The 60,948-nt window shown below is 45.6% G+C and overlaps 3 protein-coding genes and 1 non-coding gene across 4 annotated transcripts; 1 reads left to right on the top strand and 3 right to left on the bottom strand.

Moving 5' to 3' along the window:
- The first annotated feature begins 83 nt into the window (after nt 1–83).
- On the top strand, nt 84–3,188 carry PPP1R11 (protein phosphatase 1 regulatory inhibitor subunit 11). Its single transcript, XM_052648698.1, has 3 exons — nt 84–340; nt 1,402–1,510; nt 1,946–3,188. The coding sequence occupies exons 1-3, from the start codon at nt 272–274 to the stop codon at nt 2,146–2,148; spliced, it is 381 nt and encodes a 126-aa protein (XP_052504658.1). The 5' UTR covers nt 84–271; the 3' UTR covers nt 2,149–3,188.
- Nucleotides 3,189–4,004: 816 nt separating this feature from the next.
- RNF39 (ring finger protein 39) lies at nt 4,005–8,373 on the bottom strand. Its single transcript, XM_052649547.1, has 4 exons — nt 8,008–8,373; nt 6,304–6,326; nt 5,997–6,088; nt 4,005–4,585 (listed from the first exon to the last, which is right to left on the bottom strand). Exons 1-4 carry the CDS (start codon nt 8,371–8,373, stop codon nt 4,005–4,007), a joined length of 1,062 nt encoding a protein of 353 aa, XP_052505507.1.
- Nucleotides 8,374–35,885: 27,512 nt separating this feature from the next.
- TRNAL-UAA (transfer RNA leucine (anticodon UAA)) lies at nt 35,886–35,967 on the bottom strand. The gene has a single exon. It is a non-coding gene; the product is annotated as a tRNA-Leu (tRNA).
- A 1,802-nt stretch (nt 35,968–37,769) lies between these two features.
- TRIM31 (tripartite motif containing 31) lies at nt 37,770–48,454 on the bottom strand. Its single transcript, XM_052649588.1, has 9 exons — nt 48,038–48,454; nt 47,297–47,392; nt 46,270–46,500; nt 44,949–44,971; nt 44,318–44,433; nt 41,580–41,654; nt 40,365–40,430; nt 39,595–39,768; nt 37,770–38,296 (listed from the first exon to the last, which is right to left on the bottom strand). Exons 1-9 carry the CDS (start codon nt 48,452–48,454, stop codon nt 37,770–37,772), a joined length of 1,725 nt encoding a protein of 574 aa, XP_052505548.1.
- Nucleotides 48,455–60,948: the final 12,494 nt, after the last annotated feature.

A 60,948-nucleotide genomic window follows, 5' to 3' on the forward strand; every position in this document is an offset into this window, starting at 1 on the left:
ACCCGGCGCTTTGACGCATTTAGTGCCAGGAAGGGAAAAGGGGGACCACAGAATGCGTCACACCCGGAAGTAGGGAGCCGGAAGTGGGGTTGGACAGGTTATTCCCCAGGGGTGGGGCAGCGGAGGCCCAGGAGGAGGGGGAAAAAAGAAGGTGGAGGATCCTGGCTGCTAATCTGAATCGATACCGATTCTCTTAGACCTCAGAGACACAGAAAAGACAGAGGGTGCCTCATCCGCTTTCCTCCGCTCCTCTCTCTTCTCAGCCTTAGCCATGGCGGAGGCAGGGGCCGGGCTGAGTGAGACCGTCACTGAGACAACGGTTACCGTGACAACCGAGCCCGTGAGAAAGGCTGGGGGCGGTGCTGTTCAGGGGTCTGGGAGATACTGGGAGGGAAGGGATAATGCTTTGGAGAGTTGCTGGATGGGCTGGGCCTGGGGATATGGGAGGAAGTGGGTTTGGGGGAATCGCAGAGTATTAGGGATTTTTTGGTGTGTCAGAGTTGGTGCAGAAGGCTGGTCAAGTAACATGCAATAGAGTTAAGATGTAGGTGATACTGCTTGGGATGGTGGTGTCTGTAAGTACTGAAAGACCGGGAACTTGGCGATTAATGAGCAAGGGATGTGCTGGGGGAAATGAAGGGTTGTGTGAGAAAGCATGGTTGGAAACTCGCTGTAGGGAAACTTGACATTAAGCATGCTTATCAATAAATATTTCTTGAAGGGATTATTGCAAACAGAAGCAGAGGGAATGAGGGAACAAGAAAAGGGAGATTATGGGAGTATTTTGAAAAATCAGAGATGTAGAGAAAAAGAACATTTTTGCAAAAACATTGCTTTCAAAGGGAGATGTTCCTGTCGGGCTTAATAACTCTTTGATTAAGGGAGTTTAGAGTAATAGTTACTAGAGATGCCAGGATGCTGGAGAATAGGTGGATAACAGGTTGGGAGGGCTGGGCTTGAGGATGAGAGATGTGAGAACAGAGTCATTTCTTTAATGGGAAAAAGAACAGGGGTTCTGGGAAAAGAAAGGGAGATCAAAGTTTAGGGATTGGTGATTGAGAAAATAATTTCCATGTATTAACACCACCAAGGATAATTTGGGGAGGAAGACGGAGGAACAGCGAGGATTATATTTTCCTTTGAAGATTTGCTGGGACTTCCCTAGGTTAGGAATTGTATCTTCTCTGTATACTAGTGGTTACTAAGAACAGAATTCCTCAAGGGACTCCTTGAGGTCAAAAACCTGTTCTGTTTTATCTTCTCCCAGCCTCAGCTCCTCTGTTGCTGTGTTTGTGATCCTGATTGAACTGGGGAAGGGAAGAAAGGAGGCCCCAGGGAGGAAGCGGGAAGAGTTAGTAGGAGGGGACTAGCTAGGTATGCCTATCCTTCTTAACCTTCCAGGAGAACCGGAGCCTAACCATCAAACTTCGGAAACGGAAGCCAGAGAAAAAGGTGGAATGGACGAGTGACACTGTGGACAATGAACACATGGGCCGCCGCTCATCAAAATGTGAGTAATTGTTGCCCCACAGTAACACTGGAATCCTGGCTCCCCTCAGCATATCTTTTGTCTTCCGGCATTCACTGGCCTTCCCGAAGCCCCCAGATGCTCACAGTCCTGTGGCTGCCTCGGTGGTTCTCTGGTATCAAGGAGAGGAGGTTAAAGTTAGAGGGAAAGAGGTAGGGAGGGGCTTGAATTTCGATGTGCCAAGGCCTAAAGTCAAGAGGTATCTGAGGTGGGAGAAGAGGAGCTTTGGATTCCTGCCTGGAAAGGCAAGGTGGGTGGGTGACAGAGTCCCAGAGCGAAGGCCTGGGGAAGCTGGATCTGGAAGGTAGAAGAAGATAGTAGGAAATAGGAGTTTTGACTGAGATCCAGTGGGAATGGAACTGACACTACATCTGAACTCTTCCTCCTTTTTCACTGGGCTCCTGCATCCAAATCCAGGCTGCTGTATTTATGAGAAACCTCGGGCCTTTGGCGAGAGCTCCACGGAGAGTGATGACGAGGAAGAGGAGGGCTGTGGTCATACACACTGTGTGCGGGGCCACCGCAAAGGACGGCGTCATGCAACCCCGGGACCAAGCCCCACCACCCCTCCCCAGCCTCCTGACCCCTCCCAGCCCCCTCCAGGGCCAATGCAGCACTAAATTCCTCGCTCCCCCACCATTCCTGTGTCTGTCTGGCCCTGAATGTACTCATGTGGCTACTCGGGGACTAAACCCACAATTTGATCCCTTCTCCAGCCCCCTCCTCCCCTCTCCTCTGCCTGACAGAGGGAAAAGGGAGAGGAAGGTGGACAGAGATCCTGGAATTCTGACTTGCTGCTATTCCAGAACCCAGGCTTCTGGGTTCCCCCAGCCCTCATTTCTCCTTACAATACCCAGCCTCCTCTCTCCAGGGATCCAGGCATCTTGATCCCAATCTTTTTCCTTTGTTCTCACTGCCAAACTGCCTGTCCTGGGATCCAGTTATCTTGGCCCTTTGCACTCTCTACTTGAGTTCCAAACAGCTAAATTGGGTTTCCAGCAGCCCCAGCTTTCACTGCCAGGGTCCTAGTCAGATTCCAGGCACTCTTGCTCCAGCTATGCTTGTTAATCCTGGCTTTAGAGCTCTTCCACTAATGTATTTATGTCATCCTAACTCTTAGTCGTTACCTGTGGGATGTGAGGTCTTTTGTGAGACCTCAGGGCTCCTAGCCCTTTCCCTCCTCTCCTGCCCACTTCCCCTAAGCCCTTAAGAGGAGTTAGGAGAGAGGGAGGTCTTTGTCATTTTCACCTTTAATGAGAAATGGAAAAAAGAAATGGGCATGTCCTCTCCTCACTGTTCTCATGTGACTAGGGTTTCTGACAAAACTGGCTCCAAGACTAGTCACTTAGAGCCCACTATCTCCTCAGCCTTTGGTCTTCCAACTTAGGAGACAGGTCCAACCCGGCCCCGGGGGCCTGGGTCCCTGGGAGAGGATGGAAAAGGGAGGGAGCCAAGAGATGCAATCTCACCCCTTTCTTCCAAGGCCTTGATGTCTCTCCCAGCCCAGATGTCCAGCCCTCCCAGCCCTCCCCACCCCTTACTGGGATCTGGATATCGTTTTCCAGGCCTTTTGCTGTGCACGGTTGCAGAGATCAGTCAAATCCATACCACCACTGAGATCTCATTTATTGCCACAAATGCACAAAATAAATAACCCAACATCACAAAATGTGTTAAATATGGACCCATTTATACATATGGGGAAAGAAGTGAGGCTATATACACAAGGGCAAATTTGGGGTGACTGGGCCATTCCCAGGTTGAGAAAAGGAGAGGTAGCACCATTGGTTCCGTGTTAGGAGTATGTGCCATGCTCATATGGAGCTGGCTGTGGGGCTGGTCGGGGAGCGGGTTGTTGGTTAAGATTTTTAACAGGAAATAGCTGTAAGCATGGAAGGTCGTCAGGGTGAAATAGAACTGTCCTGCCCCTGCATCTCCCAAAAAAAGAGAGCCCTAAGGCCCACGGCTGAGTTAAGCCTCTTGTTTCAGGGGAGGAAGGTCTCCTTTGTCTTGAAGAGAAACCTTAGGGTGGAGGAGGCAGGGAAGCCCAAACCTCAGAGCTGTGGAGAGGGCACCGTGCTCTTCTTTGCCAGGAGGAGGGGCAGGGGTGGGAGGTAAATATTTGACCAGCTGGCCCTCTGTGTATTAAAAATGGGCCATTTACCAGTACTGATGGGGCAGGACCTGTTCCCCAACCAAGCCTGGGAAATATAGAAGGGGAGGGATCCCTGGGGGAAGTACTGAGATAACCGAGGGGGAGGAGCATCCCGAGATGGGGGGAAGGAGGTTCAAGAACTCCGCTTTGGGCATGGATGTGGAAACAAGGCCAGTTGAGGTCCTATTTGGAGAATATGGAGGGAGGTCCGGGGTGCTTCTCAATACATTTGCCCAGTGGGCGCGGGCAGGATCCCTGGAATGAGTACGGATGTCCGTGCTCATTTGGGCCAGGCCAGAACGGGGATTGTGGGCTAGCTTCTCAGCCTTCCGCGGGCACGATGCGAAGCTGGGCGCGGGCGTCCCGGGTGCACAGCAGCGGGAAGACGCGCTCCCCGAGGGGACCGGGCGCCTGGAAGGCGAAGAGCAAGTCGAGGGAGCGGCCGTCGTAGAAGGCCACGCGGCCCCGCTCCCAGTCCAAGTCCACGCGGATGCGCCGCGGCGGGGGCCTGACGCCGCCCAGAGGGGTGGGCTCCGGGGCGGTGAGCGCCCACAGCCGGCCGCCGCGGCCCTCCACGGCCCACACGGCGCCCGCGGGGCACAGCCCTACTTGGCCCTTGCGGCGCACCGACTCCCCGGCCGCGCCCAGGGCGTAGAGGCTCTCCCCGTCGTCCTCATCGTCTCCGGAAGAGTCTCCGAGGGAGGCGGTGTCCAAGGTCTCCACCTCCCAGCAGTGGCGGCCAGCCCCGAAGCCTTGCGCCCCCAGCACCGCTGGAAGCTGGTCGAAGCGCGCCGGGCCGTCGGGGGGCGCCGGTGTCCCAGGTGGGGCCAGTCGGACGCTGCGGCGGTCCTCAGAGACGAGCAGGCGGCGGTGTGCGGTGCCAGGATCCAAGGTCAGGTCGGCTGGAGAGAGGAAGGCACGAGGAAGACCGTGTGAGAGGGCTTTCCCAGGCGGAGGCGGGGTCGGACGCAAGAGGCTCACAACCGCGCGAATGAAGAGTAGGCCTGGGCGAGTCCCCGCTAGCGCTGATGGGCCACTTCCTTCTGGAGAGTTGGGCCTGGAGAAGGACCCTGCCGGCCCAGGGCAGGGGCATAGCGCAGAGGTTCAGGGAGGGGTTGCCTGGGTTGTGGACTTGGGGAGAGTGAACCTGGACTGACTTCTTGGGAGCCAGAAGACCGATACGTCAATCTGAAGCATCTGGGGCAGGGCGTGGGAGCTGGGTCCACAGGATGGGAAAGGTGGAGCTAAAGAGGAGGACTGATACCAGAAACCAGCACCCCCAAGTGAGGGAGTGGGCAGAGGGAGGAATCCGAAGTACCCTGAGAAACCAGCCCACCGCCCACGGAAATAGGTGGGAGTAGACAGGCCTAGTTCTATAGGGAGGCTGGGGCGGAGGAGAGAGAAGGCGGTGATAGCCAAGGGACCAGAAAGAATTAGTCCTTGACCTTGTGTGTATGAGGTGCTTTAAGATTTCTGGACTAGGGGTACTAGAAGCCATCTGGTTTGGTGGGATGGTGGGTGTCCAACAGGGTGGAGCACCTTCTCTAGGCAGTTTAAAGAGGGGCAGAGGACAGCCATCGGAGTGATGGAAGGAACTCCCCAGAAGCTGCAGAGAAGGCCCAGAGCCCCAGGGGCAAGGAGACATGTGAGTTCTGGGACACTTCTGGAAGGGAGTGATGAGAAGCGGTGGCAGCAGAGATTCTTCAGAAGCACCTGACCTCCAGGGGTCTGTTGTGTGAGTGTATGAACAGGAAAGGGGAGACTGGCTGGAACATGAGGGTTAAGGCTTGACCTTGTTATGGGTTAAATCGTGTTCTCCCCTCCCCTCAAAGATATGATGTCCTCCCAAGACCTCAGAATTTGACTGTATTTGGAAAGAGAATCTTTATAAAGGTAATCAAGTTAAAATGAGGTAATTAGGGTGGACTCTAATCCAATATAACCCATGTCCTTATAAAAAGGGAAAGTTTGGACCCAAGAAGTGTGTCTAGAGGGAAGTGTGTCTAGAGGAAAGACACAGGGAGAATGCCATCCACAGGCCAAGGAACACCTGAGGCTACCAGAAGCTAAGAGAGAAGTCCTGGAACAGATTCTCCCTTCCAGTGATCAGAAAGAACCAATGCTGTTGACACCTGACTTCTATTTCTAGAATCATGAGACACTAAATTTCTGTTAAGCCACTTAGTGTGAGATGCTTGGTTACAGCAGCCCTAGGAAATTAAGAGAGACATCAAAAAGGACTGGATCATATTTGAGAAAAGGGAACAAACTGAAAAGTCTCTCATTTAGTTCCCTCTCTTCTGCCCTCCTTACCCGTCAGTCTGTGAAGCATGTTTTTGACCACTGGGTAATCTTCAGGGAGCTCATCCTTTGAGTTAGATGCCTTGGGTGATGGGGCATCAAACCTGGAGGGATGAGGGAGAAGGGTCAAGAAATTGGTAGACACCCTCTGCCCTCTGATGCCTGCACCCCTCCCCCACTCACATCTCTGGGGCAGAAAAGGGTGAGGCCAACCCAGGAAACCTGTCTGGGAATGGGGACAAAGATGTGGTTCCCGTGACAAGGTGATGGATGTGGCCGCTGGTAGTGGAAAGGAAGAAACAGTAAAAATGGAACTCACCTTCTCCGTGTCATCTTCATATCCTGGAGTGGACAGAAAAAAACAGGTGTGAGCTCTGGGCTGCATCCTGAGGGGAGCTCCCCACCCTCAGGTGGCTGGGTCTGTTCTGATGAGGGCCCTCCACATCTCAGAGTGATCTCCCATCTTTAGCCCCATGTGCTCCTTATTCCTCTCACTCTCCCCTTCTTCTTGCATGACCTTTCCTTCCTGTCCATCACCACTTTCTCATCCCCCTAACTCCACCCCCCACCATCCGCCTCCCTCGCCCCAGAGCCACTCAGTTCCCCTTCCCTAGGATCATCCCGGCCTTATTCTGTCCCCAGAGTCCTCACCTTTCCCTGCTTCCTCCCCACCTACCTTCTCTGTGTCAATAGCCCCTATCCTCATCCACCTTCCTGAGGGTGTATCCCAGATAAACATCCAGCTTTATCCATCACAGAGACCAAACACATACCTAGAGTCCTTAGGCTAAGAGTTCCTTTCCTGAAGTCTTATAATAAAACCGCTTCCCCTCTTGCCATAAAAGCCCAGTGGTGTTTATTGGGCCTTTTGTTCTGTGTCTCTCTACCCTGACCATGGAGACAGCTGGACTTGGATGTGTCCCAGAAGGCCCCGCCGACCTGCAGGGCACCCTGGGAGCCAGGAGAGGGCGTGGGATGTTCCCTCTCCAAATTCTGGGATTCCCTCTTTCGATTTCTCTGTCCAGTGGGGAAGACTGGGGCAGACCAGAGGGATGGTGAAGGGAAGAGGGGAAAGACAACTTGTCTAGTTATGCCAATTATACATAGACTAATTAGGTATATGTAGACTTCAAAGGGTGGAAACAAGACTCTAGACCGGCTCGGCGGCTGGCGAGAAGCCAGTAGGGAATCCGGGGCGCCTGGGGGTCGAGCAAGGGAACGGGGATGGTTGACCGCCAAGGAGTCAGAGGCCCAGGAGGGACGCGGGAGAGTGGGAGGGTGGGTGATCAGGGTGGGAAGTGGAGAGGAGCCAGGGGTCCCCAGGTTGTTCTCCTGGACCTTGCCTCCACCCGTGTCCGCCTCTGCCTGGGGCCCTGGGAGGAGCTGAGAACAATAACAAACAACACAGCAAGGTCTAGACCGGAGCGCGGGGAGCTACCCCAGGACGCTGCAGGAAAGTTTGGACCTGCCTCTCTTCTTCCCTCCTTTTGACAGCCCCCCTCCTTTCCTCCACTCCCGCTTTTTCTCCGCCCTCGCTCCTGCTCCTCCCCTGGGCGAGTTCCGATCTCCCTCACCAACCTCCCAGGCCCCCAGCTCGCTCCCGCCCCCGTCTGCTTCCTCCCCTTTCCTCCCCGCCGGGCCTCCTCCTCTCGGGCGCCCAGTGGCGTCTTTCCCAGCTTCCCAGTTCGCGCGCTCTTCGCAGGGCCTCGGGGGTCTCCCCGCGTTCTGTCTAGTGCCCCAGCCCCTTCTCTGCCTCCCTAACCCCTTCCCTCCAGCCCCTCTAACAAGAGCCGGGCATCCGTCCAGCCCCCTTGGCTCTGGGCACAGCGTCAACTCCTTCCCGCCGTGCGTCCCGGCAACTCTCAGTTGACAGCCGCCGCCCCCTCGTCCTCAGCTGGTCTCTTCCCAACTCCTTCTTTTGCCTAAACTTCCAGAAGGGCCCCGGGTCGGGAGCTGCTGTTCTCCCCAGCCGATCGCCCCTTCCGCGGACAGCTGCGGACTCGCGAAGCGCACCCCGCCTCACCTCTCCCTGCGGGTCCAGGCAGCCCATGGTAGGGATGCGCCCGCCTCGGCGTTTCCCCGCGCGGGCCCCGGGCTCGGCCAGCTTCTCCCGCAGCCCGCGGCTGATGCGCACCTCCACCGCCAGCCGCACGTTAGACCTCAGGCTGCGGCGGGGGCACGGCAGGCCGCAGCACGGACAGGCTGTGGGGGGCGTCTCGGGGCCGGTCGCCGGCGGGGTCCCCCAGCGGCGGGCCAGGCACGCGCGGCAGAAGCTGTGCTCACACGCCAGGAGCACCGGGTCCTCGAAGGGGCCCCCGCACAGCGGGCACGTCGCCAGCTGCTCCAGACGCTCCACCAGCCCCGGTCCCAGAAGCTCGGACGCCTCCATGGGGAGCCAGCGCCCAGGCGCCGTCCCCTCCGCGACCACCGCGACCGCCTTCGGGGGCGCAGATGGCGGTGCGCCTCGGCTGCTGGCTGCGTCTCTGCCCCGCTCTCCGCCTCCCGCATTAACTTTCCGACGCTTTTCTGGGATCGCCTCCGTCTTCAACCAGTCTGTCTCCACCAATCTCCCCACCACATCAGGCTTTATAGGGAGGGAGGAGGCCCCTGCGGGAGGTAAACATCAGGCCTTGCGTAACACCCCATCTGGTTCTCCCGCTTCCCGGTAAGGTTCGGGGGAGGAGGGTGGAAAGGACACCTAGGTCTCGAGCCGAGCAGGTGGTCGCTAGGAGGCGCTCTGGGGGCAAGGTAGCAAAGTAGCAAGGTGTGGGGTGCGTAGCCCGTGTCACCACCACCCCACCTCCCTCAAGAGCCGGGATCTCGCCTTCCCCTTGGCCTGCAGTGTGCAGGTGGGCAGGGTGCCCAGGCTCGCTTTTGGTATGTGTGCCCACATCGCCAGGGTATGAGTCATTCCAGGTGGCTGGCACACCTACATCTGGGGGGCTGGGGGCACTGAAGACAGATCTGGTTTGTGTGGCTTTGGCAGGCCTCTGAGCGCTGACGAGTGGCTGTCATTCCAGGCGCCTCTCTCCATCTGCCTGCCTTACCTATTAAGGGCTTAAGGACACCGAAGCTTTGGGGTAAGGGGTGGGAAGCAGGCGCCCACACTCCTGCCTCAAGGAGTCCGGGTCGGGTTCTCTCCGCTCTGCCTTGGGCTGGCTCCCAGGCCTCTCTTGATTCTTCCTATATCTCTCTTGCTACTTGTTTCTGTCTCTTTTCCCTGTGTATGTTTTTATTTCCACTTTTCTCTCCTCTCCTTCTTTGGTGTGTACCCAAAGTTTATCTATTTTCACTCTTTTGGTCAACTGAGGCCCAGACAGCTAGCATTGTCAAGGTCACGCAGGTGATGACCCGAAGTGAAGCCATACCCAGATCTTCTGATTTATGGCCTTGCTGTGACTCCACCCTGCCCCTTTTTGATTTCATATCCCTAGAGTCAGTTCAGTTCAGTCGCTCAGTCGTGTCCAACTCTTTGTGACCCCATGAATTGCAGCACACCAGGCCTCCCTGTCCATCACCAACTCCCGGAGTTCACTCAAACTCATGTCCATCGAGTCAGTGATGCCATCCAGCCATCTCATCCTCTGTTGTCCCCTTTCCCTCCTGCCCCCAATCCCTCCCAGCATCAGAGTCTTTTCCAATGAGTCAACTTTTCGCATAGAACTCCCATCTATACATATTTTTTAATGTATTTATTTATTTATTTATCTTTGACTGCGCTGGGTCATCGTTAGTGCACACAGTCCATCTCTAGCTTCAGTGAGCAGACTTCTCATTGAAGTGTCTTCTTTTGCTGTGGGGCCCAGGCTCTAGGCGCACAGGCTTCCATAGTTGTGGCCTCTGGGCTCTAGAGCACAGTCTCAGTAGTTGTGGCACAGGAGGCTTAGTTGTCCCATGGCATGTGGAATCTTCCCAGACCAGGGATCAAACCTATGTTCCCTGCATTGACAGATGAATTCTTAATCACTGGACCACCAGGAAAGTCTTCTTTTCTACTTTCTGATTTTTTTCTCTTTTTTTGGATTTTTCCTCATGCCCTGTTCCCTTACCTCCATCTCTGTCTCTCTCCTCCTCCGTCCTCCTCTTCTCTCCTCATCTTAGTTCCTCTGCCTCTCTCATGCTAGGCCTTTCTGTCTGGGTACTCCTGGGGGGTTGTGAATAAGTAAACATTCAGATGTCTACAACTGCAAGCACACACTGTTGCACAAACATGCGTGTGCACCCAGCAATGTCTAAATGCCCCCAAATGCACAGCCCTAATAGGCAGATACCCTCATACAATGCAAAACCACACATATGCCACAAATGGTCTCATACACACTGTATCACTGGGATGGACACCCAGATTATTTAGGGACAGATAGACATACTGGAAGAAAACATGCAAAGACACTCTGTCATTAGTTTTATTGTCAACAAGAGCAACAATACAACAACAGTAAGTCTTTATGGAGCAGAAGCAGGTTATTAGGCAACCCCTCCAGGCATCCTTCTCCCCCTTTACTTATCAGGGAGACACTCAAACATGACACTCTGATAAACAAAGTACACAAATGAACACACATACACTCATCTTGAAACAAATCTCCCAGCTCCCTGCTCATAAAATGCACAGCTACCCAAGCAAATGGCTACAGATATGACCAAAATCTATGTTGTGAAATGGACTTCCATGTTATGATAGGAAGAATAACGATCCCCCCAGAGATGCCCATGTTCTAATTCCTGTGAACATGTTACCTGTGGCATGGAAACTGTGAACATGTTACCTTACATGGCAGAGGGGAATTAAGCTTGCAGATGGAATTAAGGTTGCTAATCAGTTGAGTTTTAAGTAATAAGATTATTCTAGATTATCCAAGGTCCTTAAAAGTGGAGGACAAGGCCTTCCCTGGCAGTCCAGTGATTAAGACACCACTTGCCCTGCTGGGAGTGCGGGTTGGATACCTGGTCAGGGAACTAAGAATTGGTATGCATTGTGGTGTGGCCAAAAAAGGTGAAGGACAGAAGCAGAAGAGGACAATCTTCCTCTTTGGATTAAAGAGTCATGAGAGTACTCAGCCTGACACTGCTTGCTTTGAAGGCTGAGGATGGGGAGCCATGAGCAAAGGAAGAAGGTGGCCACTAGAAGCTGGAGAAGACAAGGAGATGGATTCCAGATGGAGTCCAGCACTCTGACACCCTGTAGGACCCATTTTAGGCTTCTGAACTACAGAACTATAAGATAACAAATGTGTGTTGTTTCACAGATTTCAAACAAAAGTTCATCATAATTTGTCTTTTAAATTTAACTAAATTAATTTACCTTTTGGTCGCACTGAGTCTTCGTTGCTGCGTGCCAGCTTTCTCTAGTTGCTGGTGAGCAGGGCTTAACTCTCTTATTGTAGAGCATGGGCTCTAGACCACATGAGCGTCAGTGGTTCAGTAGTTTCACTGCCAGGAAATGTCTCACTTTTCAAGACTGTCTCCCTTCCTTGCTAGAATCCCCAACAACTCTACACTTGATCCTCTAATTCTCCCTTGGTTTATTCTATTTTCAGAGAAGCGGATGGGCAGAGCTGGTTTTTGGTGTGTTGGCTTGGGTTCTTCCAGTTGACCATGACTGCATCCTGCCTCTTGGTTAGCACATCTTCTCAATACAGGTGTCTCCTACATAACTCCTCCTACCCCTTTCCAACTCCACCCAATATATCTGCTTGTGATGCTGCCGAATGTGGTAGTTAGACACCCGTGCGTGACAATGGAGATGCTAAAGGTGGGAAGGCCTTGCATAATTCTCTCATTTCTTTTCCATCTCTTCCTTTTTTTTCTTCTTTTGTTTATTTTTCAGTCTATCTTTTCCCCATGTCAGTAAATCCCATCATTTTTTTTATTATTGCTTTGCCAGGCAAAGGGAGACACACCAGCTTCTGCCTTGAAAAATTATGTATCTCCAACATCCCCATGTTATTAAAGAGCCTACAAGTCTTTAGGAGCCTTGGAGGGGAAGAGGCAGGTATGAAAAGGTGTTTGGGAGACTGATGAGAAGCCAGCCATGGCCCCTGCCCTTAGGAAGTATGACAAGGCGGGTAAAGTATATCCATCATCATCCGAAATCTGCCATTACTGAATCAGGGAGTGTGATGAAACAAATAAGGTATCTCCATCATCGATCAAGATCTGTCATTACCAAATTGTAAAGGTGTGCTGAAGGGAGAAGAGTGAGTGGAGGGTTTTGTTTACAGGTCAGAGAATGAGTGGAAACTATTTCAGGAAGGCTTCCTGGAGGAGGTGGCTTGTAAATGAAGGATGGGTTGGGTTGAGTTGGAGAGAAACGAAAAAGCCTGAACAAAGCATGTGAAGCATCTTAGGGGAAAAAACTGAAAGTGGGAAAAGAGGCTCAGGGGTAACGAGCATTGATGAAGGAAACCATTATTCTTTCTGAATTCCCACTCACTATACTCCTTCCCAAAGAGTTTCTTCAACCTCGATTGCTTCTAGAAATACTCTTTGTTTAGAAAAAAAAAAAAAAAGGACTGCTGTTTACAGTGTGCTTTAACATGACTGATCCTAATAGAGCACGGCAGCTTTCCTATTCAATGGCTCCAAGAACTCTGGGTAAAACATCTTGTGAGGCTCAGGGCAGCCTCAAGAAGTATGAATTTAAGACTGACATCGAGGACAAAGATTCAGTTCAGTTCAGTCGCTCAGTCGTGTCCGACTCTTCGCAACCCTATGAATTGCAGCACGCCGGTCAGATTAAATGAGAAATCTTGATGCTCAAAAATGTGACCAGGGTTATACAGGACTGTCATCCATATTGCCTGATCTCTTGTTCAGCCGTTTATCAGCTGTGGGGTTGAGAAATTTTACAGTGACAACTCGGATTCCAGCATGGTAAGGGATTTGCCTGGGCTCAAACAGCGGGTGAGAGGCAGAAGTGGGAGTGAAGTTCAGATGTCCCACCTCTGAATTCTATGCTCTTTCCCTTAAGCATTACTTCCTCTCTTCTGAGATTTTATTTTCCCTATCGGAAGCCTCCTTTATCCCTCTCCCTTTAAATCCATGCTTAAGGCTAACAGTTTCTCCCAGATGTTGCCTCTCCTTCAAGTTCATTCAGGATGCCCTTTTATTCTCTTTCCTTCTGATAACCCTCCATTAATATTACTGACATTTCTTTATCTGTCCTTTAAATTCCCCCTTAGACATTCACTAATCATTTTTCTCTTAGTGCCCCCTAAGCTTTAAGAGCTGCTTTCATTAAGCACCTGAGCATTTAATCATTCAGCAACTATTTATGAAGCAGTCGGGAAGATCCCCTGGAGAAGGGAATGGCTACCCACTCTAGTATTCTTGCCTAGAGAATCCCATGGACAGAGGAGCCTGATGGGCTACAGTCCATGGGGTCGCAAACAGTCGTACATGACTGAGTGACTAACACAACATTCTATATGTCAAACACTGTTCTAGGAGTGAGGATACACTGGTGAACAAGCCAGCCATGGTCCGTATCCTCTGGCAATTTAGATCTTATTGGGAAAGACCAACAATAAGCAAGTAAACAAATAAATTAACAAGATAATTATAGATGTCATAAGTTCTTTGGAGAATACAAAGTGGATAATATAAGAGGAATTAACTGGAGGAGATGTGCACTGATTTTAATAGGCTGTTAGAAAAAGCTTCTCTGAGGAGGTGACATTTAAGCTGAGCTCTGACTGATGAGAGGGAGCCAGAAGTAAAAAGTTGTGGGGAGAGCTTTCTAGACAGCGGGCACAGTAGGTGCAAAGGCCCTGCAGAAGGAAATATCTTGATGAAGATGGCACACTATGAGGTGTGACAAGAATGGTATAAAGAGACACTGGAGAGGTACTAAGAACCAAGCTGTGCAGGGCCTTAGGGGCCAGATTAGAAGTTGGGTTTGGTTCTACAAAGTGCAATGCCACTGAAGGGCATTAAGTGGGGGGGGGGGCAGTTTATAGGGTCCAATTTATGTATTTAGACATTCCCTTTGGCCTAGTCGTCTTTTCATTTCCTTTTTTAACTCTTGTCCTCCTTCAGTGTATTCAAGATCAGCATCTTGGAACTTCCCTGGATATCCAGTGGTTAGGACTCCGTGTTTTCACTGCACTGGGCGTGGGTTTGATCCTTGGTAGGGGAAACAAGATGCCACTTGCTGCCTGACACAACCAAAAAAAAAAAAAATTGAGCATCTCATTGAAGAATGAGTCTTCCAAACAAACAATGTATTAACCTGTGCAGTGCACCAAATGTAGCTAGCTCGATTCTGATTGCTTCCTCTACTACAGAGATGTGTAGAACCTTAGAGTTGAAAGGTGGAGAAGGCAATGGCACCCCACTCCAGTACTCTTGCCTGGAAAATCCCATGGACGGAGGAGCCTGGTAGGCTGTGGTCCATGCTGTTGCAAAGAGTCGGACACGACTGAGCGACTTCACTCTCACTTATCACTTTCATGCATTGGAGAAGGAAATGGCAACCCACTCCAGTGTTTTTGCCTGGAGAATCCCAGGGACGGGGGAGCCTGGTGGGCTGCCATCTATGGGGTCGCACAGAGTCAAACACGACTGATACAACTTAGCAGCAGCAGCAGAGTTGAAAGGGGCCTGTCTTCAGGCAGCTTAGAGTCTGTGGGTGAGAGGAATACTGTCCAGTCACACAATGTACACAAACTGTGATATGAAGGGAAAGAACAGGGTGATGAGAACTGTACCAGGAAGGCCTCCGCGCAGACAGAGGAAACCTCTCTGGGTATTTTAAGCAAGGGATTTAATTCAGGGAACCAGTTGACAAGAAAATCGTTGAAAAACCTGGAGAATTAAGAGTCAAGAGGTCCTAACTGGGCGATTGACTTCAAGGTCAATCTCCAGAGATCAGAAATGCTGCAGTCACTCCCCCAACTGGTCTGCTGCCACAAACCTCTCATGTTTATTGGAGCTTGTCCACCTGACCATCTGTTACAGGAAAATGGCTTCCCCCTCAGTTCTGCCTTTCAAATATCATACAAATACATCTAATTGGCCAACCTTAATTCTGGTTCAGAACCCAGCTGCAAAAATTTCTGAGAAATAGTTTTTTACTTCCCAACCAAATAGAATGGAAATAAAGTCAATCCACATATCTAGAGTTGCCAGGTAAAATACAAGCAAATTTGAATTTCAGATAAATGATGAATTTTTTAAAAGTATTTAAGTATCTTTCAAATATGTTTGGGGGCATACTTATACTAAAAAAAAATTGATTCATTATTTATCTGAAATTCAGATTTCAAGTAGGTGTCTTGTATTTGTACTTGCTAAATGTGGCAACTCTTTAAAGATCCAGCACAAAGACTGATAGCAGGTGGCTCTAGTTTAGATGAGAGGCTGAGGAAGTGCTCTCTGAGGAGGTGACATTTAAGAGGGTAACTGAGAGATGAATAAGAGTTCATTAAGCACAGAATAGAGGGAAGGGTTTTCCAGGCAGAAGGAACAACTTGGCAAAGACTCTAAGGCAAGAGCAATTGAGGCTAATTTAAACAAACCTGACCAGTGGTTAGAGCTCAGCACTTTTACTGTCAAGGATGTGGGTTTGATCTCTGGTCCAGGAGTTAAGATCCGGCAAGCTGCACAGCTCAGCCAAAAAATAAATAATAATAAATCCTAAAGAAACAAACAAAACAAACCTGGTGCATGGGGAGCAGGGGAGTGAAGATGATACAAGGTAGATAAAAACTTAGGCAAAGACCAACTATGCAGAGTCTTAAGTTGTGAGCAGTAGATTAAGGCAAGAGTGGAATGGAAGAGACCCAAGGCCACTACATGCTTTTGACATCCCCTGGAGCAGTGCAAGATGGTCATTTGAAGAGTGAAAACTATTCCAGTACTTTAGGTAAGAGGTGATGATGGCTTCAGTTAGATGGTAGCCAGTGGACTGGGAGATGAGCAGGCCAATTTGAAATATATTTTGTAGACAGAACTGAAGAAAGTATTGGAATGGTCATTGGAGGATAAGGGAGAGGAAATTCAGGGGTGAACTCCCAGTTCCTACAATGGGCAACTGGGTTGATGCAAGAACTATTTAGGGAAATGGGAAAAGCTCTTCAGGAGCTCTGGGAGTTGTGATGGGATCACAGGAGAGGAAGGAATGCCCAAGTGATGAAATACCTTGTTTCAGTGGGACAACAGTTTACAGCCACTGCCTCTCTGCAGAGTGTTTCCTAACATCCACTTACCTGCCTACTCCATCTCCTTCACTCCCTGCCTTCTCCTCCATCATTTTCCCTTTCTTACTCTTTCTCTCTTTTTCTTTGTAGTCATCCTATTTCCTGGACAGAATCAGAGACTCAACCAGTGAGATGTGTGGAGTGTAGGAAGCAAGAAATGAAAAGGTTTCTCATGAATCTGTGGGCCACAGTTTCCCAGTGGACCTGGCAAACCATTTAGCCTCACTTCCCTGGACCCAGGAAGGGATGAGGCTGGGAAGAGGGAGAAGAACTTGGACTGAAGCAGCTAAGGAGGCATCATTCTCTAGAAGATGGAAAACTAACTGGTCTAAATCTCTCATTTTGTACATGTTTGAGGGGGAGGGAAACTGTGCTGTGTGGCATATGGGATCTTAGTTCCCTGACCAGGGATCGAACTGGTGTCTCCTGCTTGGAAGATGGATTCTTAACCACTAGACCGCTAGGGAAGTCTTAATCCCTCATTTTGAACTGAGAAATCTGAGACCTCTGCTCCTTCTGACTAAACTGGGTAAGAACCTGCAGAGACTGAAGGAGCACACACATCCCATTTGGAAACAGTGGGGTAGTCAAGATTTGATTCAAGGCTTGTTCTTTTTGTGGCTATAAAGCAGAAACAACCACACTTACCTCAAAAATTGTTTTAAGGATCAAAGGAAATAATTTATATTCACACAATCGACAAAAGGCTATTGAGCACCTACTATATGCCAGGTACTGGTGGGAGGTGGGGACTCAGCAGAGAATAAAGCAGACAGGAATCTGCCCCTATGGGAATTACATTCTAATGGGGAAAACAGATACGTACCAAATAAATAAGTGACAAGTATGCTAGGTATGATAAAACAACATAAAGCTTGGAAGGAAGATAGAGGTGTTAGATAGAGTGCGTAGGGTTATAACTGTACTAAATAATACTCAAACAAGGATTTGAAATGGATGAAAGAATGAGCCAATTGCTTATCTGGAGGGAGCATGGTCCAGACTGAGGGAAAATCAGGGGCAAATGCCTATGATATGTGAGACTTAGCATGAAGGCCATGTGGCTGGGGCAGACAGAGGAGTGGGGAGAGTGGTAGGTAGGTAGAGGGGTGATGGGCTGACTGTATGTGGTCTTGAGGCCACTGTGAGGACTTTGGTACTGAGTGAGGTGAGCCTGGTAAGGAATGAAGATGATGAGAAAGGGCTGACTTCTGGATGTGAGCTGATGAAGAGCTGATAAGGTTGCTGCTGAGTTGCATTTGGGGTATGAGAGCAAAACAGGAGTCAGGAATCTCCAAGAGATTTGGCTCAAGCACCTTGGGAGGGCTCAAGCCCGGAATGGAGGTAAGGAAGACCGTGAGGGGCCAGTTTGGGTGCAAAGTCAGGAGTTAAATGGTGGGCATGTGAAGCTGAGCTATCTGTCAGATATTCAGTTGCTTCAGGGTGTTTTTTTGTTTTGTTTTAATTTTTTATTTATGGCTGTCCTGGGTCTCCGTTGCTGCACGGGCTTTCTCTACTTGTAGTGAGCAGTGGGAAGGGGGCGTGGGGAGGGGGCTACTCTTCGTTGTGGTGCACAGGCTTCTCATTGCAGCGGCTTCTCTCATTGCAGAGCACAGGCTCTAGGCGAGCAGCCTTCGGTAATTGGGTCACATGGGCCCAGTTGCCCTATGGCGTGTGGAATTTTCCCAAAACAGGGATCGAACCCATGTCCCCTGCGTTGGCCGGCGAACTCTCAACGACTTGACCACCAGGGAAGTCCCCAATTGCTTTGTGAATTGTGCAATGTCCGTAGAAATAATCAATAATCAATCTATAATAAAAATAGGAGAGTTTTTATTTGAGCCAGATTGAGGACTACAGCGTGGGAAATACAGACTCAAAAGCATGGATGACAAATGGCAGAGGCTTATAAAGGAAAAACCTCCAAGGTCACATAAGATATTTGTCAAGAACTAGGATTGAAGCTGGCAAGGATTGGTTGGGGTCCAAAATGGTTGCACAGTTGCAAGGGGAGACCTTCAGACCACAGGGTTATACCTAACAGCTGCTAGCAGATACTATTTTGAAAATGGCTGGTGTCCTTGACGTTGATACAGTTCAGACCATTCGGGTTCTCAGTAATGCAGGAACCCCTTTGAAACAACAGCCATGTTGGCCACCTGGTTCTATTTTTGAATGCTTGAACCACAATTACTCCATGTTGTTTTTTAGATACATTCTTTTCTTTAATGGTTAAAGCAGATGCGTGCTCTACAGGTTGTAAGACAGGGTGTTCTAGTTAACATGAGCTCAAGCAAAATCATGCATAAGCCAGAAGGACTTCCCCATACCTCAACAAGGCCCAGATAAGCATATGACATTATGAGCAGTGACAGCACCAAAAAGAATAGTTCATGGTTATACAGAAATTTATAATCTTTAAAGCTTCTTCTTATTTTTATTTTTAAAATTTCACTAACCACTCCAGGGGCGTTCGTAACATTCAGCCACAGGGAAGAAACCAAGGCCCAAACTTGCTTGCCCAAGGTCAAAGGCTGCAGAAGGCAGAGTCAGGGAGGGCTGGGTTCAAGTGCCTCTTCTCTCAACCTGACTCCTGACTCCCAGGGGCAGAGACACAAAGGGAGACACAATGAGAGTCAGAGACACGGACAGTGAGTCAGAGAGACCAAGGCAGAAACATGAAAGCAGGCGTGAGGCAGAGCAGGGGCACCCTTGAGGGAGACAGTAATACAGAGAATGACCCAGAAAAGCCTAATGAGCTGGCGAGCAGTTGAGAGGAGCCCCACGTGCCTCTCAGGTCTTGGCCCACATGACAGACTCTCCCTCCCTCCCTTCCTTCTTCTTCCCAGGTGACAGATCGCCAAAACATCACTGGCATGTTGCTGGCATCCGGCCTGCCAATTAGCTCAGGAGCCTCTCCCTTTGACTTCCTCCGGAGCTTCAGATGCGCGCCTACTTCCTCCCCTACCCCCAACACTCCCCTCCAGCCCAGTCCTGCCCTGCCCTGCATCTTTGGGAGGCAAACTGGCTTCGAGGGCCCTGCGGTCTCTGCGGCTCCCCACAGGGGTCAAGCTCCTCCTGGCGCAGAGCGTGGCATCGCGCATCCTTTTATCTGCCGCCTCTGTGCTCCTTTGCGAGCGTCTCGAAACCAGTGCTTGGTGGAGGCATCAACCAGCCACGCCCGGCGCCCCCGCCCCCAGGGGTGGTGCGTGTGGCCGGGAGGACAGGGAGGGGCTTCAAGGAAGTGAAGGAAAAGGCCCCCCACCAAGGCTCCCGGGATGGCTCCGCGGAAGCTGTGAAGATTCTTCTACACTTAAGAGGAGAAAGGCAAAGGCTGCAGAGACGTCACAGGGGGGATTAGCGGAGAACTTGGCCCACCAAATCAGATGAAGGGGGCGGAGGGTGGAACCGGAGCTCTGGGAATGAACGGGGAACAGATGAGAGGAGAGAGACGGTTTCACAGAAGTGACTAGATTTAGGGCGATTTGTCAAAACTAAGTTGCAAATGAGTTTGGAGAAGAGGCATTAATGACAATTGTTGCTTTCTAGAGCTCTTTTGCATATTTTAATTTACTTCATCCTCCAGAGGTAGGTCAAGGCTCAGAGAGGTCAAGTGACTTGCCCCAAATCACACAGCTAGTAAGAATCTAAACACTCTCCTTTATCCTTTATACTACAAGTGCAGCTGTTTCTGTATGTCATATTATATAGAAAATGGAGATTAGACTTTTAGGTACTTGGAGATTTTCATCCAGCAAACATCTATGGGGCCATTGTTATGTGTCAGGCAATGTGCTAAGCCCTGAAGATGCTAAGGCAGTCTGCCTTGAGAAGGTTGAGCCAACTGAGGAGTGATGTGAGCATTAAGCACAGGACAGCATGGCAGCCCAGATGACTGGGGCTCTTCTCTGGGGGAGGGCAGCTTTCAGGGAGAAGTGACACAGTCTGATCTTGGAAGAAGGAAAGTATTTCCCTAGTGGATGGTGGGGGTGGGGGTGGGAGAGGGCCTTTGAGGCATAAGCAAGCAAACACAGTCTGGGAGAGCTCCCAAGAGTTGAGTGAGTTCAAAGAGAATAAACAAGGGATGTGAAGGGAATTGGATGGAGTTCAGTGACATTTAATTCATGATGGATTTAATTTGTTGAGGAGGGATCTTACAACTATACTGTTAAGGGATAGTGAGAGTGCTTCTCCATTATGTTGGAGTAATAGGAACTTAAATGAAGTAAAGAAACATTCGTTGACAATTTCTAGGCGCCAAAGAGCAGGCAGAGCACTTTCTCTTACATTATCTCATTTAGTTCATGGAGCCATTAGGAAGGATGAGGACGACTTCTTTGGATCGATTTGTGAAGACCTCTAATACTCATGGTTTAAAAGTGCAAGATTTTGCCCTATGAGTTGTGGTCCATATTAAAGACACACAGGGAAGGTTTCGTGAGAGGGAACAGCGAGTACAGAGCCAGGGAAGCCCAAGGGAACAAGGTGTGTCTGGAGAATGGCAGGCAGTTGACCTTGGTGAAGATGATGTTTAGGGCAAGGATGCTTGTGCCTGGGGCTGGAGCTGAGAGGGAGGTGGGGCTTGCCATGCAAAAGGCTAAATATTAACCCTGTTCTCCTAGCTGAGTCTCAGAGACTTTTTTCTTTACCTTTAAGATGGTAAAGGATCCACCTGCAATGTGGAAGATCTGGGTTCAATCCCTGGGTTGGGAAGATTCCCTGGTGGAAGGCATGGCAAGCCTCCAGTATTCTTGCCTGGAGAATCCCATGGACAGAGGAGCCTGGCAGGCTAAAGTCTATAACGTTGCAAAGAGTTGACAGGACCAAAGCAACCTGGCCCAGCACACTGCTGCTGCTAAGTCGCTTGAGTTGTGTCCGACTCTGTGCGACCCCATAGATGGCAGCCCACCAGGCTCCCCCGTCCCTGGGATTCTCCAGGCAAGAATACTGGAGTGGGTTGCCATTTCCTTCTCCAATGCATGAAAGTGAAAAGTGAAAGTGAAGTCACTCAGTTGTGTCGACTCTTAGCGACCCCATGGACTGCAGCCTACCCGGCTCCTCCATCCATGGGATTTTCCAGGCAAGAGTACTGGAGTGGGTTGCCATTGCCTTCTCTGGCCCAGCACACAGCACATAGTTATTATAAAATATTGGCTGTATTCCCTGTATAATATATCCTTGTAGCTTATTTTATACATAATAGTTTATACCTCTTAACTCCCTACCCCTATATTGTCTCCGCACTAGTAACTACTAGTTTGTCCTCAGAGAGTTTTGTTTTGTTTTTTGGCTGTGCTGGGTCTTCCTTGTGATGCGCAGGCTTCTCTAGTTGGCCTCTCTATTTACAGCACGCGGTTTTAGTTGCCCCTTGACATGCAGGGTCTTAGTTCCCCTACCAGGGTCTGAACCTGTGCCCCCTGATTTGGAAGATGGATTCTTAACCACTGGACCAACAGGGAAGTCCCCTCAGACAGTTTTTAAGTGGGGAGAAACACACTCTGATGAAGCATGTTGCATCAGACACACTCTGATGAAGCAGGGTTCTGGCTGCAGGTGGAGAATGGACTCAGAGGGCTGCACAGGCTGGACTGTGGGAATGGGGAGGAGGAGGGGGAAGGAAGTATGTGAAACTGGTCTGAGGGCATGAGTGGGCAGCAGATCTCCACATTGCTGATGAGGGGGAAAAAGGAACACAAGGCATAGATTATTTTTGGGAGTGTGACCAGAGTTATAACTGCACATGAAAAGGCAAATAATGAGTTAATGAGAAAAACCAGCAGCCACACCCACCTCCACCACTTTCAACTCTTTCAGTTGATTTACTTTTTGGTATGTGTCTCCATATCTGTAAACACGATTATATTATTACTGCATGCTTTTTCAATTTAGGTATTATCTATTGGTTTGCTTTCACAAAAGAAACAGCTTAAAAAAAAAAAAACCACCAACCTACTTGGTCCACAAACAGATAGCTTCATCATCCCCACTATGCTCACTTTATAGATGTTTTTAAGCTATGTACACACAATTCACATATATATTTCCATGTGTACATAAATATGTATATAAATGCACAGAAAAACGTCCTGAAGGACCACATCAAACTAGGATCCAGGGGACACTGACTAAAGGAGACTTTCACTGTACCTGTCTGGTTTAAATTTTTTTTTTAATAGATAAGAAGTGACTTATTAGATAGGATGCTTGTGAGGCTTACAAGCAGGCAGGTGAGAAATGCCATGCTGAGCACTTACTGGACTAGGGTTTTATAAACAACAGAAAAGTGGGAGGGGAGAACTTCTTTGTCTTTCTTGAGTAGATGTCATACTTCCATCATCAGCTCCTCCTCCAGGTTAGGCAGAGGAGTTTTCTTGTCCCTATGTGGTCCAGCTGGTCCACAAATTATTGCTTTTTATGTGTGCAGAGAGCATGTCCTAGGAATCATTAACTTCCTGAGCTCACTGGGCAGGATGTGGGGCTCATGTTGTTGTTGTTTGGTTGCTCAGTCGTGTCCTACTTTTTGCGACCCATGAACTGCAGCCCATCAGCCTCCTTTCTCCATGGGATTCTCCTGGCAAGGATACTAGAGTGGGTTGCCCTTTCCTCCTCCAGGGTATCCTCCCAACCCATGGATCAATCCACATCTCCAGCAGCTCCTGTGTTAGCAGGTAGATTCTTTACCACTGAGTCGCCTGGGGAGCCATACATTAATTATTATGTGTGCCGTAAAAAAAGAAAACAAGACTAATCCACACAGCAATAGTAAAAGGTAATTATCATTATCCACAGTTTACAGATGCAAAAACTGAAGCCCAGAGACTTAATTAATTTGTTCAAAGTCTTACAGCAAGCAAGTGGAACTGGTGAAAAACAGACTTGTGCCTGAAGGAAGAGAAGGGACCAGTGCTGGGTCAGGACAGAACATGAAGATGAAAGCCAGGAATTCTAACAGGAGAGGTGCCATCTTTGGCAGAAAAGGATCACAAAGGCAGGAGGCAGGAGGCAGTCATGTGAGAGCTGTGGTCTGGGAGGAGATGTTCAGGGCTCTATGGGAGAGGGGGACTCACTAGATCGTTAGACAGACACCCTGGACTGAAGGAAGCAAGGTCATGGCCTCTCTCCTGCCTGTCCTTAAAGAGCATCCCTGGAGAACTCAGGAGCCAGGCATCTGCAGTGAGTCACTGGAATCCAGAAACTGGTGGTAAGAGTGAGATCATCAAAAGGCAGGGAGCAGAGACAACAAGGCCCTTGGGGTCCAGGGAGCTCAACCAGTCTGCTTAGAGGCCACAGTCACAAAACCAACAAAGAATTCATATCTAATAGGTTTTCCTCAGGGCTCACATGAGTCGGTAAGGGAGTCACTGTGAGGCTGTGATACCGGGCAGGATGACAAACAAAAACAGCCAGGCCAGGGAGTCAAGCTGCAGAGTCTCTGTCCTGTGAGGATGCGGGATGTCTGGGGAGGAGGAGTCTGGGAGAGGTCGCAGCCAAGGCCGTCGAAGGCAGCTGGCCTCTCCCTCGTCATGACTCAGCTTCACCAGTGCCCGGGGTCACCAGTCCCCTCCCACGGCCGTGCGGGTGATGACCATAAGGGTGAATGTGTCTGCCGGTGACCTGAATTGCATGGCTGAGTTGGCGGTTGGACACTGGAGATAAACTTACTCTCTTTGAGAGTTTCTGGCATTGAACTGGATTCTACACAGGTAAACACATGTGCCCCAACCCCACTAATTCATCCTTCAGCCAGTTCCCCACTTAAACACAGAGAAGCCTCTGACAAAGCAGCAGGCTCTGACTTTCAGAAGCAGGCTTGACACTCACAGGCAAACCACATTATTCTCCTATAAGGCAGAAACTATCTTACAAAACAACGACCTCAGATGAGTTCACTCTGAAATCATGAGACAAAGCAAGGCCAGCCCGCCGGGGTCCAGCCCCTGCAGGATCCAGGGAAACCCGAAGGAGGAACTGCGTTGGCGATTGCGATTGATTTAGAGAGAGAGATAATGAAAGAATGTTGAAGATAAGAAAACAGAGGAGACAGACTGCAATGACAAGGCACTGGACTGGTTTAAATGATTAATTACAAACAAAGCATGGTATAAAACATGATGTGGAGAGGAACACTTAAATTTTCTCTGTTTTAAATTTAGCTATCTGATTGACCAGCACTGGCTTGGTAGGAATAGGGTTAATCTTTTTCAGCAACGTAAGAGGCATCGCTTCCAGTATCTAACAGCCCTGACATTTTATTTTTTTTTTTTTGAATTAAAAGATCTTTTAAAGGCCTTGGAGCTGTAATTTTTTGCACCCAAAAGGCTAGATAACTAAATCTAAATGTTTTGGGGCTCTTAGCTTGAGAAGTTAAGTTTTTTTCTTGTCTGATAATAAGGTGAAAGCAAAAGCTGTGTTACTCTTTGACCTTTATTAATTTGCACAGTTTTGATAGGCAGCGAGATCAAAACTTTAATCTTTCCAACGTAATCAAAATCTACTATACCAGGCACCACCGAAATTTCCTGAAAACAAAGCGAGCTATGCCCTAGCACAAGTCTCACAATGTCCTCAGACATGCCACTCCCGTTGGAATCAGAGTAATCGGCACATCAGGGGTTAATATTGTTGCCAAGTCTCTTTTTGCTCCGCTTTTCTCCTAGCCTGGGTGAAGCCCCCCTAAGGAGATTCTTTCCGAGGAGCACGCTCTACATATTGTGCATGTGTCTGCTTTTAAAGTTACTTTATAGAGTTTTGCCAAGAATATGCACTGGTCATAGCAAACACCATCTTCCAACAACACAAGAGAAGACTCTACACATGGACATCACCAGATGGTCAACATCGAAATCAGATTGATTATATTCTCTGCATCAAAAGATGGAGAAGCTCTATACAGTCAACAAAAACAAGACTAGGAGCTGACTGTGGCTCAGATCATGAACTCCTTATTACCAAATTCAGACTGAAATTGAAGAAAACAGGGAAAACTGCTAGACCATTCAGGTATGACCTAAGTCAAATCCCTTATGAATATACAGTGGAAGTGAGAAATAGATTTAAGGGCCTAGATCTGATAGATAGAGTGCCTGATGAATTATGGAATGAGGTTCATGACATTGTAGAGGAGACAGGGATCAAGACCATCCCCATGGAAAAGAAATGCAAAAAAGCAAAATGGATGTCTGGGGAAGCCTTACAAATAGCTGTGAAAAGAAGAGAAGCGAAAAGCCAAAGAGAAAAGGAAAGATATAAGCATCTGAATGCAGAGTTCCAAAGAATAGCAAGAAGAGATAAGAAAGCCTTGAGCGATCAATGCAAAGAAATAGAGGAAAACAACAGGATGGGAAAGACTAGAGATCTCTTCAAGAATTAGAGATACCAAGGGAACATTTCATGCAAAGATGGGCTCAATAAAGGACAGAAATGGTATGGACCTAACAGAAGCAGAAGATATTAAGAAAAGGTGGCAAGAATACATGGAAGAACTGTACAAAAAGGATCTTCACGACCCGGATAATCACGATGGTGTGATCACTCATCTAGAGCCAGACATCTTGGAATGTGAAGTCAAGTGGGCCTTAGAAACCATCACTACAAACAAAGCTAGTGGAGGTGATGGAATTCCAGTTGAGCTCTTTCAAATCCTGAAAGATGATTCTGTGAAAGTGCTGCACTCAATATGCCAGCAAATTTGGAAAACTCAGCAGTGGCCACAGGACTGGAAAAGGTCAGTTTTCATTCCAATCCCAAAGAAAGGCAATGCCAAAGAATGCTCAAACTACCGCACAATTGCACTCATCTCACACGCTAGTAAAGTAATGCTCAAAATTCTCCAAGCCAGGCTTCAGCAATACGTGAACCGTGAACTTCCTGATGTTCAAGCTGGTTTTAGAAAAGGCAGAGGAACCAGAGATCAAATTGCCAACATCTGTTGGATCATGGAAAAAGCTAGAGAGTTCCAGAAAAACATCTATTTCTGCTTTATTGACTATGCCAAAGCCTTTGACTGTGTGGATCACAATAAGCTGTGGAAAATTCTGAAAGAGATGGGAATTCCAGACCACCTAACCTGCCTCTTGAGAAATCTGTATGCAGGCCATGAAGCAACAGTTCGAACTGGATATGGAACAACAGACTGGTTCCAAATAGGAAAAGGAGTACTTCAAGGCTGTATATTGTCACCCTGCTTATTTAACTTATATGCAGAGTACATCATGAGAAACGGTGGACTGGAAGAAACACAAGCTGGAATCAAGATTACCAGGAGAAAGATCAATAACCTCAGATATGCAGATGACACCACCCTTATGGCAGAAAGTGAAGAGGAACTAAAAGGCCTCTTGATGAAAGTAAAAGAGGAAAGTGAAAAAGTTGGCTTAAAGCTCAACATTCAGAAAACGAAGATCATGGCATCCGGTCCCATCACTTCATGGGAAATAGATGGGGAAACAGTGGAAACAGTGGCAGACTTTATTTTTGGGGGCTCCAAAATCACTGCAGATGGTGACTGCAGCCATGAAATTAACAGACGCTTACTCCTTGGAAGAAAAGTTATGAGCAACCTAGATAGCATATTGAAAAGCAGAGACATTACTTTGCCGACTAGGGTCCGTCTAGTCAAGGCTATGGTTTTTTCAGTAGTCATGTATGGATGTGAGAGTTGGACTGTGAAGAAGGCTGAGCACCGAAGAATTGATGCGTTTGAACTGTGGTGTTGGAGAAGACTCTTGAGAGTCCCTTAGAATGCAAGGAGATCCAACCAGTCCATTCTGAAGGAGATCAACCCTGGGATTTCTTTGGAAGGACTGATGCTAAAGCTGAAACTCCAGTACTTTGGCCACCTCATGCAAAGAGTTGACTCATTGGAGAAGACTTTGATGCTGTGAGGGATTGGGGGCAGGAGGAGAAGGGGACGACATAGGATGAGATGGCTGGATGGCATCACTGACTTGATGGATGCAACTCTGAGTGAACTCTGGGAGTTGGTGATGGACAGGGAGGCCTGGCATGCTGCAATTCATGGGATCGCAAAGAGTCGGACATGACTGAGCAACTGAACTGAACTGAACTTGTTCAAAAAACTTTTTATCTTTTTTAGCTTTAGGCAATGCTCTGGGAGGTTTTGGAGGCAAAGTGGGGAATTCCTGAGCCCTGGGGAGGCGCAAGCGGGAGGTGGCGGTGATCTCGCTTTAAATCAAAAAGTGGTGGATAAGTTTTTAAAGGTTTGCATAGAGGGGAGGGGGCTTGCCAGGGCGCCTGGCCGCAGCGTCCTGCAAGCCCTCTCTTTCCTCGGGAGGTAGAGCACAGTGTCCCTCCTTTTCTCTGTCAATGGCAGAAAATATGATCTGCACAGAAGGTGCAGACCCACCACCATCCACCGCTACAGCCTCTCCCATAGGCTATCTAACAGCCTCATGACAGGGGTCCAGGACATTTTTAATCATATTCCACAGAGCAAAAGCATCTACAGGAAACTTTTTCTGCCCATGTAAAATATAATAAGAGTTTAACTGTTTCCCCACCTTCTCCCAAGTATTTAACAGTGTCCTCTTCTGGAAACCAAGGACATTGTTTTCATACAAATGTAAAAAGGAATTGAACACTAGCCTTTTAACTTTGATTACTCTTTTGTTTAACAGTTGCAAAATTACTCCTATAAACAGTTGTCCTTCTTTTAACTCATTGTTACCCATGTCAGAGATTTCTGTAGAGAAAGAAAGATTTTTGTCTTGTAAAGAAGGTTTGTTTCAACCTTTGTAAAGGAGGTTTGTTTCAACCTTTCGACTGGGTTTGTTTCACCCCTTCAGCTGGGTTTCTTTCGCCCCTTCAGCTGGGTTTCTTTCACCCCTCAACTGGGTTTCATTCAACCCAAAACTACCCATTCCTACTCACCCTACCTATCTTATGCAGGGGGGTCTGCGGCACCCTGAGTGGGGTCCTAGCCATTCCGAGTAACTGCACAATGAGGGAGGATTACCTTACGGGTTCCTGTTCGTGGCCGGGGTCCAGCCCCCGCAGGATCCAGGGAAACCCAAAGGAGGAACGGCGTCAGCGATCGCGATTGATTTAGAGAGAGCGAGATAAGGAAAGAAATGTTGAAGATAAGAAAATAGAGGAGAGAAAGAGGCTGATAATTCTTGGTTTACATAGAGAACCAATAAAACTTTGAGACAAGAAGTTTGCCCTGTTCACGGAGGCTCCAGGTGCCCTCCCCGTCTCCTGAGGGAGTGAAGACGCAAAACGTCTTCCCGTTCAGGTCTTAGAAACCCAGGCAGATAAGTGATCTCAGGGAGCCCCTATGCTCCAAGGGATCAGCCTGAAAAAGAGAGGGAGAGGGGGAGAGAGAGAGAGAGAATGAAAGACACAGGTTGACCAAGCTGCTTTGGTGAGCAAGGCCCAATTACTTTATTTTCAAAAGGTACTTATATATATATTTTTGTACATAGAAGGAAATGAAAGATGAAAGGTCATACAGAGTCAGCCCAAACATTCCAACAGTTTTGCCCTTATCAAAACCAGGATTTTTCTGCATACCTTTCCCACAAATGATGTTTTATACAGTATCTTCTGGCCTTGGAGGCCTGTGAACATTTTATGACCCTCTTTTGATAAAGGCTGCTCAACCAGAAAACTTATTTTCCCTCAAAGTGTTTTTTCTTTATATTTCTAATCTATGTCAGCCTCAGAAAATGCCAAAAAGAGTTACATTTTTCACAGAGCAAAAGTGCAGTGAGTTACAAGAAAGAACCAATTAGCTCAAAGATCTAATGTGGTTAAATTTAAGGCTACACTTGTTTTTCTTACATTCTCACTATGTTAACTAATGTACTCCCAGGTGCACAGTGGATAAGAGATAGGGGAACTTAGCAACAAGCATTGGCCCAATAATGAAATCCGACACCAGCACTACTCTAACAACTTTTAACTCTTTCAAAGGCTCTAGGTTTTAGGCTTTCCGTGCCTCTCACAGTTGGGAGGCTATAAATAATCACATGCGTAGCTGTAAGAGTCTGGATATACCTGCCAAGCAAGCTAGAATGCTAACAGAGGGGGTTTGATTTGAAATATCCCTCTCATGTCCAGGAGACTTATTAGCTATAGCCCTAAGTTGATTTTCTCCAGAGAAAGGTGGTCAGGGTTAGCCCCCTGTTAATGTCAGAGGAGTTGGTGAAAGTCATGAAATAGTAAAACAGACAGATTCTGGTTTTGGGGTAGATGCTCGAGAAAGCCTAGGGAGCTCCTTGAGCCCTGAAGCCTTGCTTAACAGTTCTCTTCCACATGACCCTGTCATGGGTGGGATCTCCTGTGGTGGCTCCTGGCACCAGCTCATAATTCTATCTGAGCACAAACAAAAAAACAGTCACTGTGCCACCCACAAAATATCAAGCACTCCTTCCCATGGACGAAAAAAAAAAAAGCTATTATTTCTTTATCCTCATTCTAATCACCTCTCTCATTTTAAAAAATATTTATTTATTTATGGCTGTATGGGGTCTTAGTTGCAGTATGTGGATCCACATCCCCTGAATTGGAAGGCAGATTCTTAACCACTGGACCACCAAGGAAGTCTCTGTAGAAAGAACTGATTGAGATAGTTGCAAAATTCATCCTGTTTTCTGACAGCATACTATCTAGTGAAAAATCCCTGCTTCCTTAGTGAGTGCATCCGTGTGTGCTCAGTCGTGTCTGACTTTTTGAAACCTCATGGACTATAATCCGCCCGGCTTCTCTGTCCATGGGATTTCCCAGGCAGGAATACTGGAGTGGGTTGTCATTTCCTCCTCCATGGAATCCTCCCAACCCAGGGATTGAACTCAGGTCTTCTGCACTGGCAGTCTGATTCCACTGAGCCACCTGGGAAGCCCCTATTTTCTTAGGCCTGCCCCCAAATCGCCTAACCAAAGCCCACATACTGTCATAGGTTTTTGTTCTAACACCCTCTTTCTGAGATGTCCCACAGTTCCCTACTCTTTTGATGCAAAGAGTAATAAGCCCAACATGTTCAACTACAGATGTGTTTCTGGGGGTCGATGGTTGGAGGACATTGATAATATTCAGTGTTTCTTTTCTTCATTCTTAGCCTCTGAGCTCTACCTTAGGGATTCGGAGCCAGGCTGTGTGAGAGAAGATGGTACAAAGGCAGGAAGTGCTGTCAGAAGGGACAAAACAAGACATGCATTCACTTGACAAATATTTACTGGGCACCCACATAGGCCACACAGGGATCTAGGTGCGAAGGACAATAGACAAATAAAGCAGGATCCATGATTTTTCAGGAAGCTCTCATCTGGGGGCTTGAGAGGTGGGAAAGAGGCTTCCCAGCTGGCTCAGTGGTAGAGAATCCACCCGCCAATGCGGGAGCCACAAGAGACACAGGTTCGATCTCCAGGTCGGGAAGATCCCCTGGAAAACGAAATGGCAACCCACTCCAGTATTCTTGCCAGGATAATCTCATGGACAGAGGAGCCTGATGGGCTACGGACCATGGGGTTGAAAAGAGTAGGACTCAATTGAGCAACTGAGCACACATAAGGTGGGAAAGACACCTAAACAGATCACTCTAGTGATCTATAGAGCTAAGTGCAGTGATTGAGGGAAGAATGCCCTGGGGGCTGCTGCCAGCTCGAGAAGAGGTGCATCGACCCTCATGTGGTGAGGCAGGTACCAAGAAAGGCTTTCTGGGAAAGGGGATCCTTGAGGCTCTGGAGGTCGAGGACCATCTCATGAGAAGGGACAAGACAAGCAGGTCAGGGAGGTGACAAAATAGCATGAGTGGAGAATTTTACTTGCAATTGATCTCACTAGAATGGAAAGTAAGAAGCAGTGTCGGGGAGGGATTAGGCTGGAGGCACTTACAAACGGGTTTGGGCTTTATGCTTGCCCCAAAGAAGGCATCATGGAATGTCCATTGAATGTTCCGCAAGCCCTGACCTGATGAGATTATGTTTTTAAACATCATTTGAAAGTCTGCAACTTACTTGATTTTGTCTGGTTTTGTGGGGTTTTTGTTTGTTTTGGTTTGGTTTTTTCTGACTGAGTGGCATGTGGGATTTCAGTTCCTCAACCAGGGATCGAACATGCAGCTCCTAAGCAACTTACTTTAAAAAGCATAAAATTATAAGATGGACTGATGGATGGATAAAGGGGAGGATAGATGGAAAAAGCACTTGATAAAGCAATTGTAGTAAAGTGCTAATGATAGAATATCATTCTATAAAACATTCTAACTCTTCTGTTTGAAAATGTTTGGAGAGGGGGTTATGTTGGCCTCTGTCCTGGAGGATGGATTGAGCAGGGTGAAGTCTAGAGGCAGGGAGACTTCACTGATGCATCTCCATCCAAGCCAAGGAAGGACAAAGGATAAAGATTGCCAGCAAACACAGGAATTTGAAGGGGCAAGGAAGGTTCTTCCCTAGATACTTTTGAGAAAGTATGGCCCTGTTGACACCTTGATTCCAGACATTCAGCGTCCAGAACAGTGAGGGAATAGTTTCTCTTGTTTTAATCCACCCAGTTTGAGGCAATTTGTTAGAGCAGACTTAGGAAATTAGCACAGGAGTTGAGGATGTCAAGGTAGACGGCACTACCATGGAAAGATTATTATTTGTTATACCATACTATCACATTTTTACCATATTTTGCCTTTTCAATATGGCTTTTGTGTTTGCTTTCAGTTAAAAGACCTGAGTTTGAGCATCGATGCCAATACCTAATTCAAGAGGCTATGAGGAACAAATGGAATAAGGTGTATAAAACCATTTGATAAACTGTTAAACTCTGTAAAGAAGGTATTAGTACTGATACCAGTGTGTGGAGGAGCCGAAAACACCTTGAACTAGAGAACGGAAAGCTAGGCCTTGGCCTCAGTGACTGCTTCACTTTCCAAACACAGCACTGTGTGAGTGGCCAGGACCCAATTCAAGTTTGTCAGCTTCTGAAAGATTCAAAAGTGCTTCTCTCCAGACAGGACAGAAGAGGGACAGGTCACAGTTTAAGGTTAGGGACCAGGGGGGAAGACCTTCCCAGATTTAAACCATGTCACAATATGTCCCTTCATTCACTAAGAACTGTGCAAGAGGGGAGGAGAGGGAAGCCAAGATGAGTAAGAGGCAGCTTCTGCCCTCAAGGACTTCACAGTCTACCAAGGTGAGTGCGATGGCTTGGGAGCGTGGACCTGTCTACAGGAAGAGCCAGGAACCCCGACTGGGGAAGGCGTCCTGGAGGAGGTAAGGTGAAACTGCTCCACAACAATTGAGTGGGGTTGCCAAGATACCAGTCCTTCCCAAGAAAGAGGAATTAGGAGATGGTTTCCACTTAGTGAATGCTATCAACCACCTCATTCCCTGATCTGTGCTAAGCGTCAGGTGAGGGAGAAAGTATGAAATATGCTCTCCAGTTCTTGTAAGGAAGCTAAATCTGCATACAAGAAAAGGAAGCTATGAGCAACCACTCAGACTTTGAATACGGGATATAGTGACTGTGAACTTTGCCCCGGGAAGATTTCTGCAGGAATGCAGGGGGCGACTGGAGGGCAGGGGCGGGGATGTGGGTCCTGGTCACCTTGTCCCCCGTCGTCGCCTAACAGGCAGATGAAGGCTGCTTCTGTAATCGACGGTGCCTTGAGGGCGACGCGGGAAACAGGATGGGGGGGGCCACGCTTGGGCTGACTGCGCGCCCCTGGAATCTGCGCTGCGGGAGTTGCCTCTCCCGGGCCGGACACCTGGATGCGCCCTGCCCCTGCGGAGACGAGCGCGCGGCCACACGGAGATCCGCGGGCGGCTCCCCACGCCTTGGTAATCCAGCCGTTTCCCAACTGGAACCGGTTGGCTGTAAATGCCCGGGAAGCCCGCCCCATCCGCCTACCCCGCTCTCCACCCAGTTGAAGGGAGTCGAAGAAGAAGAAACCTGTAATAATCTGGAACTCTGGAGCAAATTCTGAGTCTTGCTCCCCGTCATCTTGTCATCCTCTTGGCTTAGGTTTCCAAGCCTCTCGCCTCTTATTTTCACGGGATTATCTTTGAAACAGGGGCAGTCCTTCTTTGAGTTTAATTTCGATCCCTCACGTGGCAACACTATATACAAAGGTCTTTGCTGCGCGTGATGCTGGTGGTGGTGGTGGTGTGGGGAGGTGGGTTGTTAGGAGGATGCACCCGGTCCTGAGATTAATTTTGAGGAAATTAAGGAAGAAAAAGGACTGACGATTTGCCTTTGAAAGGGAAACGACATCCTCTCATACTCCAGGTTAAGCCAGTCTTTCTAAAAATTAAAATCTTTTCACATCTTTGAAAGGATTTTTGGGTTCTGCATTAGATCCACTCCCAAATATTGACCACGGGAGGCCACACTTACAGGATGTCTTAAATTTTTTGTGTGTCAACTTTTTTATTATAGAAAAATTAAAACACACATGAAGTGGAGAAATTAATATGATGAGCTCTTGTGCAACTATCACCCCCTTGGACAATGATCAGCTCACGACCAATTTTGTTTCATCAAATGCCTCCCACTCATCCTCCCCCTTTCCCCCGTGTGTCATTTTTAAGCAAATTAATAAAACTTCAATATACCAAAACCTCACTTTATTTTATTTGTTTAATTTATTTATTTTACTTTACAATACTGTATTGGTTTTGCCATACATTGACATGAATCCGCCACGGGTGTACATGAGTTCCCAATCCTGAACCCCCTCCCACCTCTCTCCCCGTATCATCTCTCTGGGTCATCCCAGTGCACCAGCCCCAAGCATCCTGTATCCTGTATCGAACCTAGACTGGCGATTCGTTTCTTACATGATAGTATACATGTTTCAATGCCATTCTCCCAAATCATCCCACCCTCTCCCTCTACCACAGAGTCCAAAAGTGTTCTATACATCTGTGTCTCTTTTACTGTCTTGCATACAGGGTTATCATTACCATCTTTCTAAATTCCATATATATGTGTTAGTATACTGTATTGGTGTTTTTCTTTCTGGCTTACTTCACTCTGTATAATAGGTTCCAGTTTCATCCACCTCATTAGACTGATTCAAATGTATTCTTTTTAACAGCTGAGTAATACTCCATTGTGCATATGTACCACAGTTTTCTTATCCATTCGTCTGCTGATGAACATCTAGGTTGCTTCCATGTCCTGGCTATTATAAACAGTGCTGCAATGAACATTGGGGTACACGTGTCTCTTTCAATTCTGGTTTCCTCGGTGTGTATGCCCAGCAATGGGATTGCTGGGTCATAAGGCAGTTCAATTTCCATTTTTTTAAGGAATCTCCACACTGTTCTCCATAGTGGCTGTACTAGTTTGCATTCCCACCAACAGTGTAAGAGGGTTCCCTTTTCTCCACACTCTCTCCAGCATTTATTGCTTGTAGACTTTTGGATCTCAGCCATTCTGACTGGTGTGAAATGCTATCTCATTGTGGTCTTGATTTGCATTTCTCTGATAATGAGTGATATTGAGCATCTTTTCATGTGTTTGTTATCCATCTGTATGTCTTCTTTGGAGAAATGTCTATTTAGTTCTTTGGCCCAATTTTTAATTGGGTCACTTATTTTTCTGGAATTGAGCTGCAGGAGTTGCTTGTATATTTTTGAGATTAGCTGTTTGTCAGTTGCTTCATTTGCTATTATTTTCTCCCATTCCGAAGGCTGTCTTTTCACCTTGCTTATAGTTTCCTTTGTTGTGCAGAAGCTTTTAATTTTAATTAGATCCCATTTGTTTATTTTTGCTTTTATTTCCAGTATTCTGGGAGGTGGATCATAGAGGATCCTGCTGTGATTTATGTCAGAGAGTGCAAAACCTCACTTTAAAAAGTACAATTATCACACCTTAAAAGTGCACAATTCCTTAATATAAATGTACAGTCTGTTAAATTTTGTCTCGTTTTAAAATTAGATTCCAATTAATTCGTTCAAACCAGGATGCAAACAAGTCCACCACAGCGTTTGCTTGATATCTCTTTCAATCTTTAAGTTTCCTTTTTCTTATCTCCCCCACCTGCACCCCAATCCCTTTCCTTCTGGAAACTTATCTGATGAAGATAACTGATTCTCTGTCCTGTGAATTTTCCCAAGCTTGGATTTGCCGACTGCATTTCTGTTAGCATTGTTAAAATGATTCTGATAGATGGGTTTTAGGTTCATCATTTTTGGCAAGTATACATCAAGTCATTACTTCCTATTGTATTACATTGGAGAGCACATAGTGTTGGATTGTCTTTGTTTTTATGATGCTAGAGTTGATCAGTGGGTTCAAGTATTGTCGGAATGATTCATCATTGTAAGATTCCCGTAAGCTTTTCACATATGTTTCTAGCAGCTGTTGATTATTGCATCGGTCCTTTATTTCATTAGGCTTTAAAAAGAATGATATTCTTCCACCTTGTCTTCATTTATTAGCTGGAATATGTAATAAACTGTCCCTCAACCATTTGGTGATCTTAGATATATTTGTACAAGAATGGTGGCATAAAAACTGTGTCTTTATTTAGCAGCGTTCGGGAAGAAGTAAAGGTTTCTGAAAGAAAAGTGAAAGTTGCACAGTCGTGTCTGACTCTTGGTAACCCCAGGCCAGACTACTAGAGTGGGTAAGCCTTTCCGTTCATCCAGAGGATTTTCCCAGCCCAGGGATTGAACCCAGGTCTCCCACATTGCAGGTGGATTCCTTACCAGCTGAGTCACAAAGGAAGCCCAAAGGAGAATGCTGTGAGCAGGATTTGAACCTGCCCGGGCAAACCCCATTGGATTTTAAGTCCAATGCCTTAACCACTCGGCCATCACACCTCAGTTTCTAGCATCTTCCAAAAGTGACCAGTGAGTTTTTAGTTGTCATAATGAACTGGTGGAACTTTTTTTTTGCATAGTTGACATATATTAATTAATTGCAGATATTATCCTCCTTCATGCTTAAAAGTGTCCCATCTTTAACCGGACATGGCCCCAGTAGCTTTCTCACAATCCGATGTGACAAAATGCTCCAGGGTCATCTTGTGTATTTCTTCTCCCAGACCTAGAATTAGCCGGTTCTTCAAGGAGCCATTTTCTTTTTAGCGGGAAATAATAAGATTTTCATCTGGGTGTAAGCAGGGCTTGCTCAGTGCATCCAGTTACGCTATTATTATTAATAATAGGGCTTCTTTGTGAAGGAAGCTAAGGAATGCATTTTATTATTTTTTTAAGGAAAACACATCATGAGTTTATCACATTTTGATTTTCCAATTCAAATTTGGGATCACTATGTTTTTATTTCTCTTCTTTTATGTCATAATCATAAGAGAAAACTAATCTTTCAGGTGGAAAATCTTGGTTCCTGGTAATGTTAACATAATTGCTTATTTTCTTTATCTTATTATATTTGGGTATATATGTACACATACATAATACATGGGCTACCCAGGTGGCTCAGCAGTAAAGAATCTGCCTGCTAATGCAGGAGACACAGGTTGGATCCCTGGATCAGGAATATCTCCTGGAGAAGGAAATGGCAACCCACTCCAGTATTCTTGCCTGGAAAATCCCATGGACAGAGAAGCCATAGAGTCACAAAAGAGTCAGATATGACTTAGGGACTAAACAACATAATACATAATAAATTCAGAATAACAACAAAAATATTACCAAGATGATAACTGAAGATTTTAAGTTTTATTTTCAATTCTTTTTGTCATTAGGCTATATTCCACAAAGGAGATACAGCTAAATTACTGTGTTTTAAAGTCACCTAAACTAACTCCTAAGAACGGAGAATTTAAGCTACCAACTACTTACACAGTTAGGTTTCTCTTGTTTTAATTTAATTTTGTTTTATAATGATGTAAAACAGTTATATAATTCCAAAGCCTAATTTCCGTGTCTTCCACTTGGTTTCCCCTCCTTCCAAAGGTAAGTGTTTTTGTTAGGTTTTGGTTTATCCTTCCTTTTTAAAAATAAATATAAGCAAAATTAAAAAGTATATTTACATTTCCCCTTTTCTTAGGTAAAGTGTAGCATGCTGTGTGCACTATTCTCCATCTTGGTTTTTTTTCACTTAATATATCCTGGAGGTCGTCCTAAAATAATAGACAGACAGTCCTCACTTGCAAAAGGTCTAGACCTGACTGAGTCGTCTGGGGAGACAACAATCAGCGATCCGGCGTCATGTTTTCCAGGTCCCTCGAAAGGATGAGGTCCAGACGGGCCAAGCCTGCACACACTCTCAAGGACATCGAGGAGAAAAGCCACAGCCTCAAATCAGTGTGTGGTCTCCTGGAATCTGTGTCTCAACCAACATTCTCATTGCAGAATCTTCAACTATCACCTATTGATTCATAATGCGACAGTAAATAGTCTTGTCTACTTGAAGCTTCCTTTTCAACCTAGGTATACTGGGGAGAAAAGGGGACTGAAAGTAACAAGGTAAATGTAAAGGGCGGGGTGGGGGCCGTGGGGGGAATGTCAGAGATATCAGGCCTCGATCAAGAAGCCAAAGAGTGTAACCTTCCTAAGGGGTTCCTGGAAGTCTAGCTTCAACCCTACCGCACACATCCCACACATCCCAAAGCGAGGGGGTAACGGGGAGGAGACGCAGAGGAAAGCAAAGAACAACTCTAGGGACTCAGGGTGATCTGGGTCCCGGGAAACAGGAGCCGGAAAAAGGGGAAGATCTGCCCTGGAAACGAGGCGTGGAAGGTGTAGAGGTGCTTGCCCGTGGTGGCGTCGTAGAACACGACCTTGCCGCACTCGTGATTCACGCAGACGCCCACTTTCCTGGGACAGACCGAGAGATCCTCGCGGGTGCCTGCCTCCGTGAGCGCCTGGCACTCGGAGCCCGCGATGCGCAGCGCCCAAAAGCCGCTCAAGGGCTCTATCTGCAGCATGCCCTTCCTGGGTACTAGCTCCGAGGCCACGCCCACCACGCAGCCCCCGCCCCCGGGCCCTTGGAGCTCTGCCTCCCAGGTCTGGCAGCCGGAGCTGAGGCCTGGCAAGCCCAGAACACAGCGGAACGGATAGAAGCGCTCGGGGTCGGTGTGCTCAGCGCAGACTCTCTGAAGATCCGGGTTCAGCGTCACTGTCTTCAGATCCTGGGAAATGATGAGATCTGGGTGAGCCGAAGCCGCATCCAGGGTCAGTGGGTCTGCGGGAAGATGAGGAGAAAGAAGGGCAACCCCAGGTCAAGCCATCCGGGCCCCCTTTAGGATGGCCTTCTCTAGAAGTCAAGGTCACCTTTGCCCCCAGAGAAGTCCTAGCCCCCCGCCCCCTCCTTGACGTTAATCCCTAAATTTCACCATATGCAGCTCTGAGGGTGGTCTCCCTCAGAGAGAGTGGTGGGGAGGTGTCATCTCAACACTCAGAACTGAGACTGTCTCCTCTTCCTTCCCCATTTCCTGTGTTCCTCATATCTAGAACAAGATTTGAGGCTTGTATAAGAGATGTCGAGGTTCAGATTGTCTGAGCTCGAGTAGTTTTCTGAAGTACAACCCCTCAAAAACAGGGTTCAGTGGAGGGGTGGAGTGCAGAAGGAGGAACTGTCAGCCCCCTTCTCACCCCCTTCTCACACTTTGAGGCGGGGCGGGGCGGTGGGCGCTCAGCATGCAATATCTTAGTTCCCCCACCAGGGTTGGAACCCACCACCTCTGAAGTGGAAGCATGGAGTCTTAACCACTGGGGAAGTCTGCCCCGCACATGCTTTTAATTGGATTTGGGTATTAAGTTATAGTTTGTCAAAGGTAGAAGGCCCCATCCTCCCTCTACAATGGCTTAAGAAGCTGTGGTTCCAGTCCTTGCCAAAGACTTAGGAATCTTCCTTTTACTTGTGTGTGTGTGTGTGTGTGTGTGTGTGTTAGTCGCTCAGTCATGTCCGACTCTTTGCAGCCCTACACACTGTAGCCTGACAGGCTCCTCTGTCCTTGGGGTTCTTCAGGCAAGAATACTGGAGTAGCTTGCCGTTCCTTTCTCCAGGGGATCTTCCTGACCAAGGGATCGAACCCTGGTCTCCTGCGTTGCAGGCAGATTCTTTACCATTTGAGCTACAGGGAAGTCCTCCTCTTACTCTAATATGACTTAATGTTTCCTTACTGGATGGGGTGTTTAGGAGAGATGGAGGATGTGGGAATGTGGGGAAGAGGAAAAAGAGTGGTCAGAATCATGAGGATGATTTAGGTGGATTGGGGCCCAGGTAGTTTTTACTGGTCTCTAGATTCCACCCTGGCTAAACTGATGCCTTGGTAGTTGAAAAAACAAGTGGACCGGAGCAGTCAACTATAGTGACTTTCTTTATCCACCAGGGGGCACCACAGCCAAGCAGTAAACAGAAGCCAAGTGCTGGGTCCTCGTCCTCCTTTTGCTTGAGAACACCTGCTTCCTTCTCCAAGTCCTCACCTCCATCCCCATCTCCACTCCCTCAGGGACCTTTCCGTGTTCTCAGCCACTCACCTATCACCGTCCTGAGCTCTTCAATATTCGTAGCTTCAGGGCTCCCCAGGTTCTCAGAGCTGTCCAGGTTTGGTGAATAAGAAACAAAAGAGGCCCTGTTTCGGCTCCGGAAGAGTGGGCTGAGTGAAATTGAGAGTATGGTATTTGGCAGCACTGTTTTAGTTGTTCTGTCAACTTTGAGGGAGAAGGAGAGGAGAGAGGTCAGTGGGGGCAAGGCAGCAATGTCAGAAAGTGCTACCGAGCTCTAGACCCAGCAGGAGGAATCAGAGGTAGACTCAGGAAAGTGAAACTGCCCACACGGTTCCAGTAGCTGGGGATCAACAGAAATTCTTGGGCTTGCCTTACTGAATGATAAATAAAGGAACAGTTTATTAAAACCCCTCTGCTTACAAGCTGTCTTCACTGGTTAAGCTTACTTTAGTTATTTTTTCCCTCTAATTGTAATTTTTCCTTTTAATTGCATGTGTGTGTGTGTTAGTCACTCAGTGGTATCAGACTCTTTGCAACTCCATGGACTGTAGCCTGCCAGGCTCCTCTGTCCATGGAATTCTCCATGCAACAATACTGCAGTGGGCAGCCATTCCCTTCTTCAGGGGATCTTCTCAACTCAGGGATAGAACTCGGAACTCCCGCATTGCAGGTGGATTCTTTACCATTAATTGCATACCCTCCAGGTGCTTGGGTGGGGACAGCATTTGACCCCCTGTAGACTTGGAGGTTCCTTGACTCCACCATTAGAAGCCACCAGCATTCAGGAATAGGACTCTTACCTGGAGGGGTTGACTCAGGCTCCGAGGTTTTGTTCGTCTTAGGATCATTTTTCTCTGACAGGTACCCTAGGAATTGGTGAGAGAAAACCAATGTTGGTCTCGATAACTGGAAGCTGCAAACTAAAAACCAAACAGCCTGCCACCATCAATAAGAACAAGAATTGGTGATTCTCAGTAAGGACTGCCCCCCAGGTCATGAAGAAGTATGGAAGCCTTTCAGGTTGTCCCAATGCCTGCAAAGAAGGGGGGTACTCTACTGGCCTAGAATGTTTCCTGAGGCCTGGGATGTGATTCAGCAGACCGCAAGGCAGAGAGCACAGTGGAGACTTAACCATGTGCAAACACTGATAGCTCCTCTGGTGGAAAAACACTGGTGGAACAGAATCTTAAGTTCTGCTCTTGGCTTTGGAAGGCATTGTGTAGTTTCTGGCTTTGGCAAAATGATTTCTAATGCTGTCTTTTCCACTTAATAGTCACGTGACTTGGGTAATTTACTTCACCTCTCTGAAGTTGCAGGGGCCCTATTTATTGTAAATTGCCAATAATAACACCTATCTAGGAGGATGGTAGTGAGATTTTGAACTTTTAGAAGTGGACTGCTTAGCACATGGTGGCTCTTAAAGAAATGGTACTTCTAGTGTTACCATGTCAGATAGCAGGGCTATCTCTGATGGCTTGGGCATAGGCTGCGGTTACAGGGGGTCTCCCTCCCCTGGGCTGTCATGATCTGACTTACAACCAGAAACCCAGCCTATGGCTGATGGCAGCTACTACTATAGAGACTGAGCTGCTTTTGTCTTCTCCTTGTCTTATCTTTTCTTTCCTTACTCTGAGGAATGGAGGAATAAATTTGAAACTTTCTGTTACTTTTTTTGGGGGGAGGGGGGCATGCCGTGCAGCACGTGGGATCTTAGTTCCCCAACCAAGGATCAAACCCATGCCCCCTGAATTAGAACCATGGAGTCTTACCCACTGGACCACCAGGGAAGTCCTAGAATTTTCTGTTACTTTTAAATATTTCTAAATTTTGGGATTAGTCTCTATTTTGTGAGTTACCTGAGTTTAAAATAATAAAACATATCCATATGCCTGTGCTTCTCCCTTGATGAGGAATGGGGATTCACCTATATTTGGCCTCCGTGTAATCAGAGAGACAGAATTCTTCCCCTTTGCTTTTTTCACTTTCCCCAGATGGCAGGAGCAGTCATCACTTACAGCTCTTTCTGTCTTCCTCAGTCATGCCTCTGAGGAATTTGTTTTTATCTTTCTTGCTGTCAGCCTGGAGATTGTCTGTGGAGAGAGAACAGAATGAGATGGAGTAAATTCAGAGAGTTTGAACAAGGAACCCACTATCACACAGCGGGCATCAATTTTCAAATGCCTTGAACTTGACTCTCATAGTCTTAGTGGACCAAGGTGTAAAACTCTGAGAGATGCCCTTTCTGTTACCCTGGAGTGGCTCTCTAGCCCAGCACTGTCCAGTAGAAATACACTCAAGTCACAAATAACATTTTAAATTTTCTAGTAGTCACAAGGGAAGGGTTTCTCTTGTAGCTCAGTCGGTAAAGAATCTGCCTGCAGCACAGGAGACCAGGGTTCAATCCCTGGGTTGGGAAGATCCCCCAGAGAAGGAAATGGCAACCCACTCCAGTATCCTTGCCTGAAAATCTCATGGACACAGGAGCCTGGTGGGCTTCAGTCTACGGGGTCGCAAAGAGTCGGGCACAACTGAGTGACTAACATTTACTTACTTACTTAGTAGTCACATTACAAAAAATAAAGTAAAAAGAAACAGATAAAATTAATTTTTAATTGTATTTTCTATTTAAATAATTATTTTAAAATATTGTCTTTCAACCTATAAAAAGTTATTACTATATTTTACATTCTATTTTTACACTAAGTCTTGTGAAATCTGACATGTTTCCTTTACTAGCAGCACACCTGACTTTGGAGCACATTTCAAATGCCCAAGCGCATATTGGGCAGCACAAATCTAGTCCCTTCCGTGAGAAGAACTGAGAAAGGGCTGAGGGACAAAGGTGCTGTTTGGCCTCATGCTTTGGCTTCAGAAAAAGGTCAGGCACAGGGTGTGGTAAAGGATGGTCCCACCTACTTAAAGCCTGGGTGGCAATCCCTCTCCTCCCGATAAGAGAAGACTCAAGACAAGAAAGGCAAGGGAGCTCCAGACCAAGGCTCTTGGTGCCCTTCTGTCCCAGTTCTCCCCAAGGAGGGAGTTCTGTGCCCCCATCTCCCAGACATGGAGGGCTGTCAACGTCTGTGTACCCTCATGGAAATAGGGGCAGAGGACAAAAGACTTTGTGTGGTTGGAGAATGAGCCCATAACTCAGGGACAATGGCCTGTGTCCGGCCTGCACTTGCTGTAGGGGTGCTGGACTAAGGGAAGAGCTATAGAGTGGGACCCCTAGATAAGGGGCTTCCTCTGGGCCTCTGTACCCTTCTAGTGCCCTGTAGCTCCAGGACAGGAGAGAGCCACCCCTGGGTATAGGTGGAGGGAGACACAGGGCATCTCCTCTGAGGGCTACCAGCCCAGCCATAGGGAATGCTCAGCGACCTTCTTATGAGGGGTCCGCACACCTGGAGCCAGAGCAAACACTGGCCAGGAATGCTATGCTTCCAGGGCCTTCAGGCTCCAGCCACCAACCCCCTCCACCTCTGGTTTCCCAGACCCAGTCATTCCCCAACAAGAGGCAACCATCCTCAGACTAGGCAGCTATGGAGATTAAACCAGTGTTCTAAATAGGCCCCCAGCACCACCTCCATCCAGCGGACTCTAAGAGGGCCAGGTGGGAGTTAGGGGACTGTGTGTAGGGGTGAGGCGGGGGGGGGGGGAGAAAATACAGCAGACCACGTTCATCTGTGCCAAAAGGTAGAGAGTGTATTTGTAGCCCCCTTCTCCATGCCCAATCCCAGCCTGTGCCAAAGTGAAAAGGTAATAAACCCCTTTATTGAAATTCTAAACTGAAGCCAAACTATTTAATTTTATTTTTTAGATTGTAGTTCTTCTATGTGAGATTGAACCCAGGCCATGGCAGTGAAAGGCCAGCATCCTAACCACTAGGCCACCAGGGAACTTCAGAACCAAATTGGAACGACTATGAAAACCTGAAATGACTATGAATTGTTGGATTACATGAGATTACACCACGTGGGATGGGAGAGCTGGACAAAGCAAAGCAGTCACTAGGGAAAAGAAAAGTTCAAAACAACAAAATTAAGAACGAAAACTGTGTCTGGGGAGTGGAGATTCTGAGCTAAACAAGTGGTATTCTTGGGGGCATTGTCCTGCTCCTGTTTTTCCAGAGGCATATGGGAGGGATCTTGGGGTAGGAGACTCTTGTGATATTTCCTGGGAGAAAACTCCATCCAGCTCTCTCTACTCCTGGTTTAGACAACCACAACCTTTGCTGTGAAGGGAGTCCTTACAAATACCCAGCTGTCTTCCTAGTTGTAAACCCAGACATGTTTTTGAAAAATATCTGACCAAATATCTAAAGCCCAAGTCATCTACTTCTGTCTGACTTCTGTTTCCCTGCAAGGCTGCAAGAAGGATTTCCCTAAAACGTCATTGACTTTGAATCTATTTTCTTGTATTCTGTAGTCAGAAATAGATTGAATTCCAGGTCTGGCCCACCAGACAACTGGTCTACCACCTTCCTGCCAGTCACTGTGCCAGGCCTGGGAACCTCTTGCAGCTTTCACAGGAAGAGTCAGGGAGGCAAACAGATGAAACAGGATGAAGGCAGAGTGCAAGAAATGCCTGAAAAGAAAGATACAGATGCCTGGAAAGTGCCCAGCAGAGAGCCCGGCATTGGAAATGTCCTATATAATTATTACTGACATGGATGAGTTACAGTTCCATTTCCTCGGGGTGATGGAGGAAGAATCCCCCAAAGGGAGGTGAACTGAGTTGGTGACAGCTTCTTCCTTACCTTTGAATCTCTTCAGGCTCTCTGTGAGGGAATCATGCCGTGATTTGATGTCACTGAGTTTTTTCTCCAGGTCCATTGAAACAGGGGTTGGGTTGAGAAAGTGAAATCCTTCACTTCTAGGAAGATATGGCTGAACTGGATGGTGAGATCAAGGGATGGGGTGCAAGGGAGGAAGAGCTGTGACAAAGAGGTGGGGATGAGGTGATGAAGCCTTGGGGTAGGGAAGGAAAACAGAGGATAGTGAGCTGAGAGTCAGGAGGCCAGGGCTAGGGATATGGGGCCAGGGTGAGGTGGAGCATAGTGTGATATGGAAATGCAGATGGGAGATAAGCCAGAAAGAAGCAGAGAGGAAGGAGGCAGAGAGATGGGGTAGGGGACCCAGGAGCCACCTAACTGAGCAAGAGGTCACGCAGGAAGTGCAGGGAAATAGAATCTGTGATGAAGAAATAGGAACATAAAGAAAACAGCTCTTCTCTTTAGTAACCAACTCAGCTTAAGCCGCAGCCTAAGTACCTGACTGCAGTTAGACAGAGTAGACAGGAACTTGGGAGGGAAGAATGTTGAATATTTGAATGTATGTTGAGCATTGTAAGATCAGTGGGCAAAATGCATTTGGGGTGGCCAATCATACCTGCACAAGGCAGTTTTGATGTCCTAGAAGAGAAAGAGAAACAGCACAGTCTTAGCACCTGGCTGATTCGTGGGCACCAAGGAGGAAGTATCAGCCACGCAGGGCATGGGGCAGAACAGGTGGAATGAGAACATCTCTCTTCCTATATGAACATCTCCACAAAGGGTTCCTCCAGGAAGTGTCCAACATGCCAGTAGGCAGGAAAATGGTCAGACCTTGAGAGGAACTAACTGAGCTGTTTGAAAATAAGTTTTGTCTCTGAGACTAAACCAGAGAAGGGAGAAGAGAGACAGGAAAAGGGCTGGAATGGCTTTGTGTGGTCTTTCTTAAAAAAGAAAGAAAAGAAATGGATTTCTGAACTAGTGGGAGTGGGAGATGGATTCAGGAGGGAGCTCAGCTCATCCTGTGCGTCACCTAGACCCGCCCTGTCCAGTATGGCAGCCACCTGTCACACATGGCTGTTGAACACTTTGAAACATGGCTAGTATGACAAGGAACCACATTTTTAAATTTTATGAGAGTCACCAATCCAAATTTAAATTAAAAAAAAAAAACTGAAATAGTGTAAAATACTTTTTCCATTAACCACAACTATACTGATTTGGTCAGAATATATTTAATTCAACCATTCAAAATATGATGTCTGAACTGAGATCTGCCAAACATATACCAGATTTTGAAGACTCAATTTTTTTAAAGGAAGAGGTTCATAAAATATTTCATTAATACTTTAAAAATATTGGTTAACGATTGAAATTATAATACTTTGGATAAAGTGAAAGTGAAGTCACTCAGTTGTGTCCGACTCTTTGTGACCCCATGGATTGTAGCCTACCAGGCTCCTCCATCCATCGGATTCTCCAGGCAAGAACACTGGAGTGGGTTGCCATTTCCTTCTCCAGGGGATCTTCCCCAGGGATTGAACCCAGGTCTCCTGCATTGTAGGCAGACGCTTTTACCGTCTGAGCCACCAGGGAAGTCCTACTTTGGATATATTGGGTAAAATAAAATATTTCACTTAATTTTACCTGTGTCTTTTTATCCTTTTAATGTGGCTACAAGAAAAAAGTTTAAGTCATATTTGTGTCTTGCAAAATAATTCTAAATTACACATATAGCTCACATTGTACTTCTAAATTATATATATTGTGTGAAATATATTTGTAAATTATGGTTCACACAGAATTTCTATTGGACAGCACTGAGCTGGGGGAAGGAAGATAGAGGCAACTTTGATATCCTGCCACGTGGTCAGTGCTCTGATCTGTAACCAGGGAGGGGTCGCTGTGTTTTTACAACGTGGTCTCCAAGGGACACTCACCTGGAGCAGCTGGCCTGGTGGCAAACACTGTCTGGACTTCAGAGAATCCGTAAGCTTCCTGAGATAGTTCAGCTGTGTATCAGTGGAAGTGACATAGAATTTCTCCCCCTTGGAGATCTCCTTTCCCAGCCAGTTGATCCGGGACAAGAGGAAGCTCTTCTCCTCCTTTAGCACCTGACGCAGCTGTCTGAAGGCTGTGCTGACCTTCTGCTTCTCTAAGTCCACCTGGGCCTGGGGGCAAGAAAGTGGGCATTCAGAAGATGAGAGGGTGGCCTCAAAGTTCCTTCTATCCCATTTTATTCAATGTTATCATTTTATTAAGTTTATTCTGAGCAACATGCAGTGGCAGACATGGAGGGAAAGAAATGGGAGGCCAACAAGCTTTTGAAAGCCCTTACTGTGTGCCTTGTTTTCATATTAGGTTATTTACATATATTTTTTGCTTTCAAGGACAGGTAGCTAATACTTAATAACTAAGTATTAAGTATTCATATTTCCAGAAGTCTTTTCAGTTTATAATCTGCTTTCACATAGATTTTTTTTTTCCTTTTTACACACACCCACCCACAAAATAGGTACAGATATTTGAGTGGGTTCATAGTGTCTTCATTTTCTAATTTGAGAAGTCAGTTTCTAGGTAAGTAAGGGACTGTGAGGGGCAGAGATGGGTCTTAAAACTGGTATTTCTGATTCTAAGACCAGCACCAGTTTTCCTTACACTACCTGTCCCCAGGTGGAGGAGACCAAAGTGGCCAACCTACTCCAACAACACGAGGCTGGACGTGGAAGACGCTAGCACTGGCAAGCCAAGTGCTGTAGAGGAGGAGAAGGCTGGAGCACACCCTTATCCCTGATGCCACAATTCTTTCTGTCCTTCCTACACTCTATCCCATTCTGTATCTGTTCCTTTGTCAATGAGGTCTTTTTGAGTGGTCGGTGTAATAAGGAATTCTAGGAGTTTTGCAGAGATACCGTTTCTGCTTTCAAGCTCATGGACAGAGAGACCCACACCTGAGTTTTTTCTTACCATGGAGACATTGATCTTGTGTTCACCTTGTGCCTTCATCTGAATTATCTCCCTCTCCTTTTGCTGCAAGACCTCGATTTGTGATTGGATCCGCCCCTGTGGGGAGAGAGTTGTCATGGCAAGTTGTGCCTGGAGATCTCCTGGCCTCATGATGCCCTCCTTATCTCTTGGGATGGAGGATGAGTCGTTGTGTCATTATTAACAGATGCCCCTTTCCTGTTCAAGCTGGGGGCTGGGGTGTGACGGGGGAGGAAGAACTCAGAAGCCTAAGTGACCTACAAGAAGGGAATGTGGTAATAAATTATAACTAATAAAATATGACTAATATTTGGATGTGCTTTGGGGTTATCAAAGGACTTCCACAAACCTCTCATTTATTATACCTACGACTCTTAAGAAGTACAGTTTGTTTGCCCCATTTAAAGAGGAGGCACCTGGAGCTCAGAGAGGTAGAGTGACTCCTTGAAGGATCCACAGAAAGTTCAGGAGTCTGAACATGAATCTACACCTCCGACTCGAAATTCCGTGTTCTTTCCATTCTCCATTATACCTTGGTTGCAACAAGCATCAGTTCTCCAGTCTTAGACTTTTGAACCTACTGGGCTTGACTACAAATTTTCTACTCAGGTGCAAAGATAGGGGCCATGGGTACAAACCCAGAGGGAGGAGATGACAGTTTCCAGGTCCCCACTGAACTCCTGGTCTAATGGGGGAACAGGGAAGGGATCCCCAAATGCCTACCTGATAACTCTGGGCAGCTTCTTCTATCAGAGTTGTGTTGTGGGTTTTGTGATCCTTGGATCCACAACACACCACGCAGAGAAACTTGCCATCAACCTCACAGAAGTAATGACATTTCTCTCCATGCCTTAGACATCTCAGCTCTTCCGTTTCTGGCTGCACCTCCGAGGGCTCCATAGATTGGATTTTCTCCACCAGATTTACCAAGAGCCAGTTAGGCGTGATCGTGTCCCTCCTCACAATTTTGTTGCAGAGGGGACATTTAAGAACACTGTCTTCTGCTTCTCCACTCTGAGTGATGCAACTGAGGCAGAAGTTGTGCCCGCAGTCGATGGTAGCAGGGTGCTGCAGAATATCCATGCATATGGGGCAAATCACTTCCTCTTGAAGCTTACTGGTAAACTGTTGATGGGCCATGATGGGGCCAAAGGCTTCTTCAAGTCTGTAGGAAGTCTAGAAGTCAGCTGCGGGCACTGGTTCTAGGAAAAGAGAAGGTAACAGAGGCAATGGAGGTCAGAGTCTATTAATTAGACAATCAGAGAGAGAGGAAAAGGAGAGAGGAAAAAAACAATAGTAGAAAAGAGTCAAAATTAGAAGGTAGGAAATATTATAAAGAGGGAAACAGATGAGCAATGCTACCTCACTGCCTCTTGAGAATGAGTTGATGTAGCAGATGAATATACACTGCTTATAAAATGGGGTAAGTATTCCTGAACCTTGGACTAATTAAGGGTGTTTATGAGGCAGTTAACTGAGATTAGAAGGACCAGGGCACCAAAGTCCATTCTCAGAGGTTCAGGCAAGGAGTGGAGGGACTGAAAAATGCTTCCCGAAAGGTCACAGCCAGTTCACCAGTAATGATTTGAGCATCTTTTCATACAGAGCCCAAACTTTGGGAGAACATATGCAAAGGAAGGGGGTAATTCTCTATCTCCTGTAACTTGGTTCCACACTTTTAAGTATTTAGTGCAAATGTGGAAAACATTGAAGGAGGAAACAGACAGAGCTGGACTCCATCTGAGGCCAGGCTGCAAACATTAGGCTACACACATGGTCACCCTCCCAGTGGACTCTGAACTTTGTGCCCGGCGTCTATAGAAATGGCATACCAATAGAAAACCAGACCCCCGGATAAAAGAGCCTGAGGACTTGTACTTGGACTCTCCGTTGCCTAAAAGAATATGCTAATTATCTCTATAACAGAACAAAGTCATAAATTCCGTAAGTTTATCAGGATATGACCACAGTCCTACTGATAAATGTCCACTGTTTATCTAGTTTTGTGACATATGAATCATGGGCTAACTTTGATCATATCTCTGTTTTACCTTGTCCAGACTAGTTTCAAGGAATTTGGGGAGGTGGATTTGAGCAAGTACACTTAGGGTATACAAGGTTTTCACAAAAAATGATCGGGGTCCTTGGCTAAGAGGAGACTCTGCCTTGGGCCCGCAGGTGTAATAAACTGCGCTCCACTATCTGCATTGTCCTTCTGAGTGGGTTTGTTTCCCGGAACGCGTGGCTACAACAATACAATCACCCGCTCAGGGAGCTTCCAGTTAAAAGGAGAGGCAACCATTCCTCCCCTGGGGAGATTCCTAGTACAGTGGAACCAGCAAGGGACTTCCTTGCTGAAAGGTCATTCTCTGTTCTCCATCCTAGTTGGTTTTTTACTTCCCTGCAGCACCTGGATCAGTCTGTCTTCTTCTGTTTTTTTTTTTTTTTTCCAAACATCTTCAACACTCTGGTGTGTCCATGCTCATTCGTTTTTTCTGTGTTTCTTCCTACTTCTTGGTGCTTACTTGATCCCTGGATTGCCTTTCCCCAACCACCACCACCGACACTCCCTCCTGTAGCTCCACACATTTGCATCACAACCTTTGCTCCTTACCTCTTATATAAGGGAAGGGTCCTTCCTCTCTTCACATTTCATCTGGATCCCAGCTGCCACCCTTACCTCCTCTCTCTCCAGCATCTGCCATCGGTCTCCCTCAAGAAACACATCTTTCATCTTTATCTGATCTTAATATTTAGGTCAGACAGGCATTGTGGGTAATTTTTGATTATAATCAGAGTGATTGTATATTTTGGTTTACTTTGGGACAGTGCTGGGTGTCACCTTTGACCTGATGTAATGAATAGATCATCCTTCCATTCTCAAAAGTATCCAGGTTGGATGATGAATTATATGGTCACCTTAATTATAGAAACTGTTGGAAGCCAAGGCTTTCAGAAGTGTTATACCTTCATTTCAGAAATGTCATGAAAAGGCCTTCCTCTTTGTTTGCTTTGAGGTGAAATTAAAGCATCTTAACTCTTGCCTGGAAAATCCCATGGACGGAGGAGCCTGGTAGGCTGCAGGCCATGGGGTCGCTAAGAGTTGGGGATGACTGAGCGACTTGGCTTTCGCTTTTCACTTTCATGCATTGGAGAAGGAAATGGCAACCCACTCCAGTGTTCTTGCCTGGAGAATCCCAGAGACAGTGGGCTCCTGTCTATGGGGTCGCACAGAGTCGGACATGACTGAAGCGACTTAGCAGCAGCAGCAGCAGCAACATTTGTATAATATTTTATAGTTTATTCTCATCCTAAACTGCTGTCCCCTGGAGGCAGAATTTAACTTATAGGTAGGTTTCATTTGACATAGTGATTTTAGACATAATAATTTGTATGACTTTAGAGAGGATGGATGTTTTATTTTCCCTACCACTTCTTACTGCCTCTGTCTGCCTGGCTCCTGAAGACATCTCACCTTCACCCACCCCCAGCTTTATTGACATAATTGACATATAGCATTGTGAAGGCTTACTGTAATGTGATGTGATGATTTGGCATGTGTACATATGTGAGATGTTTGCCACAATAAGGTTAGTTAACATACCCTTCACCGCACATAAATAACTTTTTTGTTGTCATTGCTATGGTGAGAGCATTAAAGATCTATTTTTATAGCAACTTTTGATTATATAATAAACTATTGTCACACACTGTACATGACATCCCTGAAACTTATCTTATAACTGAAATTTTGTATTATACCCCTTGATCCACATCTTCAAATTTCTCTCACCCCTCAGACCCTGACAACCAGCATTCTATCTGTGTCTGTGAGTGCGGTGCTTTCAGTTTCCATATACAAGTGAAATCCTACAGTATTTGTCTTTCTCTTGTCTGCCATTTTTCTGACATATCAGGCTTCCCTGAGCTCAGTTGGTAAAGAATTCCCCTGCAATGCAGGAGACTCCGGTTCAGTTCCTGGGTTGGGAAGATTCCCTGGAGAAGGGATAGGCTACCCACTCCAAGATTCTTGGGCTTCCCTTGTGGTTCAGCTGGTAAAGAATCTGCTCACAATGGAGGAGACCTGGGTTCAATCCCTGGGTTGGGAAGGTCCCTTGGAGAAGGGAAAGGCTACCCACTCCAGTATTCTGGCCTGGAGAACTCCATGGACTGTAGCGAAGAGTCAGACATGACTCTCACTGCCTGACATTTTACTTAGCCTAATGCCCCCATGTCCATTCTTATTGTCACAAATGTCAGGATTTCCATCTTTCTATGGCTGACTTTAAATACATTTGAGAGACTTCGCTGGTGATCCAGTAGTGAAGAATCCACCGGCGAGCTAAGATCCCACAGGCCACAGAGGAACTAAGCCCACGTGCCACAGCTACGAAAGCATGTGCGTTCAGGAGCCTGTGCAACAAGGAAAGATTCCATGTGACACAATGAAGATTCTGCGTGCCACAACTAAGACCTGGCTGTATACAGTATTTGCTTTATCCACAACTAAGACCTGACACAGCCAAATAAATGAATATTTTAAATAAATAAAATACACACACACAATAGTATTTGCTTTCTCCATTCGTCTGTTGATGAATACTTAAGGTTGTTTCCAAGTCATGGCTTTTGGGAACAAAGTGCAGTGAACATGGGAATGCAGATATCTCTTTGGAGTCTGGATTTTATTTCCTTCAGACATACCCCCAGGAGTGGGATTGCTGGATACTATGGTAGTTCTAGTTTTAATTTTTTCGAGGATCTTCCATACTGTTTTCCATAGTAGCTGCGCCAATTTCCATTCACCAATAGTGCACCAAGGTTCCCTTTTCTCCACATCCTTGGCAGCATTTGTTGTCTTTTCGATGATAGCCATTCTGACAGGTGTGAGGTGATATGTCATTGTGATTTTGATTTGCGTTTCCCTGATGACTAGTGATGTCGAGCACCTTTTCATGTACGTTTTGGCCAGGTGTATGTCTCCTTTGGAAAAATGTCTATTCACTCTCTTATAGTGTTAGTCACTCAGTTGTGTTTGACTCTTTGCAATCCCATGGACTGCAGCTTGCTGGGGTCCTCTGTCCATGAGATTCTCCAGGCAAGAATGGGGGTGGGTTGCCATTCCATTCTCCACTAGGGTGGGTTGCCATTCCCTTTTCCAGGGATCTTCCCGACCCAGGGATTGAACCTGGGTCACCAGCATTGCAGGTGGATACTTTACTGCCTGAGCCACCAGGGAAGCCCCAGTCTCTTCAATAGACTGTTTAACTGGATTATTTGTGGAATTTTACTATTGAGTTGCAGGAGTTTCTTATACATGTTGGATATTAACCTCTTATTCGGTATAAGACTTGCAAATATTTTCTCTCCTCCCATAGGTGTCTTTCCATTTTGTTCATTGTTTCTTTTGCTATGCAGAAGATTTTTAGCTTGATATAGTCCCACTTGTTGCCATAATTGACTATATAGAAGGAAACAAAGTTAAGACTTGCACTGTATACCATAAACAGAAATTCTAGGTGGTTTAAAGATCAAGTATGAAAATATTAAAAATTTAGAATAATGTTTACCCTTAATGTGAGAGAGCTGTCATTTTTCTGAATGACATTAAAAAAAACAGAAGACATAAAATATTGACAGATTACCAAAAACAAAACAAAAATTTCAACATGGAAAATAATGCCATAAGAAATCAAAGGACAAATAATAGCAAAAGAGAATTTAGTAGCATTAATATGACATGTCATGGGTTGATAGCAGTAATATAGAAAAATGATTTGCCTCATGTGGCCACCACTACTCCCTTCTCTTTCAAAGACATACTAATATTAAACAAAATATTTTTTAAAGGTAAAAAACTACAACCAGTCAATGAGAGAATTCATGAATCTAAGATAGTGCTGGGTCGGCACCTTCTGAGAAGTTTACTAACACACAGCACAGAAACACAGAGAATCACTAAGCGGCAGAAACCAAGTAAGGTCAGAGATACAGAAAGTGAAAGTGAAGTAGCTCAGTCGTGTCCAACCCCTTTGACTGTAGCCTACCAGGCTCCTCCCTCCATGGGGTTCTCCAGGCAAGAATACTGGAGTGGGGTGCCATTTCCTTCTCCAAGAGATACAGAGGATAAATCTACATGCTCCAACATGTGTCCAGTTGGAAGTTCAGAAGAAGAGAAGAGAGGAAATGGAGGAGCAAAATATGAAGAGAAAAAGCCTTCAGGTTGTTTTTTTTTTTTTTTTTCAGAATGTACAGGCCCCCTGAAAATACACCAAATATCAAGCACAACAAGTGAAAAATAAATAATTTCACACTAAAAACACTTCGTAATGCAACTGAAGAGAATAAAAGAGAAAACTGCAAAAGCTGCCAGAATGAAATAGCAGAGTACTGAAGAACAAGTAAATCTTTTAAATTTATTTTTAATTGGAGGATAATTGCTTTACAATATTGTGTTGGTTTCTGCCATACATCAACATGCAAGTAAATCTCTAGAACCGATACTAATATTTCTAAGAAGTGGGAGGAAATTACCAAACTAAGGTGTCTATATTCATTTAATCTATTATTCATGCTACTGCTACTGCTAAGTCACTTCAGTCACGTCCGACTCTATGTGACCCCATAGACGGCAGCCCACCAGGTTCCCTCGTCTCTGGGATTCTCCAGGCAAGAACACTGGAGTGGGTTGCCATTTCCTTCTCCAATGTATGAAAGTGAAAAGTGAAACTGAAGTCGCTCAGTCGTGTCCGACCCTTAGCGACCCTATGGACTGCAGCCCACCAGGCTCCTCCGTCCATGGGATTTTCCAGGCAAGAGTACTGGAGTGGGGTGCCATTGCCTTCTCCGATTATTCATAAAGGAGGGCAAAATAAAGATATTTTTGGACATTAAAAAAAAAACTAATTTTCCACCAGGAGATCCTTGAAATATTTTCTTTTTTCCTCTTTGAATTCTGTTTTTCCCTTTGTGGAATCTTACTTTGTGGGATCTTAGTTCCTCCACCAGGTATCAAACCCTCATGCCCTGCATTCAGAGTGTGGAGTCTTACCTACCGTACTGCCAAGGGAGTCATAGGAGATCCTTGGAATCTTGCTGAAAAACCTGAAAGTTATCTTTTAAAAAGAGAGAGAGACAAAGGCTCCACGATGGGAGTGTGACGCACAAAGCAAAGAAAACATAATTCAACAGTATTGGTAAATATAATATATCACTGACCGTAAAAAACATTAGAAACAAAAGTTTTACCTTCAAAAAAGTAGAGCTAAAATTTTAGACAACTATAATACAGGAATTAGAAGCAAGGGTAAGTTTGGAGAATAGCTAAAGACCTACCTAAGGGAGCTAAGATTTTGGAGTCTAAAAATACTTAAAATTTTTAGACTGTTATAAAAATATGAAGTTAATGACATAAGATAAAAATTCAAGGATAAGTACTAAAGGAATAGAAATTATAACTTTCAAAGCAGCAAAGGGAAAAATACTAATAAAGAACATTTAGCCAATAAAATAGGAGGCAAGGGACTTCCCTGGTGACCCAGTGGTCAAGAGTCTGTGCTCCCAAGACAGCGGGTCTGGGTTTATCCCCGGTCAGGGAGCTAGATCTCACATGCCACAACTAAGACCCGGTGCAGCCAAATTAAAATAAATAATTTTAAAAATTAAAAACTAAACAGGAGGCAAGAGAGTTGGAAGGGGCTATAAACAAGAAGTGTGGGGACTTCCCTGGTAGTCCAGTGGCTAAGACTTTGTGCTCTCAAGAAAGGTAGCCTTGGGTTTGATCCCTGGTCAGGGAACTACATCCCACATGCCACATCTAAAAATCCCACGTGCAGCAATAAAGATCAAAAATCCCCTGTGTGGCAACCAAGACCCTGCACAGCCAATTAAATATTTTTTAAAAAAATAAAGGTCATAAGAAAAAATAAGTAAGAGTAGCTACGAAAAAGAGGAATTATGGAAAAGAATGTAAAAAAAAGTACATGTTGGGGAAAATGACCTCATTATATTATTGATTCATATTACAGAGTCTCAATAGTATGGCATGAATACAAGATCAGGAATAGAGCAGAGCAGAAAGTTCAGAAATAGCCAAAATACATACAGGCATTTAGTATTTAACAAAGATCCCATCTCCACTGAAGAAATGATAATTGGAACAAGAAGAAAGCGATTTAGAAAAAAATTAATGGATTGAATGCACTCCCTATACCTTAAACTGGGCGAAATTCCAAACAGACATATTTTAAAGCTTAAAAAAAAATGGAAATATAAAAGCACTAGAAGAAACCATAGGAGAATTATTTATAGTTTCAGAGTGGGAAGGTCTTTATAAATAGGACACAAAATAGACAACATTGATAAATTTAAATGATAAATTTTAAAAATAAAAATGTTTAATAAAAATGTTTCTACATGACAAAATTTATAAAAATAAATTCAAATGACAAATGAAAACTGGGAGAACTATTAATTTGATCCATAGATTAATCAAAGATTAAGAATCAATTTATTTGAAACATGAAAAAGCTGCTACAGGGACTTCCCTGGTGGTGCAGTGGGTAAGAATCTGCCTGCCAAAGCAGGAAACATGGGTTCGATCCCTGGTCTGGGAAGATCACCACATGCCTGTATGCCGCAACTACTGAAACCCGAGCGACGAGAGCCTGCGCTCCACAGGAGAAGGCACAGCACTGGGAAGCTGCACACTGCAGAGAAGAGCACCCCCGCTAGCCACAGCTAAAAAACGCCTGTGCAAAAGTAATGAAGACCCCGTGCAGCCAAAAATAAACATTTAAAACAAAATGCTGCTACAAACCAGTAAGATCAACAATCTCACAGGAAAATGAGCCAAGGCTATGAACAGACAGTTCACAGGAAAGAGAATGCAATTCACATTTAAAACATGTTTAAAACATGTGGAAAATGTTTAAAACATGTGAAAAATTTTCAGCCTCACTTACATTGAAAGAAATGCATATTAAAATGACACTGAAATACGATTTTTTACTTGATAAAAATCCAGGAGTCTGATGACACTGTGATGGCCAACGTCAGGGGAAAAGATTCTTTCATTGCTGGGCCAATGTAAATTGGTGCAATTTCTATGGAAGTCAATATTACAATATGCTTCAAAATTACAAGTGCTTTTGCCTTGTAAGTGGCTTCCTTTGTGGCTCAGTTGGTAAAGAATCCGCCTGCAATGCAGGATACCTGGGTTTGATACCTGGGCTGGGAAGATCCCCTGGAGAAGGAAATGGCAACCCACTCCAGCACTCTTGCCTGGAGAATTCCATGGACAGAGGAGCAGAATAGGCTGCAGTCCATGGAATCGCAGAGTCGGACACGACTGTGCAACTAACTTTCACTTTCTTTTCACTTTACCTTGTAATTCCCTTTACCACTGTACCTCAGAAATTTATTTATCCTATAGATTTACTCACACACCTAAAATTAGTGTGGATTTGTGGCAATGTTTATATTAACAAAAGACTGGAAACAACCCAAATGCCCATCAATAGGAAAATGTTTAAATAAATTACAATCCAGCTTTATACCTGAATAGAAATTAAGAATGAGGAAGTTCTGTATTTATAGATAGAAAAATATCACCAAGCTATGTCGTTAAGTGGGGGAAAAAAAACAGTGATGCAGAATAATGCATGTATTATGAATCATTTGGATAAAATTCCTATTTTCTTGAACATGAATATAAACTCTCTGGAACAATAATGATCTACTAACATTGGTTGCCTCTAAGGAAGTGGATGACTGGCTGAAGGATGGGGTGGTAGAGACTTTTTACAATATATAAATTTTTTTATTTTGTGAAGGTTTAACTTTGTAAATGCTTTTAAGTTTTCACAAAATTGCGTGATAAAAAACGGGCTGAGATTGAACTGTAAATTCACAGAACAATAAAATTAACCAATCAATAAGCATGTGAAATAGTAATCTTGAAAATGCAAAGTTAAAACAAGATATCACTTTATACCTTAGATTAAGAAGTCTGAGAATATCAAATGTGACTAGAGACATGGGGAAATGGAGACACCTACACTTTACTAGTGAAAGTATAAATTATAGCAATTTGTTAAAAGTTCAAAATGTGCAGTTAGAGTTTAAAATGTGCAGTTTCAGGATTACACTACATAATAATGATGATAATGGAAACATTACTACTAATAATAATAAATAAATAAAAACTAACACATATTGAAATACCATGTACTAGGCACAGTTTCAAACATTTTATATTTATTAGTGAAATAATTATTTATATAGGGAAGTATTAATGCCACTTTGAGGACAAGTCAACGGAAGTAAAGGGAGATAAAGCAATTATTTCAAGGTTATTTGGTAAAAATGCTGGAATATAAACTTGAACCCAACTAGACTCCAGAGCCTAGGATTCTGCCTAAAAATCATGCGTGTGTGCATTCAGAGATGTGTATAAGGATGTTAAGTGTAGTATTGTTTATAAAATCAAAATATCAAGTAAAATCTATATCAGGGCTTCCCAACCACATTATTACTGACATTTTAGGCTGGATAATTCTTTGTTGTGTGCACTGTCCTGTGCATTGTAGGATATTTGGCAACATCTTTCTATCTACTTAATTCCAGGAGTATTCCCCACTCACACCCCTGTCCCAATGTGACAAACAAATGTGTTTCCAGACATTACCAAATGTCCCTGAGGGACAAAACCTCCAGCTGAGAACCATGGATCTGTAAGTATTCATATGGCTAGGTCTCAATAGTGAGGCCATTCATATACATTTAAAAACACACAAAACAGTGCTCCAGATAATTCGTGGCTCTCTCTATATATATGATAGAAGTATAAACACATGGATGGCCTGGAAGGATTAACACTAAATTTATGACAATATTTGAGGAAAACAACTAAGAAAATTAAGTGAACAAAAGGAACTTCAAATCTATAACATTTAATTTTATTTTTTTAAATTTATTTTTGTAAATACTGTGGCAAAACAGTTACCTTTGTTAATTCTAGGTTATTGTTACACGAGTGTTTTATTCCCTATATTAACTTTTTCAAAATAATTTAGTTTAAAAAGGAAAACTATAAGAAATGCACAGTAGATATAGATATTCAAAGTAATTCTTAAATTCTAAAATTAAAAAAATTCAACCTCTCTACTACTCAAGAAAATACAAATACAACAATTATATAAAACTTTGTACTCATCAGATTGGCAAAAAAAAATTTTTTTTTAATGTTTCAGCTCTCATGAGGATGTGGAAAGATGAGCCCTTCATACGTTGCTGGTAAGGTCACTTATAGGAAAAAATCAGGCAAATGATACAAAATGCAATCAGCTTGTGACTAAAAAGCACATTATAAGAAAAATAATATGTAAACAGGATTTCTAAAAGGTTTTCAGACCTTAAGATAAGTTAAGGACTATGGAGTGAGAAAGAATTAAAGGCACAGCCAGGAATTCCTTTGTGGTCCAGTGGTAAATAATGTGCCTTGCAATGCAGGGGATATGCACTCCCTCGCTGGTCAGGGAATGAAGATCCCACATCTGCAGGGCAACTAAGCTCTGTGCACTGCAACTAAGATCAGAGACAGTCAAAAATAAACATTTTTTTTAAATTAATAAAGGGATAGCCAACACAGAGATACCCTGTGAATGGTCTCCATAGGAGATACATTTTCCTTAGTTAAAAATAGAAATTGAAAGTAACAAAAACAATTCTGTTTAAAATACCTTAATATCTTTAAAATATTTGCTGAGAGATTTTCCTGGTGGTCCAGTGGCTAAAACTCCAAGCTCCCAATGCAGGGGGCTGGGGTTCAATCTCTGGTCAGGGAACTACATCCCACATGCAGCAACTAAGAGTTCACAAGCCACAACTAAAGATCCCACATGCCACAGCAAAGACCTGATACAACCGAATAACTTTTTTTTTTAGTAAATATTTTAAATAATAAAATAAAATGTTTGCCGAGTTGGCAAATTGAATGAGGTTAACCTATGACCCCACTTAAAAGGAGTAAAGAGTTTAAAGTCCTCTATAGAAATCATATCACATAGAGAGCAAAGAAAAATAACCATAAAAATAAATGCATGGGTTGACAGAAGTCAATTTATAAGTAATAGTTACAGCATTCAATATAACATGAGACTGAGTCACTCAAAAAAAGAGTTGGATTAAAAAAAACACAACAAAATGTAATGTTCCTTTTCTTCCTTACACTCGTTAAAAAAGATAGCATAAAAATTACATGAAAGATATAGCATAGGATTTCCCTGGTGGTCCAGCGGCTAAGACTCCACCATCTCAATGCAGGGGGTGCCCAGGTGTGATCCCTGGTCAGGTAACTAGATCCCACGTGCCACAACTAATACCCAGTACAGCCAAATAAATAAATAAATATTAAAAGATATAGCATAAATGCAGAGATATTTAAAGGCTGCTATGCTAACAGAAATAGAAAAACCCCAATGGCAAGCTTATCTCCCTCTTTCAGGAGAAACTGCAGGCTTCCTAAACAACTCGACTCCAGATGAAGTACGAGCAAGGACAAGCGAAGAAATCAAAAAGACCTGGTCTTCACTTGACTCGTTTACCTAAAGCGATTGTAAAGTATTGGATTGACCTGTAGGATGGCTAATATTATGTGTCAATAGGGCTAGGCTATGGTACCCAGACATTTGGCAACATCAGTCTAGATGCTGCTATGAAGGTATTTTTTAGATGGGATTAACAATTAATATTTAACATTTACATTTAAATAGATTTTTTGAGTAAAGAAAATTACCTTCTCTAGATGGGTGGGCCTCATCAATTAGTTTAAGGCCTTAAAAGAGAAAAATTTCCCTTGAGAAGGAGAGAATTCTGACTCCAGATTGCCTCTAGCTGCAACATCAACTCTTCCTTGGGTCTCCAACTTGCCTGGACTGCCCTGTAGAATTTGAACTTGCCAGCACCCACAGTCACATGAGCCAATTTCTTGAGGGAACTTAGCTCTCCAACCAGGGATTGAAGCCACGATAATGAAAGCACCAAGTCCTAACCACTGGTTTCTCTGGAGAATTCTAATACAGTCTACCCTCAACTCATACCCTCCATAATTAGGCTACCTGGGCAGTAAATGACATCAAAAGAAAACTGGCAAGAAGAAGTAAAAATATGGTTGCAGCTGAGGATCTAAACATACCCCTAGCAGAAGACATCAGACTTTGTAATATTTTGTACCATAGAAGTACTGTGCTCAGAGCCCAGCACAGAGTTCTTCGTAATTCCTCTCTCTGAGACACCACAGACTGGACTTTCTTTCAGAAGGATGCTAGGATGGTGAACAGCTTCGAAATCCAGGCGCAGTAGATGGGCGTAAGGATCTGGCATTGGCCCGAGGAGCCTCGGGAGGACAGGAAAGCTGCTTTCTGAACGTTAAGAAAATTGAAGTGAATGTCCACCCCTCCTGTCTTTCAAGCAGATTGTAATGAGCCAAATTACATCCACCCAAATTTGTATGTTGAAGCCCCAACCCTTAGTACCTCAGGAGGTGACTATCACTTTGAGACAGGACCTTTAAAGAGTGACCAAGTTAAAATAAGACCATTGAGGGGGGCCTAAGCTGACAGGTGTCCTTGTGA

The sequence above is a fragment of the Budorcas taxicolor genome, chromosome 11, assembly GCF_023091745.1.
Source record: "Budorcas taxicolor isolate Tak-1 chromosome 11, Takin1.1, whole genome shotgun sequence".
NCBI classification, from domain to species: Eukaryota; Metazoa; Chordata; class Mammalia; order Artiodactyla; family Bovidae; genus Budorcas; species Budorcas taxicolor.

Coding starts and splice junctions, on each gene's coding strand:
- TRIM31 (XM_052649588.1), bottom strand. CDS start 48,454: ATGGCCCATCAACAGTTTACCAGTAAGCTTCAAGAGGAAGTGATTTGC. Junction 46,501..47,296: donor ACAAGATCAATGTCTCCATG/GTAAGAAAAAAC, acceptor TCTTGCCCCCAG/GCCCAGGTGGACTTAGAGAA. Junction 40,431..41,579: donor TGAGGAAGACAGAAAGAGCT/GTAAGTGATGAC, acceptor ACCAATTCCTAG/GGTACCTGTCAGAGAAAAAT.
- RNF39 (XM_052649547.1), bottom strand. CDS start 8,373: ATGGAGGCGTCCGAGCTTCTGGGACCGGGGCTGGTGGAGCGTCTGGAG. Junction 6,089..6,303: donor ATGAAGATGACACGGAGAAG/GTGAGTTCCATT, acceptor TCATCCCTCCAG/GTTTGATGCCCCATCACCCA. Junction 4,586..5,996: donor CATGCTTCACAGACTGACGG/GTAAGGAGGGCA, acceptor TCCTCTCTCCAG/CCGACCTGACCTTGGATCCT.
- PPP1R11 (XM_052648698.1), top strand. CDS start 272: ATGGCGGAGGCAGGGGCCGGGCTGAGTGAGACCGTCACTGAGACAACG. Junction 341..1,401: donor TTACCGTGACAACCGAGCCC/GTGAGAAAGGCT, acceptor TTAACCTTCCAG/GAGAACCGGAGCCTAACCAT. Junction 1,511..1,945: donor GGGCCGCCGCTCATCAAAAT/GTGAGTAATTGT, acceptor ATCCAAATCCAG/GCTGCTGTATTTATGAGAAA.